Genomic DNA, 72,089 nt, shown 5'->3' on the forward strand with positions numbered 1-72,089 from the left:
TACAAGAAGTCTTAGGATGTGGGTGGAGCTGAGAGGTGGTGGGTCAGGTTCCCTCCATCAGGAAGGACGCCTGCTTGCACTCAGGAGGGACGGTTTGGGGGGACATGAAGAGTGAGGAGCCAGACAGAGGTGACACCAGGGCCTACTTCAGCTCCAGCCCAGGAGAGGGGCAGGGCAGGTACAATCCCAGAGCTGACAATGTCATGCACACACTCACCCGTGCAGAGTACCCATGGGCATACTTAGCTTCCACAAACATCTACCCATTTGATTTACAAAACCACCTGGGAGGCAGGCCAGATGGAGTCACCATTCACCTCCCCCCACCTCCACTGTTTTTTTCCGAGATGGAATCTTGCTCTGTCACCCAGGCTGGAGTGCAGTGGTGCAATCTTGGCTCACTGCAACCTCCACCTCACTGGTTTAAAACAATTCTGCCTCAGTCTCCTGAGTAGCTAGGCTTATAGGGGCCCACCATCACACCTGGCTAATTTTTGTATTTTTAGTACAGAGTTTCACCATGTTGGCCAGGCTGGTCTTGAACTCCTGACCTTGTGATCTGCCTGCCTCAGCCTCCCAAAGTGCTGGGATTACAGGTGTGAGCCACCATGCCCATCTGCCCTCAATTTTTTTTCAGATGAAAGAACAGCAGCTTGGAGAGACCCCCCTAATTGGCCAATGCTACGGTGCAAGTGTTCTGACCTCAAGTCCAGTTCCCTATTTTTTTTTAAATAAACCTTTCTTCTATGTCAAGGTAGGTCAGTCACCCTGAGACTAAAGCCTACTTCACTCCAGTGGATGGATGGTGACACATACCAGACTGTTTATGCCAATCCTATAGAAAACCATTGTCTGTCACTCACGGTGGTGTAGATCACTGGGACCTGCTAAGATCCTAGCTACAGCCTGTTGGCAGACTGTTTCTTGGAAGGCTGGACTGGAAAGACTTCACCAAATGGGACAATTGCCTAGATGGTGAGTTGTTGTTCTGTTTATTTCTAAGGGGTTACAATTTGGACCCTAGAATCACAGAATTGAGAATGGGGGCAGCCTTCATTGAATCACCCATGGGTGTGAGAATCTTCTCCCAAACTTCGTGAGAGGTGATGCTCTGGTCTCTGCACTACAGGGAGCACGGAGCCTGTCCTATGCACAGACCTCATGAAGGGCACCGCCCACTTTTTTTTACCAGGCATTCCTGCCTGTATCCTGGCCATGCCCTTCATTGCATTGGGATGATGCCCATCTGCTACAATCCCTACTCTGGCCACTGACCTCTGACCCAGCAGCAAAAGATGAGTTGAGCCACTGTCCTTCCAGGAATGGGATCTAAGAACAGTGTCAGAGGGCAGGGGACTTCCAGGTGGCAGGCCAGTTTCAGGTAGACAGATCCAGTTAGAACCAGAGCTACACTGGCAAGCCAACAACCGTGAGAGCTGGAGTTTTGAGGAATGGACACTGTGCGAAGGAAATAAAGCTAGTGGGATGCAGGGAGGAATGCAGTAGACCATGCCATGTGGCCGGCTTACGCTAGCATTAATCATCCAGGTCACCAAGGGGGTCTGACCTCAGCTCAAGTCAGTATGAACAGGGGCAGAGCCTCAGTAGATGGCTACATAGGCTGTACACTGCACAAATAATGACATGGGCAGCTTTCCTGGTGGCAGCATCATGGGAGTCTCTGCCTGCCTTCCAGAACCTAGGCTAGAGGTCACACACTGGAGGGTTGGATTTGAGCTCAGCTCTCCCTGTAACAGGGTGGCTTCAGGTGAAACTCTGCCTCTCTTAGGGCTCAGTTCTGGCTGGCTGTGAAATGGAATAGCAATGCCAGTCCCACGTTCCTCAATGTGCTCAGGAAACAAGAAGGGGCTTTTAACCCATGCAGATATCGGTTATCTTTCTTTAAAAACTGATCCGTGATGGGAAGCGTGGGCATGGATTTTGCAGTGGAAACAGGAAATGGGTGGATGAGTCAGCTGGGCCTGGGTGGACATAGTTCATAGGAGACACACTGGCTCTCCGACATTGGGACAAACAGTGTGGTCCCCTCCAGATGGCTCTTGGCAGTCAGTGCCCTCCTCCTCCAAATGCAGCAAGTGTGGCCACAGTTCATAAGTGCCCCTGCTCTGGATAACCACCTCTTGTATGGGAGCTGCCATGCCTGGGAAGCTATGTCCCTGTCACCCCCTCCCAGGGCAGCCACCACCGGTGACTGGCTGAGATGAAAGGCCAGGCCTTTGCTGCCAGTTGCAGGCTGTGTTCCAGAACCCTCTCTCCACGCATCCAAGGTAAGGCTTTTTCTGAGACCATGCCCTGCTGTCCTGCACCCTCTATCTCTTTTTTTATTGTTTTATTTTTTTTTAGAGACAATGTCTCACTCTGTTGCCCAGGCTGGAGCTCTGGCAGGATCATAGTTCACTGCAGCCTCAAACTGCTGGGCTCAAGTGATTCTCCCACTTCAGCTTCCCAAAGTGCTGGGACTATAGGTGCACACCACCTGAGTGCCTGACTCTCTCTCCACCTCTTGATAGACCTTGCCCAAGGACACCCCTTCAGAAGTCATCTCATAAACATCCCTGGGGCAGGCCCTGCTTTGCCAGAGCCCAATGTACAGTGGCAGGGGGCAGGTAGGTGAGTATGGGAGTACTCCATTGAATCTTCATGCAGCCAGGGAGTGGTATGATCTTGGGGAGCCAGCTTTCTCTAGCAGAGGTCAACTCTTAAGAGAGGAATTCAGCTGAAAGCTGTCAAGGACCAGCCTTCTCAGAAGTGAGGGAAAGCATCTTTTGTTCCTAAAGGGGTCAACTGCATGGTGTAACTGCTACGTCCTTCCACCCTGGAGCAAGCAGAGCTTTCCCTCAGAGTCAACTTATCTCAAGAATAAAGGATTCGTTTATTCCAACAGGATTTCTAATGCATTGCTGAGTACCTAGAGCTGCACAAGTGAATCCATCAGGTATGTGGCATCTGCCAGTGAAGAGACCGCTATGTGGGAGGAGAGGTGGGCAAGGCACAGCTTATACCTTGGCCACACTGACTGCATATCCTTAGGGACGTCCAGGCCATTCCTCCTCATTCCCTCCCCAAGCACCATGGACCTACCTGCCTTTATAGGTTGTGAACCCAGAAAACCTGAGACAGGTTTCAGTTAATTTAGAAAGTTTATTTTGCCAAGGTTGAGGGCACACTCATGACACAGCCTCAGGAAGTCCTGATGACATGTGCCCAAGGTGGTTGGGGCACAGCCTGGCTTTGCGCATTTTAGGGAGACATGTGGTTCAGTCTGGAAAGGCAAGATAACTTGAAGCAAAGACAGGAAGACTGGAAGTGGGGAGGGCACTTCCAGGTCACAGATAGATGAGACACAAAGGGCTACATTCTTTTGAGTTTCTGATAGCCTTTCCAAAGGAGGTAAATCGGTTATGCATCTATCTCACAGAGCAGAGGGGTGACTTTGAATAGAATGAAAGGCAGGTTTACCCCAAGCAATTTCCAGCTAGAGTTTTCCTTAGTGATTTTGGGGGCCCAGGATATTTTTCTTTCACAAGGTGCTGAAGGGATCCCAAGAAGTGGGTGAGTGGCTTTCCTCGGCCCCATTGCAATGGAAGTTTTCACTGTTTTCTTCCTTTTCTGCAGAAGGGTCCCCTGCACCCTTTCTTTCTTTTTTTTCTTTTTTTTTTTTTTTTTTGAGACGGAGTTTCGCTCTTGTTACCCAGGCTGGAGTGCAATGGCGCGATCTCGGCTCACTGCAACCTCCGCCTCCTGGGTTCAGGCAATTCTCCTGCCTCAGCCTCCTGAGTAGCTGGGATTACAGGCACGCGCCACCATGCCCAGCTAATTTTTTGTATTTTTTTTAGTAGAGACGGGGTTTCACCATGTTGACCAGAATGGTCTCGATCTGCTGACCTCGTGATCCACCCGCCTCGGCCTCCCAAAGTGCTGGGATTACAGGCTTGAGCCACTGCACCCGGCCCTGCACCCTTTCAAGCAGGACATTCTGAGGAGTATGAGAAGGAAAAAAAAAAATCTTCAAAATGTATGTTAGTAATATTTAATTAGCCTTGGATTGCTTATTAAGTGACAATTATCCCTATTATGTCTGTCATAGATGAGTGACTGCATACTGTCTATGGTTTATGGGCCTAAAGTTCTCCACCGAGTGTCACAAATTCCCATTATGTCCCCAGCACTGGGCTTTGCATTTGGAATGTGAGCAGAGGTGAATCATCCCCTCCGCACAGCCAGATGTTTCCCCATTGACTTGACAATGAGATGAGACGGGGTTGGGCCAGCCTCTCTTCTGGTAAATGCAGAAAACTCATTAGCAGACACACTGTTGATGGGGTGCCCTGGCTGGCGGAAGGAAGTCGAGCCACTGAAACTGGACAGGTACCCTTCCCCAGGCATCATCCTCTTGTAAGTAAAATTTCAATGCCAAAAAAGAAATCGCACTCGAAGATACATGACGTAAAAAGCTGCTCACAGTGTTTGAGTGGCAATCACGCCCACACAGTATGCTGTCCTCTTTGGCCAGCCCGCCTTGGCATGGGCTATGGGCTGATCCCCGCACCTGACACAGTGAACCCTCACACACCCAGCCGCTGTGTGCGAGGCAGCCTATCCTTGGAGAGAACACATCCCCTACTCACAGCGAGTCTCTCTCAGCAATTCTCATTAGTCGGCAACAACTGGGACTGCACTTACTTTGCCAAACTGATCAAACCATAAAATCAAACACCAGCTCTGACATCACACGGTGGTGTTCAGGCTGGGCTTCCATAATTCATGCAAACATAACATGATACACTTCACGAAGAATAAGAGCTGATGATCTACTCGCTGAAAGCTGAAACACAGAGATCAGGCTGGAACTCCCTTTCATCACTGCCAGATGTGAACTTGATCCCATCTAAGTACAACCTTGTCCGAAGCAGAGGCACATGTTGCAGGATTCTTGGCATGGATTCTAAAGCCCAGAGGCCTGGGGTTGAATCCTCATTCTGCTGCTTTGTGCTGTGTGATCTTGCACAAGTGACTTCACCTCTCTGTGCTTTAGCTCCCCATTTTGTAAAATGAAACTGAGAAGGTACCTGCCCCGTAGGATTGCTGTGAGCATCACATGCATGTTAATGTATGGGAAATAATTAGAACAGTGCCTAGCACTAGGTTAGCACTGTGTAATATAAACAAGCATTACCCTCAGGTTGATGTGGCTCTTACTAGATTATTCACACACGTTTACTAATGTGCAAATATATTCAGCACGTTTTGATGTTTTAGAAACTATTTAAAGATGCAACCATACTCTTTGAATCATTCTGCAACTAGCCTTTGCTCTAAATAATCGATGAGCTTCAATATTTCTTCCCCAACATATCACTACACACATGCCAAACAGATCTGAAGCAGCATTTGAACAGGTGCAACACCCCACACCTGTAATCTCAGCACTTTAGGAGGCTAGGATGGGAGGACTGCTTAAGCCCAGGAGTTTGAGTCCAGCCTGGCCAACACAGTGAGACTCTGTTTCTACCAAAAAATACAAAACTTAGCTGGGTGTCATGGCACATGCCTGCAATCCCAGCACTTTGGGAAGCTGAGGCAGGGGATCACTTGAGACCAGGAGTTCAAGACTAGCGTGGCAACATAGCAAGAGCCTGTCTCTATAAAAAATAAAAATAAAAATTACCCAGGCATGATGGTGTGCGCCTGTGGTCCTATCTACTAAGAAGACTGAGGCAGGAGGATTGCTTGAGCCCAGGAATTCAAGGCTGCAGTCAGCCATGATTGCACCACTGCACTCCAGCCTGGGTGACAGAATGAGGTCTTGTCTATAATCTGACTAACCAACCAAACCAACAAACAAAAGCAGACACATAGAGCCAGGGCTAAGGGTGGTGCTGGGTCATCCTCCGTCTGCTCCACTGGTCCTTTCTAGCCCAACCTGTCAGAGCACAGCAGAAGCCCTCTCTGCTAATTCTACCTTGCTTGGGGCCTCCATGTGCTTCTGACATCACAGTAGGAATCTGGGACCACAAGCGCTGAACTTTCCTAAACTCAAGTTCGTTTTAACTGCACTAAGGCACAGAACAATTCAGAGGAAACTTAGCTCATCTGTGTGTGTGTGTGCGTGTCCGTGTGTGCACACACATACATGCATGCATGCGAGTGTGCAAAGAGTCCCCTGGGAATTGCTCTAGCTCATTCAGTGCACTAAGGCACAGAACACTTTAGAGGAAACAGCCCATCTGTGTGTGTGTGTTCGTGCACACGTGCATGCGTGCAAGTGTGCAGAGTCCCCTGGGAATTGCTCTAGTTCATGCAGTGCACTAAGGCACAGAACAATTCTGAGGAAACTTAGCCCATTTGTGTGTGTGTGTGTGCGTGCACGCACACACGTGCATGTGTGCATGCATGCAAGTGTGCAAAGAGTCCCCTGGAAGTTGCTTTATCTCATGCATTTGGGCACATGCGAACTGTGGATTGTGAGAGCAGAACTACCTACAGTGGCGACCGCTGTAGCTTTCAATATTAAAAAACACTCTTGGTTGTTGGCAAACAGCCACCTTCTCTGCTGTGGAAAGCCTCGTGCCCTGGGCTCCTCACCTAACCTGATGACAAGATATGCCCATAGGCAACATGTTTCGAGGACGGCAGGGGCTGAAGACATTATGGCTGGAGCACCCAGCCAGCAGCCCAGCTCTCCGCCACAGAAGACGGAGCAGAAAGCATGGCGGCAGGCATTTAACTCTGCACTTAGCCGCTGCTCATTAACGAGCTCTCCGGTGGAAGTCTTTGCAGCAACTCTCTGGCACTGGAGGCTTTGTCATCCCACCCACGACAACCTCTGTTAGTCAATAATAACAGCTTATTTAAAAATAGCAGCATCAACTGTTTGCACCGTTATTATCTGTGCCTGGCTTCTAGCCCCAGAAGACTCGGGAAAGGTGTGCGACCTGCTTTTCCAGAGCTTCTCTCGCTAAACCTGTTTCCAGATCTGGGGAAAAGACAGGCACGTCTTTAGCAAACACTCACAATGTAATTGCCAGGCAGTTATGGGCTGAGACAGTAAAATACAGCAGTTGGCGGCACGGTAGGTTCATTAGTCAATAAAGCATTGCCACGCGTTTTATTGAATTGTAACCCTATTTTGCCCTGATGCGGACCTTGTGGAGTCTCTACCTCCATATAAATCTGAGTGATTCATTTAGCATTCAAAGTCGAGTAAAAGGAGGATTTGGTCCAATTCCAATGCAACCCTGCTCCATTAGCTATCTCTATTATTATCTGCCTTTGCCTCCTCCGTCAGTGGGGACATTTTGATAAAAGCTCACATCGGAAATAAATCGGGAAGCGAATGGCAGGATGTGCACAAAATAGCTTTCCTGTAGGCCACTCTGTCCCTGGCATGCCCAGGAGTGGCTCAGGCCAGGTAAGGAGACCGAGTGGATGATTCCTCCAGCATCCCTGCATCCACCCATCCAACCCACTCAAGATGCTGCTGGTAAATGTATACAACACTCCCATTTTTCTAGCATCTGACTTGAAATACATGTGACATGGTCTACTTAATGTTAGATGGCTGAAAAATGTTTTATTATTTACATTGTTTATTTCGGGACAGAGATTTAGCTCTATCACTAAAATGTCCACGCCCAAGTCAGCAGGATTCTAAAACTAGAAAAATAATAATAGAGTATCAACATTACTCATTCCATATCTGTGAGAAGTATCCCAAATAATGTGCTAATTTAAAAAAATCGTGTCTGTTTGCAGTTGATTGGAGGGGGTCTGGGATCACCAGAGCAAGAAGGTGGACTTACAAATTGTAGAGAATGGGAAATAGAAAAAAGATTTATAAAATAATATGAAATCAGGGGTGCTGATGAAAAACATCATTTTTTACTTTTAGGAAATGGTATTTTTAAAGTGTAAGAAATGCAAAATTGATTAGTGGGATCTAGGGCACAACCAGCTTTTTTTTTAACTGATGAAAAATAGGAGGAAAATACTAAAAATTAAGGCAAATTAAAAATAGAATAAGATAGGAAGACAGGAATTTCAATGACCCGACATCAAATTTGTACTCTGACCTGCCTGGCCCACTAGAAGGAAAATGAGCATATCTTTTTGCCCATTCCTTGTCTAAGTACCCCAAAGTGTCCAGATATTTCTGGGAGTTGGACCCAGTGCCCCATAATCCCATGGTGGAGTGATGTTTGGCTTTTTAATCACGTTAATTACATGTTTGCCTCCCTGGAATTTGAGGCCAGTGGTCTCGTTCAGCATTACACCTTGTGCAGAACCAGTAACAGCAGCATCGTGGGAGGAAGCATCAGTTACGAAACCCACAGGTGCACTGTTTGTTTCCAATGGCCGTCCTCTTCTCCTGACAGCTGACAGTGCAGCAAAGGGAATGAGTAGCACATGTGGGCAAAGAACCAAGGGGCTCCTTTTCCCTATTCTGTGAGTGCCAAAGGCCATTTCTGTAGCAGCTCAGAGCCCTCCTTGCTTTCTCCTAGAGAGAAGCCTACCCAGGTTGGGGTTGTGGGTTTTAAGAGGTACAAACAAAGCTGGCATGGTAGGGGAGACTAGAGTTGTGGGGACTCAATGCACACTTCCCAACGGTTTCAGGGTGTCAATTTCCAAAACGTAGTCCCTGCTGCCCCGCCCGCCAGACGCTGAGAAGTAAACCTTGCTGGCAGGAAATCTAGGCAGGAGTGGCTCCCTTCCCTGGCCTCTTCTTTTTCTTTTTCTGCCATCTGCAGCCCTGATGCCCATAACTAAAAATCAAGTTCATAATTTAATTTGGGGGATCGGTTGGCAAATTCTCATTAAACAATTGGGTCTTTGAAAATGCTATCTTTAGATTTTTTTTAATTGACCTATTATTTTCTGGCTCTAGCTGCCAGATCCCCCACCGCAAACAAGGAGAAGCTTGCTACCTGGACTTTCTTTGATGAATAGTTTTAATTAAAAAATTCTGTACCATAAGTATTTTAATGTTACAAACATACCAAAGGTATGCAGTCATAAATTTAAAAACACATTTAAATTAATCTATAAATATGCTGCGAAATTGACAGGGCATATTTAAGCCAGGGATGCACCATAGATGTGCTAATAATGACAATTAAGAATCGTGTAAAATAAATGAAAATCAATACTCAGAACAGGTTGACAAAAAGGAAAAAAGAGAGGAAGTAAAACAACATGTAGTTTGTCTATTAGGGGAAAAAATTAGTAGCTGCTTGCAGTTTTGAAATGTCTACTATCGTGAAGGAAGGGCTCCTGGTGGCGTTTTTGTTTTGTTTTTTTTCCCTCATTTTCATGGATCATAAAAACGCTCCTGCTGGGGTGACAAGACGAACCTACTTGGGTTGGGTGGTCTGGAAGAAGGAGGGCTGTGCTTCAGTTCTCTAAACAAAATATCCACCTTGCCAGTTACAGATCCAAAAGGAAAGCATCCAAGGTAAGCTGCATGCCTCGATGCTGACACACGGACACATATATTTTTGTGCACGTGGTGTTCTGTTTCCTGCTTTCTAAGCACCGAGACAAGTTGTGGGGGTGTTCGTGCTCCAGGAGGCAGGAGTATTTTGGGGCTAAGACAGGAAACTACATGTGCTGTACCCACCACGGGTCATCCACTCACAGGAGCAAGAGGTGCCCGGGAGCTCCTTTGTGTCTCCCCGTAGAAAGCACCAACTGCAAAGAAATGTGAGTGTGCTGCGCCCGCTGATTCACAGAGTGCCTTGCTACGCGGAACCAGGAAACGCACGCTAACCTTCATGGCTACATTCATATTAAAAGACAACTTTGCGTCTTTCAATCATGTATTTCCCTCTAATTAAGGCATATTCACTTTTTTCCCCTAATTAGGTATTCTTTGTTGCATAATGTTTGCTCTAATCTTTCGGAATCTTTCTCAATATCCAGTCATTACAGGCTCCCCTCGAATTCAACCAAAGCATGTTATTTTTTCTGCTAATTACATCCTCATTTACAGATTGGCGCCTCCTCTGATTGGCTCTGCGCACCAGTTGCTATGACTTCATTAGTCGTGTCTCCTGACCCTGTTATTTCTTGTGACAGGACTTGCTCCTCGTGTCCTGTGGCTCCAGATCCCTGGGTCACTTCTCGCCAGGGTTGAAATAGTGTCAAACACACGAGGGTTTAGGGTGTGGGAGTCACTGCTGCAGTCGCTAATTACTACACACAGCAATGGTACAAATTACTGCTACTGGCTGGGCCTTTATTTCCTCCTCTTTTTTTTTAAATTAATGTTTTAAAGGTGTCATTAACAGGTTAGTTTCATTTTTAAAATGTGGCTGATTTAAAAAAAAAAAAAAAAAAGCCAAACGTGTCTCCCTGCTAGGGGTCCCAAAGAAGCTATCTTTCATGTACAAAACCTCAGACCCTTTAGTTTTGTAGGAGCTGCCACCCTGTGAGCAGAAAACTTCAGTTTTGACTCAGTTATTGTCAATCTTAAAACAATTGAATTTTGAAATCTTCAAGGTGGTGCCAATAGAATTTTCTAACCCAAGATATTCATACATTAAAATTAAAAAGTCACATTTTTTAAACAATATAAAATTTTGACACACTAACACAAGTTGTATTTATTAAGTAACAAGATGAAGCTCTCTAGGTAACCATATTTAAAATAAAGAAAGAATTTAACTGATTAGATGAGTTATGTATATTAAGGGATAATGGGATAATTAAAATGAATGAATTACATTTGGGTATTAATGCTATCTTTTTAACAAGCAGAACAGGGTAACAGGACTTCAACATTTGGGGGGTACCCAGGGCAGAGAGTGTATGTGATCCTCACTTTCAGATTCTAGGCCATGGGAATATCCCAGTTTCCTGGAATCAAAGATTCAGGAAGAATCAAGCCTGCAGAATTTAAATGCAAGTTAGTTAATATGAAAAATGCTGTATCTAGTTGTTTGCAAAATTACTTTTGTTGATTAAAAGGCTCTTCAGAACTTCCGGCTGGTGAAAGGGTTTTAAATTGTCTAATGCTGATTGTGATTGCTATGCAGAAAAAAGGCAGTGCAAAGCAAACCATTATATCACTGAATCTTTGTTAAGCAGGCCTTGAAAGTGTCTGACAGCATAATTAATCTTGTGATATTAACAAAGAAACCAACTCAATAGTATTGAAGATGCTTATTAAAAATACTAAATACCTTTTCCACTTAAAAAACCTTTTCAAACAGTGTGGGAAGTGGCATTACCTTTTTGTTTTTGCAGCATTTTCAACTAAAATTGATACTAGGGTCTACAGCGCAGCAGCAAAATTGTGAAGTGGACAACAATAAGAATTGGTTTAAAAAATCATAATTTCCAGCCAAAAACACCGGCTGGGATCATCAACCTGGCAGCCGCAGGCTCTGACAACACCCCTTGCAGCAAACACACTTGCCAAAGTTTGGGCAGAATAAAAGGTTGGTAACAAAAATCTGAGAATATGGGCCTTCATACACATCATTCTTTTCACTTGGGGACCTCAAGTGAAAAGAACGACATGTATACAACCATTTATGTTTCCAAGCAGTTTGAGAGGCATGAGACATGTGTGGATTATTCAGGGTTCTTTTTTGAGAAGGCAGCATTTGAGGGCCAGCTATTCAGGGCTTCCTGGGTCCCCTGGGGAACTGGACTATGTCCACATCTTGGGAAAATAACCAGGATCCCAATGAGCCTCAGGACTGTATCTCACTTGTGCCAGCAGTGTGTAAGTGTGACAATGATGTCCTGTAGGATGATGGGTGGGATACTGAGGGTATGGGCAGGGGCCCTGGTGAACAGGAGTAGAGGATATGATTTGGCTCATGTCCCTTTGATATGGTTTGGCTCTGTGTCCCCACCAAAATCTCATCTTGAATTGTTCTCCCATATTTCCCACATGTTGTGGGAGGGACCCAGTGGAAGACAGTTTGAATCATAGGGACAGGTTCCCCCATACTCTTCCCCTGATGGTGAGTGAGTCTCACGAGATCTGATGATTTTGTCGGGGGTTTCGCTTTTGCATCTTCCTCATTTTCTCTTGCTGCCACCATGTAAGAAGTGCCTTTCACTTCCTGCCATGATTCCAGGGCCTCCTCAACCATGTGGAACTGTGGGTCTGGTTGAACCTCTTTTTCTTCCCAGTCTCAGGTATTCTTTATCAGCAGTGTGAAAACAGACTAATACCTAGTGGCAAGATTTTTACCTTGGAGGGTGACTAAAGAGAGTGTTAATATGTGACATATTTGCAACTGGTAACTAAACTAGTAACCACACAATGCAGTCACCTGAATGCCTAGAGCAACAGCATTTATACAGATCACGTGTCAGTGGGATGACCTGGAGACTGGTGGATCTTGGCTGGGCAGTTCCACTGATTTTGGCTGGGCTTGTTTGTTCCTGCATCTGCAAGTCAGCTAGACTAGCCTGGTGGACTAGGCTGGAGCAGTTCAGCCCCCTGAGTCTCTCAAGCTCACTGTTCCCAGCATGGCCTTCTCATAGCCATGGCAGAAGCACAAGAAAGCAAGTGGAAACCTGGGAGGCTGCCTAAAGCTGAGGATCCTAACTGGGAGCAAATGTCACATTGAGTGGCCAGGACAGAGTTAATGAAACAGAAACACTTTGGGAGGAAGTCACAAATAGACTGAAAGGCATATATTAATACGTTCGGATTTATCCTGCTTCCATCCTGCACTTTTCTTAAAGAAAGTTTTAACACCTAATTATAACTCAACTCTTCTGCAAAGTAAAAATAAGAGGTAATTTATTTACTTTGGTATTGAGGGAAAAAGTATTAGAATGCAGTATGGGCTTTCCACGATGTCAGTAGTTAAAAGAGAGCCATGTTAGAAGAGAATGGGTTAGACCATGTTTTAAGCCATCATCATTTTCGGATGACTTGATCATTAACGAAGCAAATGCACATGGCTGCTGCCATGTAAGAAGTGCCTTTTGCTGCTGCCATGTAAGAAGTGCCTTTTGCTGCTGCCATGTAAGAAGTGCCTTTTGCTTCCTGCCATGTTTCTGGGGCCTCCCCAGACATGTGGAACTGTGGGTCCAGTTGAATCTCTTTTTCTTCCCAGTCTCGGGTATGTCTTTAAAAATCCAAAATCAACAGAAAAACTGTTGTTTCCTCAGAATTTAACAGAAAAAGAAAAATCCAATATTCTATTTTCTTTAAACAGAAAAATTGTTATAATGAATGAAAAAGTTATTTTATTTGTCAATTATATCTCAATAAATGTGGGAAAATTAAATTCAGCAGAAATGTTGCATAGAACATCAAACTACAAAATTCAGTGGTATATCTTTTTATCAACTATAACCAATAGGAAATATAATTTTAAAATATGATACCACTTACAATAGCAACAACACATAAAGGATACAGAAATAATAATTCAATAACCCTGATAGATAACAATATAAGCAGTTCAACTCTTATATACTTAATCTATATATTTAATCTAACCTAAATAAATATTCCTGTTGGGATTTGAAAAAATAGATGTTTACTCTAAAACTTATATCAACTTTAAAATTGCTCTAAAATTTGGTAAATACACAAAATAGCTAATTCAACAATAAAAAAGAAAATTGAAGAGGCAAAAATTGCTGTACCAAATATAAAGTCATATTACAAAGTCAACATAATATAAACAGTGTGGTATTGGCAAAGAAAATATAGACCAATAAACAAATAATGGCACTGATCTAGGGCAAGCTAGATCACTCAAGAGAAATATAAAACAAGATCTCTTCTTAATATTAAGGTCAAGTGGGCTCTAAATGGATTGAAATGTGAAAATGTGAAGTGTAAATTTGAAAGGTAAAAAAATGTAATTGTTTGAAAAGAATATAATATTTCTATGACATTTTAAACAGAACTTCAAAAATACAACAATAGACCAAAACAACTTTTTAAAATTTGATCATGTGAAAATTAAGGATTTTGCGTCAATGAAGGACATCTTGGATAAAGTTAATAAACCAGTGACAGTTAATGGGAGATGATTTTGCTGTATTTTCACCTGAAGAGAGATTCATACCTAGACAATAACCCCAAAAGGGAAACAGCCAAATCAGATGTTCAGACTATTTATCTATTTATATTTTTTGAGATGGAGTCTCACTCTGCCATTCAGGCTGGGCTACAGTGGTACAATCTCAGCTCACTGCAACCTCTACCTCCTGGGTTCAAGCAATTCTCCTTTCTCAGCCTCAGAAGTAGCTGGCACTACAGGCATGCGCCACCACTCCCAGCTAATGTTTGTATTTTTAGCAGAGATGGGGTTTACCCATATCGGTCGGGCTGGTCTCAAGCTCCTGACCACAGGTAATCCACCTGCCTCAGCCTCCCAAAGTGCTGGGATTACAGGCATGAGCCACTGTGCCCGGTCTGTTTAGACAATTTATAAAATTATACTTAACCATAAAAGTTAACACATATAAAAAGAGAGACTGAAACTCATTAATAATCAGATAAATGCAAGTTGAAACAAAATGATACCACTTTATACCTAAAACATTTGTAAAAAAATAAATAATAACCTATACTACTAGAAAATCCCAAGTGTTCATAGGGATGCGGGAAGGTAGGACATTTACGCAGGGTTGGTGGAGAGCTGGCTGTATCCCATATCCACCCTGGAGGGCAGCCATGACTGGTTTCAGTGCACACACTGTCTGTAACTCAGGTTGGTTGCAGTATGCGGTGCATGCAGGAAGTTTCCCAGGGAGCAAGTTCAGAATTAACATTCAAGGGAGTGAAATTGGTAGAAGTTGAACTGAAATACACTCACCACAGAGTCCTCACCTATTCCATGATCTTACAGTAAGGGAGCTCTGGAGCTGGGGTGGCCTTTCAGAGCTGTCTGTCTTGCCCCATCAGATACAAAGGGGCAAGTCCCAGGACCTAGGGCCAGGACATCTCTTAGTTCCCTGGGGAAGGTCTCAGTTGAGAGTCACTGGCAGCTGCTGAGGCTCCCTTGGTCCTGAACAGGATACCTGGGTGGCCCACAGTTGTAACCACCATACTCTATGATCCAGAAATTCTACCACTTGAAATGTCTCTCCCAGAAACTCTCATTGGGGACCCCAGCAGGCACAGTATCAATGTTGGTCTCAATATTAATTGTTAAGGTCAGGAATTGGAAGCCTGTTTGGGGAAGGTAAGTAAAATGTGAAAATGTGTAGTGATTCAAAGAAATGGATTATATGTTCACATAGCAATAGGGAACTGACCATTTATATCAATTAATATACATTCACAATAACAATATACACTGGTCAGGAACCTATACAAGGCTGGATGTGGTGGCTCATTCCTGTAATCCCAGCACTTTGGGAGGCTGAGCTGGGAGGATCACTTGAGCCCAGGAGTTGGTGACCAGCCTAGGCAATAGAGTAAGAACCTATCTCTACAAATAATTATAATAACAGTAAATATCCAGGTGTGGTGGCGTGTGCCTGTAGTCCCAGCTACTCAGGAGGCAGAGGCAGGAGGATTACTTGAGCCTGGGAGGTTGAGGCTGGCTGACAAAACAAGACCCTATCTCAAAGAAAAGAACAAATACTAAAGAACAAATAAGCATTAAACACACTGCAATGATTGTCTATAAAAGGAAGGGGATTGGGTTAAAAGAGAATAAATAAATAGACAAATCAAAACCAAGGAATCTGGGTGGGCATGGTGAGTCACACCTATAATCCCAGAACTTTGGGAAGCTGAGGCGAGTGGATCATCTGAAGTCAGCAGTTCAAGATCAGCCTTGCCAACATGGTGAAACCCTGTCCCTACTTTAAAAAAAAAAAAAAAAAAGAATAAGAAAGAAAGAAAAATTAGCTGTATGTGGTGGTTCACGCCTGTAATCCCAGCACTTAGGGAGGCTGAGGCTGGTAGATCACCTGATGTCAGGAGTTTGAGACCAGCCCGGTCAACATGGTGAAAACCAGTCCCTACCAAAAAATACAAAAAATTGGCTGGGTGTGGTGGCACATGCCTGGAGTCCCAGCTACTTGGGAGGCTGAGATGGGAGGACTGTTTGAGTCTGGAAGGTGGAGGTTGCAGTGAGCGGAGATCGCGTCACTGTACTCCAGCCTGGGTGAGAGAGTGAGACTCTGTCTCAAATAAATAAATACATAAATAAATGAACAAAACCATGGAATCTTGCATAGGTCAGTGATGACAATGTGCTATAAATTGAGGCTTACAATGAGTTCAGACCTCTGCCTCTGAGTCCCAGGGGGAAAAAATCATAGTAGTGTCAGAAATTCCTAACCGTTATTTAGATTACCCTCAGATTAGTTCACATACTTTTTTTTTCCCCCACATCTAACCTGCAGTAGCTCTCCTTGAGCTGTGGTCCAGCTGATGTATCTATTTTTTAGGGACTCGGGGATGATTTCCCAGATGCTTTGGATGGATGTTTTCATATTTGAATCTCATTAGGGGCTTGCAAAAAAACATGTAGACAAAGGTTTACGTTCTGCCTTCACACTTCGGATTTGATTTGAAGAGAATGAATCCAAGCATGGGGTTTGAAAAGACGTCGCCAAAGGAAGTGGAACATGGAGGAAATCAGGAGTTACGAGAAAGGGGAAGAGAGCGCTGTGCTGCTCCAGCCGGGTGGAGGGTGTTCCTGGAGGAAACACAAGTGAAAAGTGAAGTTTTACAATGAGGAGGAGAAACGAAGTTAAAGAGATCCTCAAGTATTTTTAAACTGTGAAACTGCCAAAGAGAATTTGAGGCAGAATGTACACAGTCCACATGGGGAAATGTTTTTTATAGAAAAATCCAGTTTCTAGGATATTCTTATCACAGGGCTGGGAGGCAGAGAACAGATTCAGAACAATGGCTTTGTCGAACTCTTAATGCCAAGAGAGTCCAGCTCCTTGTCTGAAAGTCTGGACTCCTGAAAGCAAGAAGATGTAGACAGGAAGATACATTAAGAGGCAACCTGGGTTCCAGTATCGACAGCCACAGCCCCGCACTATTCTTTCTGCAAGGTTCGCTTTTCTTTGAGCCTCAGCTTGACCATCTGTAAAAGGAAAAGGTCAACTTTTTTTTTTTTTTTCTGAACTTTTAGGAACTGATACAAAAGAGTAATGTAAGGAAGTGTTGGTAAAATCTCTGCCCCAGCTGTCAGGAAGCTACAGAGAAACAGCTGAGTCCCATCATATAAGCGACAAACTGATGCTATTCTCTGTTTGGGAGGAGGAGAAGGATGAGAAGGAGGGGGAGGAGAGAGAGCAGGAGGAGGGTCTGAGTGGTGGTGGGAGAGGAGAAAGAAGAGGAAAAATTAAAATAATTATTTTAAGTGGAGTGACTGGTAATATTTGTCATTCTCTCAGTCGATGGTGGTGTGAGCATCTCACCAGCCTGGTGTGAGCGTAGGGTTTTTAAAATAAACAAACATATACATACAGATTTTCTATTATATGACCTCAGTGCAGGTCAGCTACATCGTCTGCGGCTCAATGGAAGTAGCAACAATTTATTCCCTCTGTAGAAAAAGTGGCCCTGTTGGATTTATGGAAAACTGACATACCTGTATATGGACAGAAAACTGGATGATTTAATAATTTTTAGGGCAATTTTGATCAGATGTGATTTCATTTTTTACTTACACACATTATTAGACATGTGCTATTATTATTATCCCAGCATCAGATCATACTTCTTTATGAGGCAAAGTCCACCTGCCTTTATAGAGATCAACAAATATTTTTCTATCTTTTCTTGCAAAGACGGAATAGGGACATGAGTCTTTGAATTAAACCGTAATGAACCAATAAAGTGGAGACTTCAAGGAATGCATTCTACAGAGTGTGGTGGTAGCAAAACAGTCCACACCTGATTTCCTGAGGCACCAACAGCATAGTGACACCACCAGTGACAGGAGTATGGTGTCTGTGGTGTTGGCAGTATAGGCTGTGGTGTCTGGACTCAGTCGTGTGACCATGGCACCTCTCTGAAGGTAAGTGGAATGTCCTCAGTCCACAATTACCAAACCTGGCTCTACAATCCTTCTGGATAGAAAGGTTACTCTAAATCTTTTTAGTCCTTTTTTAAAAAAAATCCTAAATTAGTCTGACTTTATTTCTGATGCTTGGAGCTAAGAATCTATGCAGACTTTGGAATTCGACTCTCATGAAAGATGCAAAAATACTTATTTAAATGTTTGGTTTATTCACCAAGGAATCCATCTGGATTTGTAGTTTTCACTGAGATAAGTCGTTTAATTACTTTGTTGTTGTTGATAATATATAGGGCTATTTAAATTTTGTAGCTATTCTTGTGTTTTTGGCAATGTATGCCTTTTGGCGTCTTTTATTATTTCTAAGTTGTTGAAATTATTTATATTAACTTGCTCTGTTGAAATTATTTATATTAACTTGCTCACACCATTCCTTTATCTTTAAATGTTGATAAAAGATCAACACTAAAGAAAGGCTATATCCTCTTTTATTACTGTTAATCTCCATCTGCATGTTCTCTTTTATTTTGATCAGTCTATCTAGAAGTTTGTTGATTTTTCTAATCTAGCCAAACAACTTTAGTTTCATTAACTTTTTCCATAGTTTGTATATTGATATTTTATTAATTCTGCTTATTATTTTTTCTACTTATTTGGATTTAATTTTCCTGAATTTTCTAGTTTCTTAAGGTATACGCTTGTATCTTTTATTGTAGACCTTTTTTCCTAATGTAATCATTTAAGGCTACACATTTTCCTCTAAAGAATTGCTTTAGCTGCATCTGATGAAGATGTATGTTGTGTTTCATATTTATTTAGTTAAAACTGTTTTGGATTTTCTCTTGTGACTTCTTTTATGATCCATGAGATTCCCAGAAACAATTTCTCCAAATATTTGGAGATTGTTAGATCTCTTTATTTATTACTAATTCTAATTATATTGGAAATATATCCTGTATGATTTCAACCTTTTAAAATGTATGTACACTTTTTAAAAACGGCTTAGAATGTTGTTTATCTTGGCAAATGTTCCATGTGCCATTGAAAAGAGAAGCATTTTGCTGCTGTGGGGTGAAGCGGTGAAGTGTTCAAACAATGTCAAGCCAATTAAGTCCCACTGGATTGATAGTTTTATCCAGGATTTCTGAATCCTTATAGATTTTACCTTTCTTCTATAAATTACTAACAGAAGTATTAAAATCTTCAACTACATTTTGTATTTGTCTTTTTTTCCCTTTTAATTCTGCCATATTTGCTTTACATGTTTTGAGGAATTTTTTGGTGCATGCATGTTTAAATGTGTTCTATACATGTATATACATTATATATCCTATTGATATTGATATTTGAGCATCGTGTCCTTATAAAATGTCTTTTTTATCTCTGGTAATAGTTATTGTACTGAAGTCTGCTTTGTCTGGTATTAATATAGTAATGCCAGTCTTATAATTAGTTTCTGCGTGGCATACTTCCTCCTACCATTTTCTTTTAAACCATTTGTGTATTTATTTTTAAAGTAAGTTTTCTGTAGATATCTATTAATCTTTGATATTCGGAAACAAAAAATAGAATTCTAAAAAAATCTTGGGAATTCCTTAAATTACATGAGTCTGTATTTTTCATAACACTTTGTTGCTAAAGTCCACATTTGTAAATAGATTTTTTTCAGTAACATAAAAGTAATCTCTACCTGACAGTAGAAAATAAAAAATATTTCAAAGGTGAATATTAGCACAAAATACAAGCCATGCAAAATTCACTTAAAAATTTGAAAAATAATACCATGAAATATAATACCCTAAAAGGTAAGATTAAAACATTGAAACACACAAAGCACTAATGTCCTATACACTAGTCTCTTTTTTTCCTGACAAACCGTACAAATATGGAAAATTTTCATTTATTTTTGCATTGATGTTGATTGAATGGCCAAGAGTGTATTCGAAAGCATTTGCAAATTGGGCTTTAGGGCACATGTTTCAGATTATATACTTTCTTAATAATAAAAATATTTTGCTTGCTTGCCTCGATTTTGATTTTTGCCAATGAAATTGATATTCTTTTTGCAATTGAAGTTTTATATCAGTTTCTAATCTTATTGTAGAGTATTGCACAAACATGTTTACGGCCTGGCAACAGCTACAACTGAACTGAGGAGGTTATGGCTACTCTTCTCTGGCCTGCTTTCCCTGGTTTCTGTAAATGTTTATCTTAACCGTAGACTGCACATCAGTAGTTCCTGCTCATACTTTTGAGTTGACCTCAGTGAATTCCTTAAAACTATTAGGTTGGTGCAAAAGTAATTGCAGTTTTTGCCATTAAAGTAATGAAAAGGAATATCCTTATCTTGATTGTTAAGCTTGAATTTACACCTAAGATTTATACTTTTCTTGTTTTCCCAACTTCTTGACTGCAATATAAAAATTTCCCAAAATGCAGAGAAAAAATTTTCACATGGAAACATGAAGCATGTACTTGGTCTTGTCTCTTCATCAAGTCTGATCATCTGTAGCTCTTAACTGGTAAGTTAGGCTATTATATTTAATATAATTATTAAAATGGTAGGATTTAAGTCTGCCATTTCACTATTTGTTTTCTATTTCTCTCATCTGTTGTTGGCTTCTTTTGAAACAATAGAGTACTTTTTAGTATTCCATTTGATTTTTACCTTAGGCTTATGAGGTATACATTTTTGTTCCAGTTTTTAGCAATTGCTTATGCCTTGCCATGTATCTTTACTTCTTTAAAGGCTACTTTGAAATGCTGTTATGTTACTTCAAATTTAACATAAGAACCTTCCCAGCCTCCCATCCTTTGTGCTATTGTGCTCAGACATTTCAATTCTGCAGATACTTTGAACGGCACTACCATCTATAGCTCTATCTTTTTAAAGTTATCCGATCTAAAAAATCGAAAACCTATTTCATGATTGCTCACTTATTAGCCATTTCTGGCAGCGTGTTTACTGGAGTTGTGGATGCACAGCATGTTTACTGGAGTTGTATGCATGCTCATGTGAGGCATTCTTCCTTTACCAGTCCTATCATTACACCAGTTAGGCTCCGCCATTGTGCCTCCTAGTGGTCATGCTTGAGCCTGCTTAACCACTTCCTATGAGCTCACTGGGAAGCTGCTGATCAGCAATTATAGGTGTTTCATTGGCTGTGACCAATTATTATTTTAGAGAGATAGTTTAATAACTACCTCACCATCACTTGATGGTTGCCTGACATTCCTGATTGGTGAGGGAGAGAAGGAGGGGGCCGGAGGTAGGGCCTCCTGCCCTGTCCCTGTCTGACTAGCTACCTACCATAACAGTTATACTAGTATTAGTGATAAACCTCCCACTGGTGCCTATGACAGGGCCTTGCACATGGTAGATGACCAGTGATTACCTGTTGAATTAATAAACAAGACCCCTCTTGTGTCCCTACAAATAGCAGAGATGCTCCTCTCACCTCTTATTTGGAATCTACTCTCAATTATACATAAGACTGTAAGATTAGTCAACTCACTCTCATCAGATGGTTAACGTGTTAGTGGTTAATCCAATCCAATTACTTGTTCCAATAATTAGACCCATGCTGGATGTGTTCTCTCACCTCAACCCCGCCTTCTCTGAAACTGTCTCAGAACCAGTGGCTTTGCTGGGCACTGGAGGTACATAAAGAAGAAGACATATATGCTGCCTTAGGGTCTTCATGGGTCTCCAGCCAGGAGTCAGATGACGTCACCACAATTGTAAGCAGGTGATGCCAGAGAGATATGAATGGAGAATAGAGTTGAAATTCATGTGGAAGTGACCACTGCAGGGGTCAGGGAAGTTTTAAAAAGAAAGTGACAAGTAAACTGGGTTTTGATAAAAATAAAATGAAATAAAATAGGGATTTCTTTTCTGCATGTGAATACATATCTAAAGTAGAATAGCTAGTGATGATGAGCATTTTTTCATATGTTTGTTTGGCCTCATATATGTCTTCTTTTGAAAAGTATCTATTCGTGTCCTTTGCCCACTTTTGAATGGGTTTGTTTTTCTTCTTGTAAATCTGTTTTAGTTATTTGTAGATTTTGGATATAAGTCCTTTGTCAGATGAGTAAATTGCAAAAAAAGTTTTCTCATTCTGTTGGTTGCTGGTTCACTCTAATGATTGTTTCATTTGCTGTACAGGAGCTCTGGAGTTTAATTAGGTCTTATTTGTCTATTTGGGGTTTTGTTGCCAATGCTTTTGGTGTTTTGGTCATGAAGTCCTTGCCTATTCCTATGTTCTGAATGGTTTTGCCTAGGTTTTCTTCTAGGGTTTTTATGGTGTTAGGTCTTATGTTTAAGTCTTTAATCCATCTGGAGTTAACTTTAGTGTAAATTGTCAGGAAGGGGTCCAGTTTCTGCTTTCTGCACATGGCTAGTCAGTTTTCCCAACACCATTTATTAAACCAGAAATCCTTTCTCCATTGCTTGTTTTTGTCAGGTTTGTCAAAGATCAGATGGTTGTAGATGTGTGGTGTTGCCTCTAAGGCCTCTGTTCTGTTGCATTGATCTATATCTCTCTTTTGGTATCAGTACCATGCTGTTTCGATTACTGTAGCCTTGTAGTATAGTTTGAAGTCTGGCAGTGTGATGCCTCTGGCTTTATTCCTTTTGCTTAGGAAAGTCTTGGCTATGTGGGCTCTCTTTTGGTTCCATATGAAGTTTAAGGTGTTTTTTTCCAGTTCTGTGAAGAAGGTCATTGGTAGCTTGATGAGGGTAGCATTGAATCAATAAATTACTTTGGGCCATATGGACATTTTCACAATATTGATTCTTCTTAACCATGAGCATGGACTGTTTCTCCATCTGTTTGTGTCCTCTCTTATTTCATTGAGCAGTGGTTTGTAGTTCTCCTTGAAGAGGTCCTTTACATTCCTTGTTAGTTGTATTCCTAGGTATTTTGTTCTCTTTGTAGCAATTGTCAATGGGAGTTCACTCATGATTTGGCTCTCTGTTAGTCTGCTATTGGTGTATAGGAATGCTTGTGATTTCTGCATGTTGATTTTGTATCCTGAGACTTTGCTGACATTGCTTATCGGTTTAAGAAGATTTTGGGCTGAGATGATAGGGTCTTCTAAATACACAATCATGTCATCCACAAATAGAGACAATTTGACTTCCTCCCTTCCTAATTGAATATTCTTTATTTTTTTTCTTGCCTAATTGCCCTGGCTAGAACTTCCAATACTATATTGAATAGGAGTGTTGAGAGAGGGCATCCTTGTCTAGTGCCAGGTTTCAAAGGGAATGCTTCCAGTTTTTGCCCATTCTGTATGATGTTGGCTGTAGGTTTGTCGTAAATAGCTTTTATTGTTTTGAGATACGTTCCTTCAATACCTAGTTTATTTGCCACCTCACACCAGTTAGAATGGCAGTCATTACAAAATCTGGAGACAACAGATGCTGGAGAGGATGTGGAGAAATAGGAACACTTTCACACTGTTGGTGGGACTGTAAATTAATTCAACCATTCTGGAAGACAGTGTGGTGCTTCCTCAAGGACCTAAAAATAGAAATTCCATTTGACCCAGCAATCCCATTACTGGGTATATACCTAAAGGATTATAAATTGTTCTATTATAAAGACACATGCACACGTATGTTCACTGCAGCACTGTTTACGATAGCAAAGACCTGGAACCAACCCAAATGCCATTGATGATAGACTGGACAAGGAAAATGTGGCACATTTACACCATGGAATACGATGCAGCCTTGAAAAACAATGAGTTCGTGTCCTTTGTAGGGACATGGATGAATCTGGAAACCATCATTCTCAGCAAACTGACACAGTAACAGAAAATCAAACACTGTGTGTTCTCACTCATAGGTGGGTGTTGAACAATGAGAACACATGTACACAGGGAGGGGAGCATCACACACTGGAGTCTGTTGTCAGTGGGGCCAGGGGAGGTACAGCAGGGGATGGGGAAGCTAAGGAGGAATAGCATGGGGACAAATGCCAGATATAGGCAATGGGGAATGGAGGCAGCAAACCACATTGCCATGTAGGGACCTATGCAACAATCCTGCACGATCTGCACATGTACCCCAGAACCTAAAGTACAATAAAAAAATAAAGTAGAATTGTATAACAGTTCCAATACACACACACACACAATTGCGTGGTTCAGGTTAGTGCCCACAGGAAGAAGAAGGCTCAGCGCTTTCTCTGTGACTGTAAAGTTTTTCCAAGCCACCATCACATGCTTTGCTTAAGCAAAGCTGCTTGTGCTTATCAGAGGAGTTTCTGCATATTCTGAATATCCAGGGAATCTCTTGGCCCTACAGGTGGCACAGGAAACCCTAGAGAGGAAATGTGTCCCTGTCGATGAAAGGATCTCTCCTGGCTTTTGGCAAGGGTAAGCAGTGTAGAGGAAGCATAATCAACTCTCTTAGGCAACATCTGATTTCCAACAGCTGTCCCACTTCTGAGGCTTCGTGCTTTCAGTGCAGCCACTGCCAGTGCAACATCCTCTGGGTTTAAGGTTAGGTACCAGAAATATTTCTGCCAGAAGTTCGTGATGTAATCAAAAAGGGAGTCTCATGGACTTGCACAATTTTGGGGTCGGGGAGAAGAAGCCTTGCCCAGCTCTACTTTGAGACTGTCCCTCAGTCTGTCCCACAGTGAAATCACCCAACATCTGACTTTGAAGCCAGATTCTTGGGTCAGTTCCTACACTTACGTGTGTAGCAAAGAACTCCTCCAAATGCTTCCCTCCTCCACACGTCCATCCCCACAGACATGTACCTCAGTGCCCTTAACTTGTTCCTAAATGAGTAAACAAAGCTTCAGTAACATATAAACATGATTTATGAAAACAAATCTCTCCCCAAATCTGCTTAGAGAAGCAGTGTCACATAACTATAAGCAAAGATGAAAGACCACGATTAACAGCATCCACATCTGTTTGGGGGAGGATGCAACTTGAGTCTCTGCCAGCCTCTACCTCAAAGAGTGTGTGCACTAGGTCAGTGATGAAACTCGTGGCCCATCTGTACTTCCTGTGTGCCCTGCCCTGTGCCGAGAGCTTCCCACACGCTGGATCTCATGGAGGTTCACAGTCAGCTGAAGAGGTGGTCCTGTATTCACCATGTTGCAGTGAGTGGACAGAGGTGTGGAAAGGATGAGAGTTAGTGCAGAGAACAGCTGGGGCACCAGCAGCAGGACCGGAGGCAGGGCAATGTCTTGGGTTACCACCTGGTGGACAAACTATGTAGGTGAAGATTAAAGACAAAACAAAACTGGGCCTGATTTATCAAATCCGGATGTCTCCATTGATCCAGTTGCTTGGATCACGTGTTAATTCTCTGCTGTTCCCTTTCTCATGTAAGCACCACCTGTCTTCCGCAGTATGACGTGAAGCTGAAGATCCACCCCACTAGGTCAATGGGGACATTACTTGGGGCATGTATGAGGTGGGGAGAGGAGGGAGAGGCTATGTCCAGTAAAGGGGATGCCTCTGTGTTGGGATGTCAAGGCCCTGGCCCCGTCATCCCCAGACAGGCCCCATATCACCCTGGGAGCTCTTCAAGGACAGAATCCGTGTGTCATTTTGGGAACTTCTAAGATGCTAATCAGAGGCCTTCCCCTCTGAGCCCTCAAACACATAAGAAGTATATCCAAGGGTCAAGGATGAATTAAAATATCAGTATGGTTGTTTGCAGAGCTGGAACGGATCTGCAGAGAGTCCAAGGCTCCCTGTCTTCCTCAGAGTTCAGGGGACCATGTGCCCACTGTTTTCTGAAAGCAGAGACAGAACCAGGCCCTGGACTTGCCATGGGGATGGATATCTGTCACACAGAAGCAGAAGCCAAAAGCATATTTCCCCTGTGGTCCCTAAAGGAAAAATTGAGGAAGATCACAGGGAATAGCAAATCTTTCACAGCTTAAGCCACCCATAAACATCAGATTCTTACCCTCCCCAGTAGCTGTCCTTCAGGAACGAGGGAATGGAGTGGGAATTTTTCCCTCAATACTTTCAGGGCAGAAGTCACCATTGGCTATTCTCTGGATGTTTGTGTTTTTCCCAAATTTCTATATTGAAATTCACCCCAAGGTGATGGCCTTAACTCATGGAGATGGAACTCTCATGCATGGGGTTAGTGGTCTTATTAAAGAGGCCCAAGAGAGATCTCTTGCCTCTTCCACCATGTGAGAACACAGCGAGAAGTCATTATCTAGGAACCAGAAAGCTGATTCACCAGACAAGAAATCCGCCAGCATCTTGTCTTGGACTTCCCAGCCTCCAGAACTATGAGAAATACATACCTGTCATGTATACACCACCCAGTCTATAGTATCTGGTTATAGCAGCCTTAATGTACCAAAACATCATTCCTATGCCCATCAGCAGAATGAAGAATAGGAAATGATATCTTCCTACTGTAGGTTTCATCGTTGACCTCCATCACACCTTCCTGCATTCACACCCTTGCTGTGGCCTCATTGCAGGTGGCATATGCTTCCCTGACTCTGGGCTCTGAGGTTGGCTCTGTGTTTTATGTTTAGTCAGTGGAATGTAGATGGACACAGCAGGGTGCCAATTTTGAGATGAGGCCTTGAGAAGTCCTTGGGTTTCAGTAGAGACCCTCCTGTGCCTCTGGGATCACCATGGGGAGAACATGCCCCAGTTAGCTCTCTGGTCCAACAGGAGCGAGGGACAGGTGGAAAGAGACATCGTAGACACCCTAGCAATCCCAGATGCAGAGCAGCTTAGTCAAACCCATTCTAGATCATCCAAACCCCAGCCAACTCATAGACATACAGGTGGTAATGCAGGATTGCTGCTTAAGTTCATGAGTTTTGGAGCTGTCTGTTATGCAGCAACAGCTAACTCAAACACTTATCTTTTATATTTATTTTGGAATCCCCCAGGCCTAGCAAAACTCCCAGAATACTGTAGGTGCTCATAAAGTTTGTTTGAATGAATGAATGAAGTCCCCTTTTTGTAAACGATCTCATCATAATGTCTCACTAATGGCTGGCATATATGGCAATATTTATCTATGTCATTTTGGAGGAATAATTAAAATAAAGCAAGGCAAGAAGTAACCTCTCTTCATATGAGCTGCTAAGCATTTAAAGTCCTAGGAGTCAGAGATCACCTGGCTATCTTCAGTGCCACCTGTAGGCAGCTGGTGCATCACATGCCAGGGTTCAATGAAACCAGCCTCCTTCACCCCCCACTAAAGTCTGATGGGATGAAATGAGCCAATACGGCCATGCGTTTATCTGGAGTCAATGCTGATTCTGAGTGCACTGCCACCTTTTCCCTCAGGCATGTGAGTCCCATCAGAGGTTGCCAGTATGACATCAGATCCACTTCTCCTATTTTTCAGAGGAAATGTTCCAATACATCCGAGGAAACACATGCCTTCCCAGACTGGCCTGATGCTGTTTCCCAGGAGCTGCATTCTGGAAGGTGGACCATCAGGTGGAAGAAGTATTCTTCAGAGAGCTGCCTTCCCAAGGGAATGGTGACAGCTGGCGCTTGCCGGGGAGTCCTGCTGCCTTCCGAGGTGTGAAGGGAAGGCATGCACTGTGCATATGCTGTACCATACAGTTTTGCCTACAACTGCTTGTAGCTTCATTGTAGCTGTGAATGCTCCGTTCCTCTCCTTTTCACCCCTGAAGATTCGCGAACATGCAGGATTGAGCTGTGCGAGGCATAGCACTCCCCACATGGCAGGCGAAGGAGGATGTGGGTCTGATGGTTCTACCCACCCAGGCGGATGGACATGTGTTCCGTGATATCAGAGCTTGTGGCTGACCAACCCACACGTCCACAGGCAGCCCTCCCACATGGCTGTGTCAACATTTTGGGTTTCATTGAAGGTTTTAACTGGTACAGACTTTACAAAGGCAAAATTATTTCTCAAGGAAGTGGACATCAAAGATCTCTCATCAGAGGCTGCGTAAAATGAGAGGCCATCAGTTGCAGAAAAGCAAGCACTGATTAATGACCTATCTATGTCCTACATGGTTTCAGGACTGCACGGAAATAAGCTTAAAGAAGCTAGCCTAAAAACTATGAATGTGCTTCCGTCTTTGCCAGGTAGGATAAGAGAGCCTTGCAGACATGCTTCTAACTAGAGAGGAGGAGAGGCTGAGAAGGGAGAGGGAGAAGAGGAGGAGAATGGGAGACAAGAAGGAGGGGAGAGTGAGCAGAGGAGAGAGTCTTGTCAAAATCTTTTTAGTGCACAAAACTAATTTTGTTCATCTTGGATTTGGTGAGCTGGATAATATTCTGTGCACAGCTCCTAAATGAATTATTAAATGTCAACTCAAGATGGCTTAACTAAAATACTCAATTTAATAACCAAAAGTATCTAAGGTAACAACAACAATTTTGCAGGTGAATGTAGAGTTGTCAGATCAAACCATTATCGACAAGCATTTGGGGTTTTCACATAATCTCCTTCCACATCGCATCTCCTGTCACTATATACCCACTCTGGTGAGCACGTTCCTCTCAATAAAGATCATCCCTTGGTGCCAGCTTCTTTTTATCCAGATTGAACCAGAAAACCTTTTTTTTCTTTTCCTAAAATATAAAGCTAAACAAGATCTCAGTCACAACCACCAAATCTTTATTAATGCATTCCTTGTGCTACTTCTGAATATTAATAAAAATTAATAATTAATTTTGCCTTTGGCATTGCAAGATATACTAGTTTTAATTAGTGTACTGTACTCCTATACAATTAAAAAATAATTGATGTCCATGCTTATTGGCGGCGTCTGTGATCTTCTTTTCTGTTGTTGTCAACAAATGCCTTAAAAAACAAGTTCAAGAATGTTGTGCTGTCCACTTGATTTACACACCCAAAGTAACAGGCAAATCTTTTATGATGAAACAGAACAGTTTTCTGTTTAAATTATACACAAGTATATTAACTAGAAAGAGAAAATTAAAAGCTGATGGCTACAAGGAATAATGGAAAGTCTATAAAAATGTTTTATCTATCAACAAATTTGCCTGGAAAATATCAATGGTTGCCACCATCCCTCCGCTGAAACATGGAGAGGCCATCTTGGATCTGTTATGTCAATTCCATCAAGCATTTAATTCTGACGTCCTCCTTAATCAGCTTCAGTTATTTAAATTCAGCATATCATGTTACTGTTCTACTACATCATTTTAATTGTGCCATGAACTACTTTATTATAGAATGCTAAAGTCTTTCCCTGTGCCTCCTTCCTGTCTGAACAATGCCGGCATAGAGAGAAAGCCCGTGGTGAAAGGAGGACATAGCTTCCTTTGAAAATATTTGTGTCAAGAATCTTGCATAGAGAGAGGGTGGTTGTTGTTTTAGTGAGAAATAAATCAAATCCCACAGCACATGTTTCTTAGTCTGCTTTCTTAGAACCAGGATTTTTATGTTTTGCAAAATCTCCATTGAACAATTACAGATATGTCTGTAATAGCAAGAAGTAATAGGCTAAGAGGAAAGAGTCTTAGGAGCACATACTGCAAGGAAGAAAGAGTCAATGTGAGATGAGGATTTCACGCTTTACCCAGGACTCCCTGGTTAATAAGGATGTTTAGGCGGAGATCACAGATTGATGCAAATTTTTATTTTATCATATTCATGATCTTAATGGCAATTTTAATTTTTTTTAAAAAACTACTATACCACAGTATCTGTCCAAAAACGTAATCTTTGGTTTATTTTCCATAAGAGAATTGCCTTCAGAGAACTTACCATGATCTAAAGTCATCTTAGCCATGTATCTGTTTACTTGTTCACAATCTGTGACTCCTACTAGGTCCAAGTGCGTGAGCCCCAGTGCCTGACTGTTCCCTTCACAGGCGCACTCACAGTGCCGAGCACAGGCCCTAGCAGAGCACTGACATTTCACAAACATCCGTGGAATGAATGTATTAATTCTGACTATAAATATGGTTTTTTTTCTCCCCCTTTCTAGAGTCTTTCAAATTTTCTTTTTCCATGCCTATCAAAATGTGAATAGATTAACAAACTGTGGTCTAACTGTAGAATGTTCATTACCCAGTGATTAAAAAAAGGAGCAATAAATACACACAATACCACGTATGAGTCTCAAAACAATGGGTTGAGCCGTGTAAGCCAGCTTCCAAAGAGTCTACGCTGCAGGATCTAATGCATGTGGAGCTGCAGAGCAGGGAAGGTTAAGCTGTGGTGAGAGAAATCAGAACACAGCACTCTCGCCTCTGCAGAGAATCTCCCCAAAAAGAGGCATGAGGGAACATTCCAGGGTCATGGAAAAGTCATAGCGCTTGATCAGGCTAAACCCATGGAACTATACACCTAAGAGTTGTGTGCACATCCTATGTTAATTACGCTTTAAATTTTAAAATTTTAGTAACACACGTTTGTTTGTTTGTTTGCTTTCTAGTTCATTAGCAATGGAAGGAGGAAATCCAGAAGATGAATACAGTTGAGAGGCCCTGGAATTTCTATTTCCATGTCGCTACCTCCCTCCACAGATTCAGAGAACAGTGCTACTAAGCGTCAAAGTTGACAGATGTTCTCGCCCCTGCTCCACCCTGGTTCATTTTCCTACCTGGATTCACCCCGACCCCAGGGGCTACGACAAGTCTCTCTCATGCACAGGTGATGAAGGCAGGGGTTCCTTCATTGCAAGTACGCCGTCTTGGATGCAGGAAAGCACCCAGCTCCTCTACCAGAAGCTGTGAATAACACTCTTAACAGTCCATGCAAATGCTGTGGTCTATGTCTGCATGCCCAGCTGGTCTGCTGATCAATTTTTACTTCTCAAATTGGGTCAGTGAAAAAGGACAGCGCTTTCTGTTCCTGCGATCTAAATTCTCAATGTGATCTAAATTCTATTAACACCGGGGAACCTGAAAAGTCCAAAGCAAGCTTTGGCCTCGCGGGGACCACCTTTCGGAAAGGCCCATTGACCTATTTTCTTTTTAGACTTTCGCTTTCTTTTAATTAAAAGGCCCAGATTTCCTGGATGTTAATCAAAGATTAGCTTGGGAATTAACATGCTGTGCATCACTCAGAAAAGAACCAAGTCGGATGGTGAAGCACACTCCTCTCCGAAGCAGTCCCAAACCACCTTGGAAGGGCCTTCTACACAACTTCCTCGTGTCTGTGAGAGGAACCAAGACAAGTGGGAAGGCTTCCTGATATTGTGCTCTGGTGGGGAGGTGGGCTGCAGATCTGGGGCAGCCTTTGGGGATTCTCTGTTGGCTCTCTTTAAGAATTGGATCTTCTCCTCTGACTGCACCTCAGAAGTCCTGATTTTCTCGTCCTGACTTTGCTTCTCTTTTCCTTTACTCATGGGTGATGGGTCTATATTTGACCAAAGGGCCTGGGCGTTGCAGCTGACCTTGAACTTACCAGTCCTAATCACTGTCTTTGATTGGCTGCTGAGATGCATTGGAGACTTGAGGGTGTCAGAACTGCATCCAGTGGCCTGTTTCCCAAAGTGAGTTCTACACCTGGCACCAATGCTCTTGGTCTGTCCAGAGCTGTCCCTTCCACAAATCTCTATCTCTTGTTGCCCCTCAGGTTCACCTAGGGCAGCCTATGTCATGTCTCAAGGATGTTGAAAGGCAAAAACAGAGCCCCCCTGGGCAGTGCAGGCCTCTGAGAATGACTTACATTGCACGCAATGTGGGACGTGATCAGGGAGGAGACGAGATGCTTCCTCCAGCCAGAGGCAGAGGGCTTCGGGGAGAGTAGGAACCCAGGAGTGACACTCAGGCTGCATCCTCAAGAAAGGGACAGTTTCAGGTGGAGGAGGATGTTCTGGGCTCCACAGGCAAAGGAATATTGTCTGATGAAAGAATAAGAGCTGTTTTTTGAAAAGCGATTTTTCCCTGAAATTCCGACATTCTCTTGCTGGCTTCACGTGTGTTGCCATCTCACATACCCCCTGAGCACATATGGCCTCCCCAAAGCTTGCTGCAGTCAGGGCGGATGGGAGGGACATGGGGAGAGCTGTGGGCGGCACCAGCCACCGCACAGATCGGGAAGAGCATCAGGAGGTTGGTTCCTCTGTGCTGCTCTATGCTGCCTGTCTCTGTGCCCCATCTGTAAATGGGGCCTGTGGGATTGGACTCAGGGAGTTGTTGTGAAGGCTAATGAGGCCCATTGCACCCTGTCCCTGACATGTTGTAAGGGCTGAATGCATGATAGATATTATGAAGAATTTTCTAGTTTGAAATCAAAAGATAAGAATATTTGCCTTAAGGAGCCACAAAAGGGTGACTTTTAAAGAACAAGAAACCAGCACTTTGGAAGGCTGAGGCAGGTGGATCACTTGAGGTCAGGAGTTCGAGACCAGGCTGACCAACAATGGTGAAACCCTGTCTCTACTAAAAAAGCACACACACAAAAAGAATTACCTGGGCCTAGTGGTGCACACCTGTGATCCCAGCTACTTGGGAGGCTGAGGCAGAAGAATCTCTTGAACCTGGGAGGTGGAGTTGCAGTGAGCCAAGATCATGCCATTGTTCTCCAGCCTGGGCAATGAGAAACTGTATCTCAAAAATAGATAAATAATAAAGATCAAGAAACAGCAAAAAAAAATCACAGAATCATATAACCAGGCCACTTTAGTCCCTGTTTTCTTTTCCCATTGCCCAGCCCTGTCCTCAGCCAGCTCTGCCTTATCCTGACCGCTGAGTCTCACCTGCCCTCTCAGAATTTGGTGGCCTCTGCTGAGCCAAAGTCACCTTTAAAGAAATCTGTGTTTTAAAATGGTCACGGAACCAATGTCCCAACTGCAATAGTGTTCCCACCACAGTGTAGTTTAGGGCATGCCCTTCGGCGACCTCAGCTCTCACTGCTCCCCACGCGCCCATGTCACCAGGGGCCAGGCTGGCCTGGAGTCTGCAGCACTCTGCGTCTCCGACAGGATGGGGCTTATTTTGAAGAAGGCATCAGGCTGTGATGGAGGCGGAAACACACCTACCACACACTGTGTGCGCAAACTGCCTTCACACACATTAGCATTTGAGCTTTCCTCTGCCCGTGAGACAAAGGTTTTTGTTTTTTAATGTATCTTATTTTACTTTATTAGATAATACATTCTTTAAGATCGGGGACTTGGTCTCATGATCCCTGACCACACTCAAGTGTGCCTTGTGCATTTTAGGTAGTCAATCTGTCAATACATACTTTATTTTATTTATTTTCATTTTCCCTGAGTTACTGGGGTATGGGTGGTGTTGGTTACATAAGTTCTTTAGTGATAATTTGTGAGAACCTGGTGTACCCCTCACCTGAGCAGAATACACTGCACCATATTTGTTGTCTTTTATCTTTCGCCCCCTTCCCACTCTTCGCCCCAAGTTCCCAATGTTCATTGTGTCACTCTCATGCCCTTACAGCCTCGTGGTTTAGCTCCCACGTATCAGTGAGAACATACCATGCTCGGTTATCCATTCCTGGGTTACCTCACTTAGCCTAATAGTGGAGACGAAGTTACCTGTTTCACTGAACTAAGACATTTCGTTTCACTGCACATCCTCCTCCTCTCAATTAGACTGTAGGCTCTGGAGGCCAGAGTTTCCATGGCCTCAGTTCTTATCACATCTCTAGCCCTGACACAGTGCCCAGCATGCAGCTATTGATCAATAAGTAGCAAATGGAAAAGTAAACAGTCACATTGAATAGATATGAATGTCCAGTTTTCTCTTGAGCCCCAAAACCAAGTGGAGCTTTCATGCACCAAGGTGTTCACACCTTGCTGATTCCTGCCCTTGTGAGTCTTCCAGCAAAGCTAAGGCTCTCGCTGCCAGGTGTGCATAAGTGGTCTTGTGCCTGTCTGTCTCTGCTGTCACAGTGGATACTGAAACCGTCTCCCACAGTTGACCAGGAGCTGCTGGGGGACAGGGGCTTTGCTTGTGTGTCTCCTGAGCTGTACAGTGGGTGGCACTAGCAATTATAATAAACACTTGCTTCAAAATTACGTCTGGGTATGGTGGCTCATGCCTGTAATCCCATCACTTTGGAAGGTAGAGGCAGGTGGATCATTTGAGGTCAGGAGTTTGACACCAGCCTGGCCAATATGGCAAAACCCCATCTTTACTAAAAATGCAAAAAGTGGCCGGGCTCGGTGACTCACGCCTGTAATCTCAGCACTTTGGGAGACCAAAGCAGACAGATCATGAGATCAAGAGATTGAGACCATCCTGGCCAACATGGTGAAACTCCATCTATACTAAAAATACAAAACTTAGCTGGGCATGGTGGCCTGTGCCTACAGTCCCAGCTACTTGGGAGGCTGAGGCAGGAGAATCTCTTGAACCTGGAAGGCTGAAGTCACAGTGAGCCAAGATGGCACCATTGCACTCCAGCCTGGGCAACAGAGGCAAACTCCACCTCAAAAAAAAATCAAATTAGTCTTATCCTGGTCACAGTGGCTCATGTCTATAATCCCAGTACTTTAGGAGGCAGAGTCAGGAGGATATCTTGAGGTCAGGAGTTTGAGACCAGCCTGGGCAACATAGTGAGACCCTGTTTCTATAAAAAATAATAAATTAGCCAGGTGTGGTGATGTCAGCCTTTGCAGCTACTCAGGAGGCTGAGATGGGAGGATCACTGGAGCCCAGAAAGTTAAGGCTGCAGTGAGCCATGATCAGGTCACTACACTCCAGCCTCCAAGACAGAGCAAGACCCTGCTAACATTGAGGACCTGCAAGCAGGCTTAAAATCCTGATCTGCCATCAGGGTCACAAGGGACTTGAATTATGTTTGCCAACCTTCTTCACTGGTGCCCTTAGAGAAGGTATCCTGGCATCCTTCATCCTAGGTGACTTCACACTGTCAGCACTGTGAGAACACCCTCAGGAGAGGGGAGCAGCGGGGGCTTGTTCCGCTCTGTCGTTCCTCTGCTGTTAGATAGAGCTTGTTTCTAGCCTAGACCTCTCCTTGGACTACACAGAGAGACATCAAGATGAGAGCTGCCCCCAGACGGGGTTGAATGTTGTGTGTGCTTGACTTTTTACGTAACTGGCCAACATGACACGTCTAACTATACAAATGGAAATTTTATGATGATAAGATCAGTAGTTACTGAGATATTTATGTGACAAGCTGACAGATATAAAACTACAAAGCTTGCTTTTATGCCTCCCATCTTTTCAGAGGAGAAAAATAAATACTGAGATGATGGGTCACTTTGAGGAGAATTTATGATCTAAATTACCTAATACCTGGTGAACTTCTAATATGCACGATGAAGTCTATCTATGCTATTAAAAAGATAAACTTCATTTCCCAAGACTGTAGCAAATGGATTCATCCTTAAGAGGGATCCAAGCGGCTCATCTTCTCCTACCCAGATAAAAACCCCCAAACCCTGCCCTGGAGGAAGGGACTTTCACTCAGTTAGTTACATTGCACAAGCATCTTCCCAGCCTGGGTTGGGATGGCCTCACGTGGTCATCAAACATGAATCCATTCTTTGGAGAGAAATCTAAGTCCTGAAATAATTGTGTGTTGATAAAATACAGCGATGAAACACAGTATTCCCTTGCCACTGCAGACTGCATGTCAACCAAGAGAAACAGTAGAGGAAGCTGAAGGACACATTGTGGGTGATGGGCTGTGGCTGCTGCCAGATCTCTCCTTCAGACCAGGGTGACAACAGGCAATGCCACACCTCACCTGCACACCTGGGGTCAGCCTTCTCTCCATGCCTGGCTGGTGCCACTTTTCCTGCTCAGAAGGCCATGGGAGTTGGTACCAGGCTAACGCTGGTGGTGTCTGGGACTAGATATTGACAGGTGGGCAAACTGAGCTTTCTTGTTACCTTGGGTGCTCGTTGTTACCCACTTCTGGGGAATGCAGCCATGACCAGGCACTCTGCAAGCCTAACTTCCTTTCACCCTCACAGGTACTCTACACACGGAGGCACCGCTCACCATCCTCATCACCAGATAATAACGAGGGCCTGAGAGGAAGACTAGGGAGTCCCACACTCTGCCCCATTGGTGGTTGGAAAGGCTGAATGAAACCCCACGCTTTGAGTCACTAAATGTTACCTTCTCACCCCGCTTACTCAAGGTTGCACAGTCCCGATGGGCTGGTGTTTAAAATCCAGTCTCCCTGTGTTCAAAACCTCAAACCCTGGCTGTCTAGGGAACAAGAACAGATAAGAGGTGGGTGAGGCAGCAAGTTCCTTTCTTCTTTTGTGGTTGCTCCTTTACAATAGCGTCTCTTCCAGGGGACCAAGGAGTGTCGAAGCTGAGTGGGTTCATTTCTAGACAGAGACATGGAACTCCAGAGAAGAGAGGGACTTCTCCAAGGCCACACAGCAAGCTGGCCTATAAGGAAGGCTGAAAACCCAGCTTCCTTCAGACCCTAGACCAACTTTCCACTGCGCCTCCTCCTGCTTTCTTTCCATTTCGTATTTCACTTTGCTAAATCCTGCCTCTGCCCAGCGCATTGTCGTGGTTTGATTATTTTAGGGATGTTTGCAGGGCACTCACCTTTCCCCTCAGTGTCTTTGTGAATTCGTGTGTAAGCCTCTGTGGGTGTCGCGTATCAAACCCAAATTAAACTCTTTTACTGTATTTTATCCGATCGATCTTCTGTGTACTCCTCAGCACCGTCTCATTTAAATAAAACTTCCATTTGTAACAATCCTATAAATAGAAAGTCGTATTGATCAGGGCCCCACTGGCAGGCTGCACTTTGGTTATCACTGAAGCCTGACCGGTTAATGCGAGGGCTACAATTTATTATGCAAGGCGAGGCTGCGCCATTTAGATCTCTAAACAGAAGCGTGTTCAGCTCCAGCAAGCAGATCCAATGGGGCCGTCCTTGAAATCACAAGTCACTCTTCATTCGCCATTTCCCAACCCCAGACGCTCAACATGGCTTGGGCTTATTAGAGACACCCTTGCCCCAGCCTGCATGGGAGAAGTCAGTCATTCACAGCAATAAAGATGTTAGCTGAGGACGATTACAAAAGCTGGGTTCTGGACCCATATGGTGGTTCACGCTTGTAATCTCAGCACTTTGGGAGGCCAAGGTGGGAGGACAGCTTGAGCTCAGGAGTTCGAGACCGGCATTGGCAATATGGTAAAACTTCGTTTCTACGAAAATATACAAAAATTAGCCACACATGGTGGTGCACCCCTGTAATTCCAGCTACTCAGAAAGCCAAGGTAGGAGGATCGCTTGAGCCCAGGAGGCAGAGGTTGCAGTGTGCCAAGATCGCACCACTGCACTCCAGCCTGGATGACAAAGCAAGATCCTGTCTCAAAAAAATTTGTCTCTTTCTGGTATAATTAGCAGGTGAGTCCCTTTTGATCAAACCCCATACCCTGACTGCCTTGCTTCCCAGACTCAACACCAAGCCCTTCTCAGCACATTTCCTAAAGCCAGTATTATTCTGCTGTAACTCACCCAGTGAGCGGGGCCACAGCGATGTAATGCAGTTGAACCTCACTTATTTCTCTTTTAGAGTAGTTCTTCCAGCCTGAGATGAAATGTGTGTTTGCATGTCTTCCCTACAGGCCTGAATCCTGCAGTTACTGACATGCACAGGCACGCACGCGCGCACACACACGCACACACACACACACACACACACACAGTCATAAGCAAGAGTATCTCTTTCTGGGCACACTGCTGTCTAATGCTAGATCAGAAAAAATAAACACAAGCACACGTCTCTCCAAAGCATCATCAGGGCCTACAGAAACTAAGCAATCTGAACACTGCCTAAAACATCCGTTTCCCCGGGGTTTCTCCAGGAACAAAGGAGAGAACTCCCAAGGGTACTTGTGCTGCATCTCAGTAATTAACATGTTCATTCAAGGAGGTATCCTAAGAAAGAGAAACTATGTATCAATGAAGTAATGGCATCTCCTTTGTAACTTGTTACAGGCAGAAATAATGGTTTTTCCAGTTACTACCTGGTCTGTGGAAGTTAAAAAAAAAATCACTGGGCCCAAGTTGCTGGGGGGACACTTGGCTTCCAAAGTGGTCTCTAAACTCTCATGTGTGGTCCTCTCTTGTTCCGCCAGATGCACTCCAGGTCTTCATAAAGTCTCTTTAACTGTTAAATTTTAATAACTTGGGTTATAGGTAAGATAGAAACAATATCTAAGTGGCATTTAAAAGCAAATATATATATATATATATATGTTTACACACACACACATACACACACACACATACACACACACATACACACACACACATACACACACACACATAGCTGGGTTCTTCTCCACTTGGAGAGGAAGCTGGGGAAATGTGAGTGAGCCTGTGGTTGTGTCCTGTCAACCAGAAATGTTAAACTAACCACCTTGAAGTGTCAAGGTTCTCGGCAGTACTAAACGCTCACTATGAGCCCGGCACGGTTACCTGGGAGTGGAATTTCTTTCTGTTGAAAGCTATAGACTTAGATCATGCACCTATTGTTTTGTTGAATAAGCCACTAACCATTGTTTTCATCGTTCTGCTGGGCCTTTCTTAGAAATTGCCAATAACACCAACCCGTGTTCCCAAAAAGTTTACAATCAAACAGCTTCCCCCAAATCCATGGAAGCCAGGCAGAAGTGGAATGCTGGGCTACTCATGGAAATAAGGTCACATTTATGTTTACACGTGGAGAAATTTGGCCAAACCCCCTTGCTCGCTCCTAGGTGCCCCGCTCCCCAGCCAGGCTGAGAGCCTCTGCCAGAGCTTGCCTGTAACTGAGGCTCCATGCTGGGTCTGCAGACAGATGGACCCATGGGTACTGAACACAGTCAGGATGGTGCAGAAACCCATCAGAGAAGTTGGCCTTTCACTCCAGGCCCCGAAGCATGCAGGACTGCCGGCTTCCTGTGCCTCATCTGCCAGTATTGTGTTGGGAGCCACCCTTCAAGTCTGCACGGTACAGCAGGGTCTTGAGTGTAACGCTCCCTGGCCTTATCCTTGGTCTCATGGATCTCCCTTTGTGTCCTTAGCTGTCCGCCCCTATTGACAGCAAGCAGCAGGTGGTGATGTTAAGGAGCCAGTGCCAGCATCACCTGCCACTGGGCGCTTATGTTTCCCATTAGGTCTCTCCTCTGAATGGAATGACTGGGAGTATCTCTGGATACGCAGGGGTGAGGGCTTGTTAACCTGCTACATGGCCTCAGGGCAACTGGGAAAAGACCTGCCATCAGACACAGGGGCCCTGACGTGCCAGCATAAACAGGAAATATCCCTGGGTCATTGGTGTCACACAGTAGCCCAGGTTCTCCCCATAGAGGTAAGCAGTGTCCTTACTTCATTCATCTGGGAGAAGTGCCAGGTCCAGGTGCTGGTCCATGGGGAAGGCAGAGGCTGAAAGCTCTCATCCCAGCTGGTTTCTCACCAGGCCCACTTGTCCTCAGCCCATCACACCCCCGGCCCTGCATATTTGTAAAATTTATTTTTATTTTTAATTTTCTTTCTATTTTTCTTCTTGTGGGCTAGGGTCTTACTCTTTATTGTTTTTTGAGATAGGATCTCATTCTGTTGTCCCAGCTGGAGTACAGCGGTGTGATCACAGCTCACGATAGCCTCGACCTCCCAAACTCAAGCAATCCTCCTGCCTCAGCCTCCCCAGTGGCTGGGACTATAGGCGTGCATCTCCACGCCCTACTAATTTTTGTATTTTTTGTAGAGACAGGGTTTTGCCATGTTGCCCAGGCCAGCCTCAAACTCCCGGGGTCAAGCGGTCGGCTCACCTCAGCCTCCCAAAGTGCTGGGATTCCAGGCATGAGCCACTATGGCCTTGCATGTTCTGGGCTGCGGTTCCTTCAGAACACTTTCACTCACCCACGGCTCCTACTCTCTCCAGCTCCCACTCATCTGCTGAAATCCCTGCCTTCTGAAGCTCCTCCCTCCTCTTGGCTTCTCTGAGTTTCACTCCTGCCTTACCGTGTTTCACAAGCTTCCCGGGAACTTGAGAGGCAGCAGAGATGAAGGTTAGTTCTCGGTCTCATACCCATCAGAGGTTCTAGGAAGCAACCTTGGGAAGGCCCAGAGCTCACTGCATATTAATAGGAAACCAAAGGGTTTCCTCCTCTCCTGCCAGGAAGCCGCACCTGTGCCATCTCCCCCAACAGCTTCCAATGCATCCCACCCCTAGGCAGTGCCGCAAAGTACACAGGCCTCCTTGAAGTCCATTTCCCCTCGGAAATGAGCCCAAGAGAGATGAGAAAGTTCTCCCTTTATGCATCTGCCAAGTCTCTGTTGCCTGCCCAGGATTTGTCTCTTTCTGGTGTAATTAGCAGGGGAGTCCCTTTTGATTAAACCCCATACCCTGCCTGCCTTGCTTCCCAGACTCAACACCAAGCCCTTCTCAGCACATTTCCCAAAGCCAGTATCATTCGGCTGTAACTCACCCAGTGAACAGGGCCCCAGCGAAGCAATGCAGTTGAACCTCACTTATTTCTCTTTTAGAGTAGTTCTTCCAGCCTGAGATGAAATGCATGTTTGCATGTCTTCCCTACAGGCCTGAATCCTGCAGTTACTAACATGCACAGGCACACGCGCGCGCGCACACACACACACACACACACACACAGTCATAAGCAAGAGTATCTCTTTCTGGGCACACTGCTGTCTAATGCTAGATCAGAAAAAATAAGCACAAGCACACGTCTCTCCAAAGCATCATCAAGGCCTACAGAAACTAAGTGATCTGAACACTTTGCTTAAAACATCCGTTTCCCCGGGGTTTCTCCAGGAACAAAGGAGAGAACTCCCAAGGGTACTTGTGCTGCATCTCAGTAATTAACATGTTCATTCACAGAGGTATCCTAAGAAAGAGAAACTATGTATCAATGAAGTAATGGCATCTCCTTTGTAACTTGTTACAGGCAGAAATAATGGTTTTTCCAGTTACTACTTGGTCTGTGGAAGTTAAAAAAAATCACTGGGCCCAAGTTGCTGGGGGGACACTTGGCTTCCAAAGTGATCTCTAAACTCTCATGTGTGGTCCTCTCTTGTTCCGCCAGATGCTGAACTTGCTTATCTGTTACACTGCACTCCAGGTCTTCATAAAGTCTCTTTAACTGTTAAATTTTAATAACTTGGGTTATGGGTAAGATAGAAACAATATCTAAGTGGCATTTAAAAGAAAATCTATTAAATTTGAGGGTAACACTGTTACATGGCTGGAAACACTATCATTTTGATCCTGCGGCGGGGGGGAATGGCTACCAAACAGAGGGAAAATTGTGTACTTTGGAAAACACAATCCAAGTCTAATATCATCTGTGAGAAGAAAATTCTTTGCTCATTACCAGGGAGATTGTTTTTATCTTACCTAGAACTAAAGTTATTAAAGTTTGGGAACTGTAAAATGCTTAATGAGAAACTGCGGAATAAATTAGAGCAGTTAGGACCTGCGCTGGTATTGGCCAATGATAAACTTCCAGTCTCAATTGTGAGATGCTGCCCCTGCTTACCCACAGCCCCCCTTGTGAGTGTGAAATGGTTAACCCAAGCAGTAAAATAGTAAGTGGGCAACCATGGAAACCATGATGCGGTCCAATGTGAGGACAGAGGGGAAACATTTCTTGTTCGATTAAAGGGAGGCGTTGATACTCCAGCCAAAAGCCAGAGCAGTCTGACCCATCTTCTGGACTTGCTTCAGTATCCTTCATGTGTATATAATCTGCTTGCAACGAAGACGAGAATGTTCTGGCAGGCACAGAAAGAGGCGCAGCAACTTGCACATGAGAGAAGCAAAGAGAGGCACAAATGACTAGCTGCAGAATATTGCCACCCTCAAGGAGTGTCCACGAGGCCCCCACAATCACACAGCTGAGGAGGTTCAATTGCAGCTTAGGGAGAACTGAGGCTGAGGCAGGAGAATCGTTTGAATCCGGGAGGCGGGACTACATGTGCGTGCCACTATGCCCGGATGACTTTTATATTTTTGTAGTAGAGACGGGATTTCACCATATTGGCCAGGCTGGTCTCAAACTCCTGACCTTGTGATTTGCCTGCCTCAGCCTCCCAAAGAGCTGGGATTATAGGTGTGAGCCCCCGTGCCAGGCAAATCTTGTTGTTTAAAAGTGTGTAACAGCCCCTCTCTTCTTCCTCTGGCTCCCACCATGTGAAATGCCCCCTCCTCTTTAATTGGGGAGATAGGCATTTCACATGGTGGGAGCCAGAGGAATTGTAAGTTCCTGCCATGATTGTAAGCTCCCATCTTACAACCCCCAGAAGCAGGTGCTGTTGTGCTTCCTGCCCAGCCTGCAGGACTATGAGCCAATGAAACCTTTTTTTTTTTTTTTTTTTTTATAAATTACACAGTGTTGGCTATTTCTTTACAGCAATGTGAGAACAGACTAATACAGGAGGCATCTTCCTCCTAGTATTTGGTGTCCTTCATCTTGTTCTCGCCACATAAAGTGGTATGGGAAAACTTCCCCGTGATTGGCCTGAGTTTCAGAAAATTATTATTATTATTATTATTTTAATTTTTTATTGCATTTTAGGTTTTCGGGTACATGAGCAGAGCATGCAAGACAGTTGCGTAGGTACGCACATGGCAGTGTGTTTTGCTTCCTTTCTCCCCTTCACCCACATTTGGCATTTCTCCCCAGGTTATCCCTCCCCACCTCCCCCTCCCACTGGCCCTCCCCTTTCCCCCCCACAGACCCCAGTGTTTAGTACTCCCCTCCCTGTGTCCATGTGTTCTCATTTTTCATCACCCGCCTATGAGTGAGAATATGCGGTGTTTCATTTTCTGTTCTTGTGTCAGTTCGCTGAGGATGATGTTCTCCAGATTCATCCATGTCCCTACAAACCACACAAACTCATCATTTCTGATTGCTGCATAATATTCCATGGTGTATATGTGCCACATTTTTCCAATCCAGTCTATTATCAATGGGCATTTGGGTTGATTCCAGGTCTTTGCTATTGTAAACAGTGCTGCAATGAACATTCGTGTACATGTGTCCTTATAGTAGAACGATTTATAGTCTTTTGGATATATACCCAGTAATGGGATTGCTGGGTCAAATGGAATTTCTATTTCTAAGGCCTTGAAGAATCGCCACACTGTCTTCCACAATGGTTGAACTAATTTACACTCCCACCAACAGTGTAAAAGTGTTCCTTTTTCTCCACATCCTCTCCAGCATCTGTTGTCTCCAGATTTTTTAATGATGGCCATTCTAACTGGCGTGAGATGGTATCTCAATGTGGTTTTGATTTGCATCTCTCTGATGACCAGTGACGATGAGCATTTTTTCATATGATTGTTGGCCTCATATATGTCTTCTTTCGTAAAGTGTCTGTTCATATCCTTTGCCCACTTTTGAATGGGCTTGTTTGTTTTTTTCCTGTAAATCTGTTTGAGTTCTTTGTAAATTCTGGATATCAGCCCTTTGTCAGATGGGTAAACTGCAAACATTTCTTCTCATTCTGTTGGTTGCCGAGAGAGAGAGAGAGTGAATCAGAAAATTATTATGCAGAGCTAAGTGGCTGATGGGAGAAGAAAAGGTTCAGCGCTTGGTCTTCAGTTCATGCTGACATCCACCAAAAAGTGCATGGTTCTGCCTGATTCTCAGTAATGGGCGGATGAGAAGGTGCCAGGAGAGGCTTCCAATCTCTTGGCCACTGAACCCCCTCTGTGCACTGATGGCTGTGGTTGAGCTGGGCACTAGCAAGCTCAGGACCAGCCCAGAGAGACTTCCCAGCACCCCTCCACCAGGCAGAACGTGTAGGCCCTCATCAGCCACCGGGACAACACCTCATATCCCCTTTTTGCTTACAAGCATGCAATTACCCACAGCTTCCAAGCACAAAAGCAGGTAGGGGAGGGGAACAGCTCCACTTGCAAATGATCAAAATTGGCTTGCATCTCTTTCCTTTAATTATGCAAGAATGTGGTAGAAATTGTTAGGTAAAAATTTGATGTAACTCTTATTTCAATGAAACACAATGATGGAGCCAAAGTCTGTATTAGTGTGCAAATTCCCTGGGAGAGCATCCTCTCTGCACAGCAGAATGCCTATTAGGTTTCCGCCAAAATAAAGGTCACCAGACAGGAGCCTTCCCCATCACACTCTTACTTCCTTGGACATGCAGTGCAATCAGGCAAGATGTATCACACTTAGGAAACCAGTGGTGCAATTATACTGAATATACCCCGTGCACTGCAGCCTGGTCCCCTGTTCCCCGAAGGTGCTGAGAGTTTGGAGCCCGGTTTAAGGGAGGGGAGGAGAGATGTCTGGTTCCAAGGGCTGGTGTTTATCCTTCATATTGTCCTCATTTAAGGAAAAGACAAATAATCCCAGTGCCTCTTGAACCACCCCAAGTATAGGAAGCTCACTGTGGGTGATGCAAGCTGCAAAGAACATTTAGAGAGAGAGAGAGAGAGAGAGAGAGAGAAACTCAGTCCACAAATTCAGTGTGCAAGAATGCAGCCTTCATTTTTCCCCAAAAACAATGCTTACTTTGAGTCTTCATTCTGTCGTTGTGACAAATTAATATCAGATAGTTTGCAGTTCTTGCCCATTATTGGTCTGAGTTTCAGAAAATTATTATGCAGAGCTAAGTGCCCGACAGGAGAAGGGAGGGTTCAGTGCTTGGTTTTCAGTCCATGCTGGCATATGCCGAAAAGTGCATGGTTCTGCCTGATTCTTGGTTATTCATTTAGGCAGGCCACAGCTCACAGCGTCTAGCTCACCAGAACAGAAAATGAGATCTGAGACATATTTGCAGATGGGTATTTTTAAGAAACAACAACAACAACAGCAACACACACACACACACACACACACACACATAACAACTGTGGGTCCAAGGCGTCTTTGAACTCAGCTAGCCTAGCATCCATTATCCTTAATTCTAGTAAGATCACATTGATTTCCTTTTGGGAGGCTTCTCCACTCTCAGTCTAGATGTTTGAATGAAGTTAGATACAGAGTTCACCTCTTTATCTGAATCTAGAAGGGGTGACAAGACTTAGACAACAGGCTTGTTTTATCACCCTAGAACTTTCAGGATTGTCCACAGAGGTTCTTCCCCTGAAACTTGGCTAAAACAACTTGGCAAGAAGCCCTGTTTCCTGGGAAGATCACTAAACGGGAAGGCTGAAGCTGGGGATGGCTGGTGGCAACCTGCCACAGGCTGGAGAGAGCTCGCCTGAGACAGAAAGCAGTGTGGAAGACTGCAGAGCTGAGAGATGGAAGGAGATGGGGTTCTCACGGCATTGTTGAAACCATCTGTACCCAAGCACTTTTCAGTTACTTGAATTGGTAATTTCCCTTCTCCGTTCAGGCTAGTTTGAGCTAGGCTTCTGTTGCATGTAACCGGAAAAAATGTAAGTAGAACACTATGAATCTAAAAGTGAAAATCATTGCAGCTCAAGAATGACTTATGGGCAGGATAGATCCAGGTATGGAGGAGCCTGAAACTGGTCGAATCTTAAGAAAAATAATACAACACTGAGAATATGAAAACAGGGCCTGGGGAGGGACACGTGCTAATGGACACCTGGAATTTAAGCTCCTTGAGCTTCGTTGCAATTGGGAGACCTGGGTACTGGTCTCCATTTCCCCAAAAAGCCTCTGATAAAATCACTTCATCTCTCAAAGCCTCCATCTCACCATTGAGAGCAGGATGGTTGATCTCAGTTCAGTTTCATCCAGCTGAAAGAAAACACCATGTCTACAATCTTTGTTGAGGAAATGACGTTGCTTAAAATTCCATTTTTCTGATATTTGCTCGGATAGAATTCTTTTCGTCTGTCCAGGACCTGCCTGGGTGTCCTGATGCTCGGAACCTCTGCGTCTTTCTTCCACGCCTCCTCCCTTTGGGCCGCTCCACTGGGCCAGTGAATTCAGGACAGCTGTTCATTTCTGCCATTTTGGTACACATAGGGCCTACCAGGAAAGGAAGGCTGAGCTTGAAAGAATAATACCAAGCTATTGTACTCTCTGAGGAAGTGTTTTTTCCTCAGCTGTCTGGGCAGAGAAGCTTTCTTAAAGAATGTTTTCATACAAAATTTCTAAAATGCTGAAAATACAATAAGATTAACGGCCCCTGGAGGCCATGGCTTAAATATTTTATCTTCTTAGATATCAGTTACACGACACTTTCCTCCAAGGATCTAAAGTCTTTTAAATATAGCATCTAATTAATCCTCCTGTCATCTGCGGGTGGAATAGCATCATTACCCCGATTTCACAGGTGAGGACACAGAAGCTATCAGAGGGGTGTCCACAGGCAGAGGCAGCCGATTCCAATCAGCAGAGACCTCAGCCACAGCACTGGTGACCACCCCAACAGGGACATCGTCAGGAAAACCCATTCAGAATATGACACTTCCACCCTACACCACAGAGCCTGCAGACTACAGCCAACTGTCAAGAAAATGGTACCACAGGAGACTTGGGGACATCTCTGCCACACCATACACAGAAAGGTCTCAGGGAGAGAGTGACTCACCTCACCAAGAGGTGACAGATTCATGATCCCGATGGCCACATTGCCGACGAATTGCACAATCATTGCATCTTCACAAACAGGTTATTTTTAAAACAACCAATTTATTAATATAGTTGTTAGATTAAAATGGTGTTTCCCCCCCACAAATAACCAGATAACCATGCAGATCACCATTTGCTTCCATTCACTGCACACCTGCCATGTGTGCCAGACATATTGGCCACACATGACCTCTGCTACCCAGCCCTGAAATGTACCCGCTGTTACCCTCATTCGGAGAGGCAGAGACAGCTTAAATAAGCTAATCGAATAGTTTCCAGCAAGAGAACATGTGGACCGCCGAGCCAGGATTCCTTCTACAACTGCATTCTGACTGCCCTGTTTCCTTTTAAAAACTATTTTCATTGTTTAGCAATGTGGCCCATCACTGCTGGTGACCTCTACTGGATAACACAGCAGACAGAAGCTCTGGAAAGAGTTGCTTCCGCTGATTATAACCATGTCACCATAGTCACCACCACTGCTTATGGGAGGCCAGGTGCAGGGTTTAAAGAAGGAGGAGTCAAAACTCAAAAATCACCCAAAGGCTGTCTCACAGAAAGGTGGTTTTCTCATTGTCAGAACTCAAAATTGCTCACTCTTAAAATGCTTTTCCTGCCTCCTTTTCAAATCCAAAGCATCAACCACATTGGGAAAAACAGGGTGCTTTCTAAGCATCAAAGCCAAAAGAGTCTCACTTTTGGCACAGCTGACAGTGCTCCCAGGGAGGGAAAGGGATTAGAAGAGAAAAAGAGATAGAACCAGGAAGAAGGAGGAACCAGGGAGAGAGGAGGCTGACCATGAAAGAAAAGGAAAGAGAAGGAGGCAAGAGAGAGAAAGGAGAGGAAAAGGAGAGAGAGGGAAAAAAAGACAGAGAAAGAGGGAGAGGAGGGAGGAAGAGGAGGGAAAGGAAAAAGAGTGAGATGAGAGAGAGAAGAAAAGAGAGAGAGAAAGTGGGAGATGAAGAGGAGAGAAAAAGAGAGGGGAGAGAAAAGAGAGAGGAAAAGAGAAAGAAAGAGCAAGAGGAGAGAGAGAAAAAGTGAGAGGAGAGAGAGAAAAAGTGAGAGGAGAGAGAAGAAAAGGGAGAAGAGAGATAAAAAAGAGGGAGAGAAAAAGGGAGATAGAAAAAGAGAGAGGAGAGAGAGAGCAGGAACGTGGATGAGTATATGTCACAGAGACAGCAACAACAAAGGAGGGAAGGGAGGACGGAGGGAGAGAAGAAAGGAGGGAAGGAAGGAAGAAAGGAGGGAGGGAAGGAAGGAGCGAGGGAGGGAGAAAGAAAAGGAAGGAAGGAAGGAAGGAAGGAAGGAAGGAAGGAAGGAAGGAAGGAAGGAAGGAAGGAAGGAAGGGTTGGAGGGAAGGAGGGAGGGAGGAAAATACATGTAGCCATGGAAGATGAAATAGAAAGAGAAAGGAAAATGTGGAAAGAGGTTGAGAAGAGAAAGAAACAAGAAAAGAGGAAGCTGCTGGAAAACCCCAGCCTTGAGATGGGAGCCTCTGACCCACGTTGTAAAGTGACAAGGATTGAGTGAGCGGTTTTTAATACAGATAATATTGTCCATGTAGTCTATAAATATAAAATTAAATGCTGACCTCTCTGGTCCATGTCAAAAGTCCAAGCCAGTGTCAGCACATATTGTTTTTATTTGTTTCAAGAGAAAATAGATCAACAACATTAACCTCCCAATGAACAGAGAATTGAATGAATTAAAAAGCAGAGCCATAAATCGCATCGGTTTTATTGGCACCGTGATAAACATGCCCGAGGCCTCGCAGGGAGTGGGGTCTTGGACATTCTCAATACCCTGCAGCTTCTTTGCCACCAAGAAAGGAAGAGAGATATTAAGAACTAAGAACAGGGCGCTGTTCTCCCACTTTCACCGCCTCTATCCATCACCATCTGACAAAGGCTCCAGCACACGCTTTGAGAGAAAAATATTGAGAAGAAAAAGAACCTTGAAACAAGGCAATTTGGAAAGGCCTTCAGGGACCCAGAGGTGCCCAAGTGGCCCACTCACCAGCTGCAATTAACAAGAGGACATGTCAGGGAGGAGGCGGAAGCTGGGTGTGGGATTTCCAGGACACAACTCACAGGCCATCAGCCCGAGAGAACATCCTGGGGGCTGCTGGCTGCCCCTGCCCTCTCCTGGCTCCAGCCCTCTTTGGGCATGTGGGTTATGCATAGGGACAGCTCCTTGCCAATGAAGCAAATGCACTTTATTTCCAACTTAAGAATCCACATCATCACTAGGGAAGCTGCTGAATAAAGCATCATTTCCTTCACACATGTGGTGTGGACCTTCTAGCACTTACTTTATAGTGACTCAGAACCACGTTTAATTATGAAGACTTAGCTGAACGCATTCATCTACAAAAAAGAGATATTCACAGAGAGTGTGCTTTCTGCTTTGCCAGCCTGGCCTCAGGAAGCCACACAGAAGAAAATTCCCGGAAATTTAGTGTTCAGTCCTCCCGTTCACACCCCTTTTTCCTTTTGTTAACTTCCGCTCCCATGGAGGTCTGGAGCCAGGGTGATGGGCAGAGTGGAGATGGAAGAAATTCTTTGAAGTCTCCACTTGACTTTCTGCTAACTCCTTAGTCACCACCAGCAGAGAAGAGGGGGACTCAGTGATTTGGGGAAAAGAATTTTGCATGAAAGAAATATGTAAAAGGTGACACAAATCAGACTGAAAACAGCTTTCATGTATAAACAAAAGAAAATGTTATATACTTATAAACCAATGCCAGACCAATTGACTATACCCTTAAAACTAAAAAATAATTGCCCTTTGGAACAAATGTATGAAGTCAAAGATTATCCGGCTATTAAAATCTTTTCAGATAAGTCATTATTTTGAGAAACTATTATTTGCTGTACCATCGCTGCTGATTTACTTAAGGATATTTTAAGTCTGTGTCTCACTGTGACAATACTCGGTCAGGATGACCACCCAGTCAGCTGGGCTCATGGACAAGATTTTATTTTAACCAGTTAAGGTTACGTTTACTTAATTAGATCTGAGAAGTGTTCTCTTTGACTGTTGTAATATGTGCAGGTGTGAGCTTGGCACGTTGTCCCACACTCTCCAATTAGGTCTTTCTTTTTTTAATAATAAATATAACAATAATTGCGGCCAGCACACACAGTACTCATGGTGTGTCATGTATTCCTCTAAGGGCTTAGCCCAGATAAGCACATTTCATTCCCACCACACCCCTGGCAGGCAAAGCATTGGCTGTGTGTATCCAGAAAACAGAGGCATAGACAGGTTACACTGTTTGCTCTAGGTTACCCAGTAGATGGTGGCAGAAGTAGGATTCCAGCCCTGGCCGTCTGGCACCAGAGGCTCTGCTCTAGGTCAGGATGCTATACTCTTATTTCTGTCTGGCAACTCCCTGAGTGTCATTTTTATTTATTTATTTTTTGTTTTTTGAGACAGAGTTTTGCTCTTGTTACCCAGGCTGGAGTGCAATGGCGCAATCTCGGCTCACTGCAATCTCCGCCTCCTGGATTCAGGCAATTCTCCTGCCTCAGTCTCCTGAGTAGCTGGGATGACAGGCATGCGCCACCATGCCCAGCTAATTTTTTGTATCTTTAGTAGAGACAGGGTTTCACCATGTTGACCAGGATGGTCTCGATCTCTTGACCTTGTGATCCACCTGCCTCGGCCTCCCAAAGTGCTGGGATTACAGGCTTGAGCCACCACTCCTGGCCTTACCATGTCATTTTAAAGGCCACATTTGTCTTTTCCATTCTGTGTACAATTTAGTTTGCCAAGGTTCACCCCACCCAAGGCTGCAGTGTGGCTAAGAAGAGGAAAACCTGGAGCTTGGCTGGCACTGACCCCCATTTGGTCACCCAGGACTCCCATGCCCTGACACCCTCTCTAATGTCTCTGTGTGTCCCCTCCGGTGGGCCCTCTGGGAGTCACAGACATGTTAGGTGGTGGAGGTCAGCCCAGAGCTATTTGAGCTGAAGCATTTCTCAGTGCTACGCATGGAAACAGCTCCTTGAGCTTCAAACTGCAGCATCCCAGCCATGGGGCATGGAGTGGGGGAAAGGGATGCTCCTCTGTCCTGCAGGATCCTCTTCTCTCAGTCGCCAGCATCCAGCTTCAACCCAAACAAAAGAACATTCATGTAAACTGACTCAAGCACATTGCAATGGGGCTGGATTTCAGTCTGCCTGACTCGCCCAAGCACTTTCAGATTGCAGTTTGCATGAGGGATGACATCCACTAATAGAACACCAAGTCAGTCAACACCATTTTCATTTCAATATCACCAAACACATAAACAACACAAACCTGTGGCTCTGATGACCTGATTTCTCTCTTTCCAGCAGTCCAGTTACCTGAGACATGTTGGACAGCTTGGCTCTGGTCATCTTTTTAGAATATATCACCATATATGGCTTGGGGCTTCAGAGACTACCTGACGATTCCTCTGCCATAAGCATTTGTGGCTGTGAGACCTGGGAAAAGTTGCTCAGCCACTCTGAGCCTGTTACCTCCTCTATTAAAATGTAAATTCCTGAAGTGCCCACCTCAGGGCTTTTAAATGCTTTTGTAAAGCCACTAGCAGAGTTCCTGGCACATAGTGGATGCTCAGTAAAAACAAGCTCATAAATGTGGCTGGTCTTCCCAGTGATGCAAAATGAGACATGATCTGGGCAAAGCCCAGGCCAGTCATACAGGCCCCATCATGACAGGCAGCACCCGCTGCCCCACGTCCCAGGGGACAAAAAAAGTAGCTGCTAATAAATAGCACATTGTTCTCAAATGCATCTATTTTGCAGAATTCTAGGTTTATCCAGAGGCTTGATGTTATGTGATTTCAGCCTAATATTTTCATGCCATTTTCTAAAATGTTTCTAACCCATTTCCAAGCCATCCTGGGGAGGTAGGTGGTCTGCCTTTAGAGAAACATCTCTGAGGAGTGGGTCTGTCCCAGATGATGTAGAATGTGGTGCCTCTGGGACTGTCTGAAGGGTGATCTGGGGAATTCAATTCTGTCCCCACTAATGCCCAGGTACCATATTTCCTTCCCAATACATGGCTAGGAAGTAGCAGATCTCTATAGTGTGAACATCCTTTTCCAAGTCTGAGCAGAGATGGACAATCAGAGTTCCAAGCTGTGGAAATTCACTCTGACATACTTCAGGCCCAGACATCCTACTTCATCTCCCCTCCCTGAAATGTCCAAAAGAAAGAGAATAGCAAGAGGACCTACAAATCAAACACAAACACACACTATGCTGGACCCCAAGCCAGACTGGTTCCATCTCAGCTAATGGAGCCAGAAATAATTTCTGTTAATTTCTCTGCCTCTGAGAAAGAGACAGTTTCAATTCCGATAAGGTACGGCTGAGCTACTTGCCAAGATCTTAGTCTCAGACCAGCAAGGTCCAGACTGGTTTGTCAGGGAAACGTGAGTCATTTTCTCTGGGGGTAAATGTTGAAAGGAATTTCAGGAAAGTGGCTGTATCGCACAAACGTACTCACCTTTCCAGCTAGTCAATGCCCTTGCGTTTGTTTCTGTAGATGATTTTCTATTTAGGAAGCGGAGGTCTTGTCTATGACGATGCAAAGGGATAAGTGAGTCCACAGTGATGAGGTTAATTAATTCAGGAGGTGTAGATACTCCAACTGGGTAATTCAAGATGAAAATATGGAGTTCGGCATGTGTGAGAAATAAAAGTCTTAATCTCCTTCATCACTCTGTTTTATATAGAACTTTTATTAACATGTGCCTGGGAAGTAGGGTAGAAGATAAAACATCCACATGTCAGTCGTTTTCTCTGAGAGACTGGCAGGGGGCTGGCCTGTGGATCTTCAGAGAATGATGTTGAATTATTACCCACCATTAGGAGGGAGTGTTCATTTCTCATTTGTCTGGGATAGAAAAGCTTCTTCCGTAATACTGAGAGCTAATGGCTCCACAAAGAGTAGAGTTTGGGTTCCTAAATTACCAGGATTGGCCAGGTACCAAGTCTAAACTCACCCATCTTTCCACATCTCACTTTCCACTTGAGCATGAGAGATACAACCCCAGATCAGACATCCCAGGAGGCCAAGGAGAAAGTAGCCAGGCATCAGGTTGCTGATAAATATTATGTCGTTCTCAAATGGATCTATTATCTATTAGGCAAAATTCTAAGATTTTATTCAGAAGCTTGACATCATGTGAATCCGGCCTCATATTTTCATCCCTGTTGCTAACATGGTATTTCCAACCCAGCAAAAGACTGTGTGCCCGCAAAATGAAGGGGTTCACTTAAAAACCAGTGATTTCCCTACTGCTCTGAAGGGGGTGCAGGCAGGTGCATCTCTGCTGCTCTGTCATTATCAGGCCTCTTCCTGGCCCTGCAGGCAACTGAGAACCCCCCCACGAGGGGAGAGGAGGAGCCAAAGGCAGGCAGGAGGTGAGTGTTTCAGGTATTGATCCATTCTTACTCACACAGGACCTTTCACCTCCCTGGGAGCATGACAGCCACAGCTAACGTCTGATATTCACATGTGTAATTAAACTAGAATATTAAAAATCTGCATCCATGACAACCTGGGCGATGATCCCGTTTGATCCCCCATGCCCAGCAGAGAGCAGGTCCCCAGTGAGCTGGAGAGAGAGGGCACCAGGGATGCTACAGCCATACAGCCTCTGGGCAATCCAGGGGATAAGAGGCTCTGTGGCCTTTGCCCAATTGCACTGCACTGCCAATCTTCACTACTTGGGATTGGCTGGAAGAAGCTGGATGCATCCAGGTCAGTGTGGGAAGGAAACTGAACTATGGCAATGAGCATTCACTAAGCACGCCGCATGCCCAAGAACCGTGCTATGGGCCCCGCAAATGTCTCCTCTCTGACCTCCTGGTTGTGCAGATAAGGATGGGCCCAGGGACCTACGACCAATGACTCAGTGATGGTAACCAGCGCTCCCTGCTGAAGCAGAGCACCTTATACCCCATAAAGCACCTCCTCATTCAGTGATACAACCTCTCCACACAGCAGCTCTAAGAAACTGGTCACCGATGACAGACCAGAGGCTCAGAGGTTATGTCACCCATTTAAGCCCTCTACAGGACACTCAAAGTTTTTTTAATTTTGCATATAGCCAAAATACAGTGAAGTAGCAAGACAAGATTTAGAAATCGTGGTATATTTTATATTTTATTTTTATTTATTTTTTTGAGATGGAGTCTCACTCTGTTGCCCAGGCTGGAGTGCAGTGACACAATCTCAGCTTCCTGCAACCTCCATCTCCTGAGTTCAAGCGATTCTCCTGCCTCAGCCTCCTGAGTAGCTGTAACTACAGGCTTGCACCACTATGCCCAGCTAATTTTTGTATTTGTAGTAGAGATGGGGTTTCATTATGTTTGCCAGGCTGGTCTCAAACTCTTGACCTCAAGTGATCCACCTGCTTCAGCCTACCAAAGTGCTGGGATTACAGGCATGAGCCACTACCCAGCCTAGAAATTATGGTATATGTTAAATATTTACTTTTTACAAATTAATATCTTTAACACACAAAAGTAATGTAATCTTTCACGATAACTGGAGGATTTATTAAACCGTTAATACATAAATTCATTACAGATAGCGTGGGCAGGTGATGGGTCTCTTGTTTAAAATCTGTGTGACAAAACCATCTGCATCCGTGTGTAACCACACAGACACCAGTGGAAGCGGAGCCAGATCTTTGTGTGTGTCAAGCTTGGGAGCGTCAGGTCTGAGGTCCCCTAACTCCCAGGCCTCTGGGTTTTCTGCCATTCCAGGGCCATCAGGAGGATAATTGCGTGCCTGGCCGTGATCATGGGGAGGGGGCGTTTCTCTGTCCACACACATAGCATGGCCATCCTGTATAGTTAAACAGCTTCTGCCTTCTTCCCAAAGACATAAGAGTTGATTGCTGGAGATTTGACTGACAATTTATAAGGCATTCTGGGATGCACCAAGACCAATGGCATCTATAAACATAATTCAATCACATCAATTTCCATAACTCTATGTGAAGGAGAACTCTTGGGGGAAGGATGTGCTCCAAACTAGGTCATTGCTCTTCACACTCTGGAAGGTGACCCACAGACAGCAGTGTATAGATCATTCATGACGGTCTTGGCAGGAGACCCTCAAGGAGCCTCTGAGGACATGAGCAAGAGGCAGGCCAAGGACTCTTGCCTAGGAAGCTCTGCAAAGGATATCTCTAAAACTTACTGGAGACCAGACATGGTGGCTCACTTCTGCAGTGCCAGCTCTTTGGGAGGCCGAGGCAGAAGGATCGCTTGAGCCCAGGAGTTTGAGACCAGCCTGGGCAACATGGCAAAACCCTATCTCTATAAAAAATAGACACATTGGCCAGATGTGGTGGTGCACACCTGTAGTCCCAGCTGCTGGAGGGGCTGACATGGATCACTGGAATCTGGAGGTCGAGGCTGCAGTGAGCTGAGATTGTGCCCCTGCACTCCAGCCTGGGCAACAGAGTAAGACACTCCCTCTCAACAACAGCAACAACAAACTTATCTGGATGCAGGACAAGGGAAGATGATAGGAGTAGAAAAACATGTGTCGTCTGGGCTGTCACACACTCATTTTCCCCTTTCCTGGTCACACAATACATATATAGTCCTTGGGGAAGCACCACTCTCTTTCTCTTGGTCTTCATGGTTCGTATGGGCTGCATCTACTCGGGACTTGGAGGGGGCCATTCAGAGCATTAATATGGCCCCCTAGGTCACAGATGCAAAAGTGTTCTTATCTCCAAGAACATTTCCTCTAGTGCCCCGTTCTCAACCCGTGACCCAGAGGACTAAGATGTGTAAATTTATACTAAAATGTGAATGACTGAAGAGTTCCACGTTATACTTTAGACAGTATTCGTTTGTCACAGGGTATTTGAAAGCCATGAACTTTGTTATCAGATCCTGTTTCAACTTTCCTCTTAGTGGTATTTGGCCTTGAACAGAACGAATCGTTTAACATCTTTTGGCCATGCTCTACTCCTCTGTAAAATGAGGTTGATAATATCTACCTCTTCTGTCCTTCTGTGGTGTAGATATTTGTAAAGAGCTCAGCACGGCATCCAGTCCATGGTAGCACTCAATAAATGGCCAGTGTATAATCAGGGTTGGAGCGGGCAGGAGGAGGCCTTTGTGCATTCCTGAGTGCTTGGTGTCTGCATCAATACCTGCCACTCCTGGCTATGGGCAGACCACACCTGTGCCTCATCTAGGACCCTCACCAGGGTCAGGGCTAATGTCACTTCTCTACATGGTGTTTGATGCATCTTTCTCCCCTGAATCCCCTTTGAACTTTCTGATTAGCAGAGAGAATCGACACTTGATCCTGCACCCAGAGACCACGGCAAGGCAACACCATGAAGCCAAGGTGGCAATGAAGTCAAATTGGCACAGCAGAAAAGGCACTAGTGTGGGAGTGTGGAGCCTTGGCTGACTGCCTGCCTTTGCCTCCTGCTCTCTGAAGATGCTGGTCATGTCATCCTTTTTCTGGTTCACCTTCCCTTCACATGGCATCGATGAGAATCCTGAGGTTGTTTCATAAACTGAGCCAGTTCTTGCCACAGACACGTCGGGATGGCTGCAGGTCCAGACCTGCTTTATCCATGAGCCCTGGTGTTTACCCAGTAGTTTGCTGAGATGTGGAAGTTAGGGAAAGAGGTAATAATCCACTCAGGTGCTGTTAGGGGCTGAATGTTTGTCTCCCTATCAAATTCCTATGTTAAAATTCTAAGCCCAGGAGTGATGGTATTTGGAGGTGGAGCCTTTGGGAAGCAATAGCGGTTAGATTATGTCAGGAGGAGAGGATTCCCATGATGGAATTAGCACACTTAGAAGAAGAGTAGGACATGGGAGCTCTCTCTCTCTGCTCTCCACTGTGGGAGGACCCAAGGAGAAGACAGCTGCCTATGAATCATGGGATCGGTCAGCTCCTTGATCTTGGACTTCTCAGCCTCTAAGACACTGAGAAATAAATGTTTGCTGTTTAAGTCACCCAGCCTATGGCACTTAGTTACAGCAGCCCAAACTGACCAAGACAGATGCACAGAGTGAAATTCTCCAGGAGATCATAAACCCACATGCATCTGACCAGTAGCTAAGTCACAGGTCTGAAGCATAATTGGGAGGAGAAGAAGGAGAACACCTTTGCCTATACTTAACCCTTCTTTTGGGATTCACAAAAAGACACTTACTTATTGCACCTACCAGGTCTACATATAAGAATGCATGCATACAATCATGTGCATGCATGCATGCAGAGAACCACATACACTTGCACACAAACACATGTGACCCCTTTTGCAGCATGCACAAACACACATTCTCCCAGGCTACTGGAAGTCCTGCTGTGAGAATACAATAAACCTGAGCATTCTCACTCATGCCCCAGATCTCTCTCCTACAGACTCTGGGCATCTGACACAGCCTTTCTTCAATTTCCAAATTCAGTCTGCTACTCCAGACTCCTCTGAAATAGTGGGTATGTATCAGTTAGTTCTTGCTGCATAACAAAATACCCCAAAATATAGTGGCTTAAATGAGAAGTAACTGCCCAGCTCACTATCTGTGAGCCAGCAATGTGTGCTGGGTTCAGCAGAGCAGTTCTTCTAGACTAGCCTGGGCTCACTCTTGTGTCTGCAGTCAGCTGCCAAGTCACTGGGAGCCTGGATAGTCTAAGATAACCTCAGTTGGGAGGGCATGTCTCACTCTCCATGGTTTCTCATCCTCCAGCAAGCTGGCCTGGGCTTGCCGAGATGGAGTTCACAGCATTCCAAAAGAAACAGAGCAGAGGCACGAAAGGCCTTTTGAAGCCAAGTCTCAGAAATGCACGTTGTTTTCTCTGCTGCATTCTGTTGGCCAAAGCAAGGTATGTGACGAGCTCAGATTCACAGAGAGGGAGAGAGATTCTACCTACTGGTGGAAAGAATGGCAAAGTCACATTGGAAAGAGAGGCGGGTGGGGGGCAATGCTCATGGCCGTTTTTTCAAATAATTAATCACAGGAGATACAGCAAAGGGTCCTGGTGAGGGCCTGGAGAATTACCAGGAGTCCCAACTAAGCCACGCAGGGCCTGGCTTTTCTGCGGCTCCACCCTCACACCCCCGACCCATTCCTTGCTGTGATAACCCTGCTGTTTTCCCCCAAACATGAGAAAACCATTTTGCTCTGCTAGGTTTTTCACTGACAGTTGAGAATACTTTTTTTTTACCCATTTATGGGTGCAAATTAATGAGATGACAACAGACTGAAACCAATGACAACTGCTAATCTGTAAGCAAAAACAAGGGATGAGGAGCCGAGAGCAGTGCAGCTGTTTTATTTTAATTGAGGAATGATTTTATGTTAGGAACGCTCAATATTCACAGCAAATTAAAAATAATGAAGTGAATTGATACCAATGATTCTTTTTTTTTTTCGCTTACTATCCCTTTGTAAATCTATTTCCTCACACAAATTGACAGGTCTAATTGATACATATGCTATTATTCCTCATTAGTAGGCTGAATAAAATAATTCTTGATTAAATTTATTGCAATTTACCAATCGAGCATAATGTTTGCAAGCTATAAAAGTCAATCAACAGGAAAACAGAGGGAAGCCAATGATGTTATTTCATTTTATATAACACGAAAGTGGCCTCCCCATCCTGGAGAAGGGAAGGCCATTGCAAGACCCCCAAGTGGACAACACACCTCAAAGAGGGGGCTCCAAACCCATACTGGTTTCCATGATCATCAGTAGGGGCTTCAGGAGATCACCTCTCCCTATGCTGCTGGCCTGGGCTCGAGCCATCCCTGCTCTCCTGGCCTGCCCGCCCTCAGCTGGGCCTTGCACCATTTATGACTTTAAGCTGCAATGACTTCCTGGGGCCTGGGGCTGGCCATGAAACCTGTCACCTACACCCATCCCACTCTAGCTGAATATCAGCATAGAGGCTACTTAGAGAAAGAATGAGAGAAGGAAGCCACACCATGCCCTCCTAGAGCTTGTCTGCTCAAGCCACCTATCAAGGGCTTCCAAGTCAGAGGGAGTCTTGAATTCTGAGTTCAACTGTCCTGCCATGAAGTAAAATCTCTTTGGAGTATATGCCTCCCTCATCTCAGATTTCACATCCTGCCAGCAGGAAGGACGCATCTGACTCACTCCATGGGTATGTTCTGTTTGGCCCACAGGGATTTTAAAAAGTATATACATTCGTTGCCAACCTTTAAAAACTTGGAGATTGCACATGAACCTCTGGTTGCCAGGTTTCTCTTGAAGAACAGGAATACCTGGCTCAATGAAACCCCTTTCTGTGTGGAACTCAGTCTAGCAGCACCCCCTGGGTGGGCATGTGGTCTCTACTCCCCATTGTCTTGCATTCTGTCCCCTTCCTTGTTTTCTGTCACCTCGCTGCCCCAAAAGGTATCTAAATCTGTGACTCCTGTAGCACATGGGCTTTGAGGGCTTAGGGCTCTACCCTTTGTACTGCTCCATTGTCTCAAGGTGACTGTGCACCTGGCTGGGGTGTAATCAGATTTAATAGGAGTCATAAACCTAGAGCAACACCATAGAGGATGCCAGACTTGCTCAAATGCCTTCACTGGCTTCTCTCCTGTGCTGGAGGCTCTAATCCTTCTTCTCTGGTTCCCCATTCACACTTTGAAGTTTTTTCACCTCCAGAGCCTCTTCTACCTTCATCAAAAACAACCCTTGGGTGTCCCCTTCCCCATGATCCTGGTTGTTAGGCTGTGAAATAATTAATATCCCCTCTCTTCATGCATGCCTCTGGCTTGTGAAGATGACAGTGAGCCTGTGATCCTGCAATTCCCTTGCTCTTGATTGCCTCACAGTAATAAGAGCCCCTTCAGACTCCCTCACAGTAATAAGAGCTCCTTCAGACTCCCTCACAGTAATAAGAGCTGCTTATTAGTTTGAAGGGCTTTCTGTGGGCTAGGCCCGGTGCCAGGCACTACTCACCTATCTTGTTCATCCTATCACCACCTTTGAGATGAGTCCTGTTATCACCATCCTTTAGGAGGCTGTGCCTAACTGAAATTTCTAAACTATGCCCTTCAAACTGATGCCAGTCTTGCCCCAGTATTCATGGAGGAGAATACATGACAATCTATCAACAAATAATTATTGATCCCTTGATAAAGTGCAATACCCTCCTGGGCAGAGTGATGGATAGAAAACTCATATGAGACACCCTCCCTGTCCTTCAAGAACTTATCATCTATTTAAGGAGATGAGTCTCTGTATCGGCAATAAGTCAAGTACAAAATTGTTTTATACAATGATAAAGGAGCTTAGAGGAAGGGAGGCTGGTAAAGTTTGGAGCAATGAAAGATTGGTCCCTGAAAGAGCAGAGGCTTTAGCTGGGCTTAAAACATGGGGGAGCCACCTCCTCCCCCACATCCCTGCACCATCTCCTGCAGCACCTTCATCTCTACCCAACCCTTCTTAGAAAAATGTTCACAGGGCCATCAGCCTCCTCCAGTGCAGTCATGATAAGCAGAATTAGACCACTTGACAGAAGCTATAAGGAGGTAGATTTGGGGTAAGTGTGAGATGAAAGACTTCCTCAGAATCAGAACTATTTGTTCAGGGAGACATGATGGATTTCCCATCACTGGGGTTTTGAGCAAGTCTGTGGTCATCTGGGAGGTTGCAGAGGGATTTGATCATGCCTCCAGGTCCCTTCTCCCACAGCCCTGGCATTCTGGGGCTCTGTGAGGCACTGAGGGAACAGAAATCCCCTCGGGGATGAGCACAAAAGACAATGCTGATAGGGAGACATCCCCGGGGCCAGAGAAGAGATCCCAGACAGAAGACAACACATGCACTGCCAAGCGCAGTGACAGCAGAGGGAAGCAAGGCCCAGGAACATGGAGGACACCCTTCGGGGGAATTCCTGGGGCCAGCAAGGGTCTGTGCACTGCTGGGGACCACAAACATGCCCTCCGGCCAGGCCCAAGGAAGGTGCTCCAATGTTGAGAAGGGGACTTCCCACAGATGCTTACACCTGAAATTACACAGGAATAGGCATAAAAGTCCTCCATCCCCAGCCTCCCCCACTTCCTCTGCTGTCTCTTCCTCCACTGTCTCCTCCTCCCCTCCCTCCCTCCCTCACTCTTTCTCTTTGTCTTCCTCCCCATCCTCCCCCTTCTCCATCTCTTGCCTCCTCTTCCTCCTCTTTCTTCTCTTCCTCCCCACCTCCACTCTCTCTTCTTCCCCCTCCCTCACTGTCTCCTCCTACCCCTCCACCACTCTCTTCCCCTCCTTTTTCCCTCCTCTTTCTCTTTCTCTTCCTCTCCATCCCCCTCTCCATCCCTCACCTCCTCCTCCTCTTCCTCTTTATTTTCTTCCTCCCCCTCCTCTTTTTCCCCTTCCTCTTCCCTCTCCTCCTCCCCTTCCCTTTTATTCTTCCTTATCCTCCTCTTCCTCTCCCTCCTCCTCACCACCACTCCACTTCTCCATCTCTTCCTCCTCCTCCCCTTCACTTTTCTCCTCCCCCTCTTCTTCTTCCCCTTCCTCCTCCTTCTCCCTCTCCTTCGCCAGCTTCTCTTCCTCTCCCTCCTCCCCACCTCCACTCCACTTCTTCTCCATCTCTTACTCTTCCTCCTCGTCCCCGTTCACTTCTCTCCTCCTCCTTCTCTTCCTTCTCCTCTTCATTCCCAGTCCTAGGAAAGGGCTCAACCATATAGACTCAAACTGCAAACCTGGGAGACACCTTCACCTCCTTCATCTGTCACCCCTGCACCATTCCATGCACCACCCTTCATAACGCCCCTAACATTCACTAAGTTAGTCTTCTTCCCACCACCCTGCTGTGGATGCAGCTCAGGCCATCCGTCCATCTCTCTCACAAGCACCCTGTGCCATGCGCACAGCGGACTGCATCTGTCTTTTCCACCACTGTGGCCTCAGCACCCAACAAATGCCTGATACACCGCAACAATAATAATAACAACAATTGTCATAGTACCGTCCCTTACATTGGACACTTATGCACTGGCATTGTATAAATGTCTTATGTATATAATCTCATATAACAATTCTCTATAGTGAATATTATTATTACCATTATTCACAACTGAGAAGAACGAGCCTCAGAGGAACCTTGCCTGAGGTCCCACAACTAGTAAGTCCCAGCACTATAACTGAAAATAGGTCAGCTCCATCTGACCCCAGAGTCTTGTTTCCTCCACAGGAGCTTAGTGCAGATTTGCTGATTCAATGAATGGGTCACTGCAACCTCTCAGCAGTCTTCTTGCCCCACGCTGTGCTCCTTCCAGATCCTCTGCCATCCTGTAGCCACCACAGTAGGTCCTCAGGCATCAGTCTGTTTTCCTGCTTAAAATCTTCAGTGGGCCCCAGGATGTAGCCCCTCCCTCCCTCTCCATCAGTGCCTCTCTTCACTGTTGGTCAGTTCTACAGAGCTGCTCTCATGTCCCCCAAATGCTGCTCCATGTTGCCTTCTTGTCTGGGGCTGTTACACAGGCTGCCCTTGTACCCTAAACACCCCCTCCTATGTTGCACCCCATCTGGAGCTCTCAGCGCAGACCCTACCTCCTCTTACCTGATCCTAACAGCCTAGCCAAGGTGCCTCTGCCATGTCCCTGTGTCTCCCCACACTTATCCAACAGGTCTGTCATGGCCAGGCACTCTTGCTCTCTGCTTCATTAAACTGCCAGTTCCTTGAGGTACAGGGAGCGTTTCGTCCACTCTGGGCTCCCTGTAGGCCAGCCCCATGGCTTACACATAAATGTCAGTGGCCGCCATCAATGCCTCTTTGTGTTAATGAGCTGATTCAATGAAGTTATCAGTGATCAAAGACAAACAAGGCACAGTTTACATGGGCTGCAGGAATTCCCCATCAGAGAAAACTCTTCACTCTCGAAGAGACAACATGATCCTGTAGATGACTGATTTCAGCCACTGGGGAGCATCAGGATCACCCCATGGACTTTAATTAAAGCACAGAGTCCTGGACCCCCACCCCAGAGTTTCTGAGTCAGAGGGTCTGTGAAAGGAACAGGGAAAGGAGAATCTGGAAATGTGCATTTCTAGTAAGTTTCCAGGTGATGGTGATGTTCCAGAACCAGCAGCCACATTCCGAGATCCATTTCTTCTTGAAAATTCTGAAAGACCCCAGCAAAGAACAGTAGTGCCCAGTAAGACTTAGATGAAACACAGGAAGAGAAATGAAAGCACAGGCTTCTGCTCCGTCTCGAGGGTGTAATGCTGCAAACCTTCAAGTAAAGCCAGCAGTCTGAACAAGAGCACCACGCCCCGGTCCAAAGTCCATGTTCAAGTGCATTCCAGCCTCTTCTAGAGGAAATCCTGGCTTCCTATGGACACACACATATGGGAGTAGCCACACTCGGGCCCAGGCCGCAGGCACCAGACGTCTGAGTGCAGGGCACAGGTGTTCCTGAGATGCCCCATGCAATGGGTCACCAAAAGCTGACTGAGTAGCAACGGAAACAAAGAATGACCCCTCCTTGCCGGCCGACGGGAGCGGCTCCAGGCAAACCAGTGGCATTCCCAAACAGCGTGAACAGGGAGGAAACAAACAGATTCATCTCTGAAATCTGATACCCGTTCCAGACACAAGTAGCAACAAACTTAGCGACAAAGCTGTCAAAATATGTTCCACAGCCTCATTGGCAAGAGATCTGGACACACGAAAGAAATTCAGCAAAACCACATCAGTTGCCAAACGGGGAGGTTTGACAGTGTGTTCGGGAATACATTTAGATCAAAACAGGAACACGTCCAAAGGAGCAAGTGTCTCCATAAATTATTATGGGATGATTAGAAATAATTAGTCAGTGATTTCAAAATATTACATACATTTTCCAGTGGTATTGAGGGGACGTGTTATGCAACGTGGGATTTTGTTTTTGCATTGAGGTTTTCTCTTTTTTCCTTATTGCTTTCCGGCAGTTTTTAAAAACGGGGGCCACAGAGGCAGTCTCACACCATGCAAATCCCTGGGGCTTAAAAGAATACGTTTTTCGGCAACTGGATTCCTTTGCAAAGCTTCCAGTGGAAATAACATAGCAGGGAAAGAGCCTCGTTCCTTTCTGGGCTTCTTTGTAAGCATCCGTCTCTAGTTGCTGTCCCTGGGTTAGTTCGTTATCAATGGGGTGAGAGGACTTACATTTTCAAAGGCCTCTAAATGTGCCTGGGCTAGCCCCTCATTCAACAAGGCTCAGAGAGGTGGAGGGAGTCACCCAAGCTCTCAGGAACCAGAACCAAGAACCAAGAACCAGGACCAAGGCTGGGCTCCCAGGCCTCCTGACTCCCAGGCTGCTATCTTGGGTCAGCAGATAGCAAGAACCAGAAGGCTCCAGTGGCCTTAATGAAGAAACCCCATTCTAGGGAGAGTTCTGTGGAGCACGTCTGTTCCCAGGGCTCTGCCACATTCGGGGAAGATCTCTTGTCCAGGCCACAAAGGGACGCCTGATGGCTCTGCTCCTATGATCAGCTCCAAGAGTTTTCTGCCAGATCTAGAACAACCACCCCAAACCTGGAACCTTAAGAGTTGACAATGCTTCTTCAAGATTTAGAATCCTGGGAAGGCAGGCCTAAAGGGACTTGTTCTCCTCTACTCAATGGGGCAGAGAGACCCCAGTGCTGGGTCCTGCACAGAGCAGAGAGAGAATCCCGGCCCTTCAGGCCCCCATCCCCAAGGGGCTCATGGAAACTGAGCAAAGCACAGGCCACTGACCCTGTTGGCCCTAGCTTTTTTCTGCCTTCTGCTCAAGAGTTAAGACTTAACATCCTGCTAAGGGGTATTAACTTTTCAGTTGCCATAAAACCAAATAATTATATTAATCTATTTGTTTTAACCCCGGGCATCACTAAGCATGCGTATGATGTACGTCCACCTAAAAAGCCAGTGAGCACGCCTGCTGCAAGGGGCACTTTGCAAAATGAGGCATGAGGAAAAGAGCCAAATCTATGCCCCTCTCTTCGAGTTCCATTTGGGGGGAGAAGAAGAGAAAGGAGGAAGAAGAAAAGCAAGTCTTTCGGCACAGAAGCAGGCCTTCACAGTTACGGCCTTTTCAAGATGATCCTGAGCTATGTTTCCTGTCTCTGAGGGAGGCACCAGCATATAAAATGGTCGTGAATTTGCATCACTTCCAATCCATCATTCCCTGGGTATGCAGGAAAACCAGGGGACCCGCTGCAACAAAGCTCAGCCTTCGTGTTGACAGATTCTTATTTAAGTGACTATGAATACAACAATTCCACAAATAATTTGTCAAGTGTGTGGCTGAACTGGCTCTGAACCCTGATAAATACCGACTCTCCTTCCGCTACAAAAGCAGCGTGTTTCGTGTGCGGACACCGTGGAGCGGGCGCGAGGATTTAACAATCGATGCTACTATATTTCTCTCTTCTTTGTGGTTTAACAAAACAAAATACAGAAACAACTTTGAAGGGTGGCTTTTTTTTTTTTTTCCTCTCCGTGTTAAGTACCCGGGGCAGCGCGGCTGGGCGATCTACATCACAAGCTGCAGGCTGATGCACAGGAAGGTTTCTTTGCAGATGACGTGGATGGTCCCCTGCCTACAGACACCTTTGGCTTCCTCCTCGAATGCTCCCGTTGGGTCACCCTAGGCCTCAGGCTTTCCAGACAGCTGGCTGCAGTGCTGCACCTGGCGCCCTGTCTGTAGCCTGGGCCGTGGGGATGCGGTGACCATGCAGTACAGCAACAGTGCACGGTGGCCCTGCCTCCAGACCCGTGGTTCTAAAGGTGCCTGGAAGAACGGGTGACACGTCTCCTTGAACAAAACATGAATCTAATCATCTTTGAAGACTGCAATATACACCTAAATGTCTCTTGCAGATGTAATTTAGGATGCATTATTAATTTATTTTTCATAAAGCTCCCCAGCTCTTGAGAGAGTGAGTGAGAGCACGGAGCCTCTCGGATGATAAGCCTCGTTTGTCAGGGGAAGGCGGGCACAGGCACAAAAACAATTTCCCTTCCTGAAACCCCATCCAGGAGAAGGCACGGACTCTTTTCAGGGAACGAAGCTTCCTGAAACTCGATTATTCCAGACGTTTTAATAAAGTGCCGGCCTCTAATGGGATATGAACACTCCTGCGCCATTTGCAAAGTGAAGCAGTAACTTTCTCAGGCTGGATGGCCAGGAGTCAGGAGGGGTGCCTATGCGTCAATTACACATCAATTGCAAGGGAACTTTTTGACTCTGGGACAGTCATGCCTATAGAATCATTAAGAAATAATTAATTCATTCTAATACAAAATGCTAATTATTTATTGTTTATCAAGTAATTTTAAATAATGCAGAGAGGCTCATGCAGTTGGGCCATCATGATTTTCCAGTCATTAACTTAACCAGAATTTGCATTTTGGGACTCTAGCCAGTGACTTACATGCAGTCCTTAAGTCATTTTTCAAACGCCCTGTCCTATCTTAATCTATTCATCATTAATCACATTTGGTCACTTTACATAGAGAACACCATTCAGATGAAAGATAAAAGAAATACATTAATAAAACTAAAGCAAGTTAGAATACTTCAAAACATAAGGTAGGGGATGAATATGGTTATCAAAGCAATTTATACAGTGTGCACTTAGTGTTAAAGTGAGACTGTTAAAGTCGGGAAGCTGTTGCTTATTATTTAAAAGGGATGGTAGGGACAGGCTGGGCTTTTAGCACATCAGACACCCTCTCTCACAGTTTGGAAATAAAAGGATGCATCTAAGAGGGTCTCATGAGCGGTTCTGCCTTTCCACAGTTGAGGCAGGTCAAAAGAGCCTGGTGATACCCAGGCACTTCTCCAACCAGGGATCCTGTCACTGGTAACTACAGGCTGACCTGGTGAAGGCACAGCCCTTGGAACACTCTGATGCCACTCTCAGGTGGATTCATCCATGCTCCATGCTGTGACTTCAGTTTCCTTGCAGTTCACAGGGAGATCATGCTGACCCCCTTCAGTGGCACCAGCAGCTCCTTGACTGGCCCTCTGAGACATGAAAGATGGTCTCCTGTGGGTTCCTGGACATTCCAGGCACTGTCCCCTTCTTGGACCATGAAGAGAGTTCATGGGACCCCAGCAGTCAGCCCTGGTACATGTCTCATGGGCCACCACCTAGACACTGTCCCTCCCCAGGGACAGCATCAGCCATGCCTAGGGGAGCATACTTGCTTCCCAGACCAAGGGAGGAGAGGAGAAAGGAGTGGGAAGGGAGACATGAGAGGAGGGGGTGAGGGGAGGGAGAAGCTAAATCTGCTGCCACCTCCCTGGCAGAAGACCTCGCAGATGAACCCACATTTGCAACATTCTGGGCCAGCCACGGCCAGGGCCTTATCTACATGCTCACAAGCCATCCATGCTCCCCTGGCCAGGGCCCACACCAAGGTCCACCCTGGGGAGGGACAGTGTCTGGGTGGTGACCCAGGGGTATGTATAAGGGTGGACCTGCCAGATTCCATGAGAACTGGTCGGAAAAGTGTCATGCCCTAGGGATTTCTGCCTCATCCGAGGTGGGAGCAGGGATCAGTTCATGGCAGGGGCACAAGTTCTTTGCTGGACTCAGGGTCATACTGACATCTTCAGAGGAGAAAAGTTGATTTCCTGCATGGCCTCAGAGCTGAGAGCCTAGGGGAGACAATTACCCCCAAACCAGCAGCCAGCCACACTTCAGTAGGTAGGTGTGACGCTCAGTTTGGGAGCAAACACTGGGGAGTCCAGATGACCAAGAGAGTCTGCATATTGAATATAAAATTAAATGGGCAGACAGGAGCCAAGGAAAGAGAACTTAGACAATGTAATTAAAACATTGTAAATGTACTTTGTTTGTTTGTTTGTTTTTTGAGACAGAGTCTTGCTCTGTCACCCAGGCTGCAGTGCAATGGAGCGATCTCTGCTCACTGCAACCACCACCCCCAGCTTCAAGCCATTCTCCTGCCTCAGCCTCCTGAGTAGCTGGGATTACAGATGCCCACCACCATGCCTGGCTAATTTTTGTATTTTTACTAGAGATGGGGCTTCACCATGTTGGCCAGGCTGGTCTTGAACTCCTGACCTCAAGTGATCCACCTGCCTCGGGCTCCCAAAGTGCTGGGATTACAGGCGTGAGCTACCGTGCCCGGTCTGGGAAGCCACGGAAGGTTCCAAAGCAGAAGAAAAGTGGTCTGCTGTGCACGGATGGCTGCAGGTTTTCTAAGTGTTCTGCAGTGTGGCACCTAGGCTATGATCATCAGTAAGCTTACAGTTGACAGAAAGGCAGCCCTGTGCAGACAAGGGACTGCTCTGCTTGGCTTGCCTCAGTATTTTCAGCACCCCCAACAGCTCCTGGCACATAGTAGTTCTAGTTTGCCTGCCCATTAACAGGATGTTAAATAAAACTAAATACAATGGCATGGTTTTAATGATGCTAAGCACAGTTCACTGCCTCACACTGAAGTGCTTGGATCCAGATGTCTCCAGCAGGCGGAAGAATCCTGGAATAAATAGTTTGGATTGCTATCTCATACCTTTTGTGCCAGAATAATGATTGTTTTCCTCATATCACATTTGGGAGCCCTGACATGCACAGTGCTCTATGAGACTAAGCCACAGTCTGGACCTTGCTGGGAGGAAGGGGCTGTCTATGCCTCACGGTAGAAGCTAATGAAGGGACATCCCTCTAGTTTACTCCACCGGTGCCCAGAGGGGCGCGGGCCGTGGCTCACAGAGTCGGGTGGTAGAGGGCACTGGCTGAGCATGCAGGGAATGTGGGTGTCAGACCTTGGAACGCTTAGGTCCTACTTAAATGTCAGAATACAAGGCGTGTCAATGCTCTACAAGCACACTGTTTAAGATTACGTCATTGCTGTGAGATGGGAGGGAGAGAAGATGGAGCAGGGGGAGGAAGTAGCCATGTTGGGAGCATGGCAGGGATCCGGGAAAAGAAGTCTAACTTTGAAGAGGGCTGCTGGCCTGGCAGGGGAGACAGGTCCTCTCAAGGGCCTAGCCTCTGATGGCCAGCATGCTCCTCTAATCTCTAGGGGATGCTCCCTGGTCAGCACAGCTCCTCTAATCTCTAGGGGACACTGTGACACAACTGCCCCAGTGTCCAGCACTGCCAAGACTGCTCCGGGAGTGAGTCTATTGTCAGAGCATATGGGATACTGCTTGAATAAAGGAGAAAAAGATGATGAAATTAAATACTTATGTCCATGGCATGCTCCATCTTACTAGACCTGCCACTCCACCAAAACAGAATTCAAAAGCAATTGTGCCCTGCTCTGGTCTTGGAGAATGGTAGGCTGCCCTGCGTAGTGTTGAGCTGCCATCACTCTGCAGCTTCACCTTGTCATTTGAGCTCAGGTCAAAGAACAGAATCATTTTATGGGTGCCTTTCAAAGCGTCTCTCCCAAGTTTCTTTCATGTGACAAAAACTCCTGCCAAAAGAAACTGGTTTCCAAAGTCCCAGTCAAAAAAGTAGTAATGTTCTATCCACACATTAATGATTCCAGAATTCTCCATCATGAACAATATTTATCAAAAACAGCCCACTATCAGATGAAAGATGTGCCTCATCTTTTCTTGTCAACTAAAACATTATTCACTGAAAGTTTCTTTCATATCTGTTTCAGGGGCTTCAGTGTCATTTTAAATTGCAAATCAATCATATATCTCGAAGCCCTAGTTCTGCAGGGGAGATTAACGCTCTGGCTAAAATTGTTTACAAAGCCATTTGTAAACCCTCTGCAGATGCAGATGAGGCAAGTTTACCAGTTTAACATTGTTGATCCCAGAGAAAGCCTTAAGCAATGACTTCAGAGGGCAAAAAAATTTGTTCATTTATCATTATTGTCATGGGCTTTCGCAAATGATAACAATTTGTCTTCATCCTATTTTTAGACAATGAGCCACAATAGAGTCCAGAAAGCCATTTTGCCAGATGGGAGAAGGTGCTTTCATTGCAAAATGTTGTCTTTTCTTTCTCTGCCCTATAAAATTGGCTTAAGTGAGAACCAAGGATATGTTTTAATGTCAGGATTCCCAGAAGACATAATGACATACAATAAAAGCGGTGCCAGACTCAAGAAGGATGTGGTTCAAATGCAGTGAATACTATTTTCAATCTAAAAGAGTGACTTCTGGGATAGATAGAAGCCTAGTAACCGCGTGGAAGATAGTTATGGGTTTTTGCATGCTTTCATTCCTTATTAATATTCTCCTTTTTTAAATGAAACACTGCAATAGGAAGCCCAATTACTTCTCATTAAGATGAATAAAAATGTTAGAATAAGCTGGACATAAAATAAACATTTAAAGTGATATATGGTTAATTCCTCCGAGCTCTGAACTACTAATCAGGAACTCTCTATGGAAGAGAAGATAAGAAAATCCAGTTTTCATTAGAAATGTTCCAGATTCTGTTGCATTTCTGCAAGCTCCCTGCTTGTTCACATCGGCTGGTTTCTGGCAGCGCCCTCGGAAGGAGGGCTGCTCTTGTTTCTGTGTCTCTGACAGCCCAGGTCTCTAGGAGTGTCCCCTTCCCCAAACAGCCCTTCACCACCCTGCTGGGATCGATGCCCCGGCTCTCTCAGCCTCCCTGGGCTTTGTAAGCCTGTCATGGATAATCATTTTATGGTTAGTCCTTTAACACAAAGGAATGTTTCACCTGTGTTTTCTCTCTATGGAGAGCGATAAACAGACAAGCCTTACAAAGATCCTGTAGGAAAACATCGGCACCAAGGACGTCCTATGTGGTCCTTTTCATTTGTTTACAGGCACAGGGGAACATACAATTTCATATTCTAGAAGGCTTTACCGACTATAGATCTGGGATTTTAGCAAGCAGTACTATTGATAGAAAATACTGCTATTGCTCACTGGACATACTTTGGAGAAACATGAGAGGTTTATTGAGCTCTCAAAGCGAATTTCCAAATAGCCTGTGCACACACACATGCACACACACGCACACACATGCACACACACATGCATCTCGGAGGTGCCTAAGAGCAGAGGCTCTCGTCTTGGGAGCAAAGGGAAGCTGATCCTTCAGATGGGTCGTTGGCGTGTACAGTAGAGCAGTGACTATATGGAGCTGATAGCCTGCTGAGAATGGTTGCCCTCTTTAATTTGGCAAACTGGGTAACAGCCCCATTTCCATGCTCTTCATGCTGTCTGAATTGCAGTTCCTACCTGGTGGAAGTGGCTCCTCTACCAACCGTTTCCTTCAAAGCAAACAAGGAGACACCTTTTCAGTGTGATCTCCATCTTCCTTGTGCCTCCTTACCTCTGATCCCATTTGTGATGCCCTCCGCCTGCTTGCCCCACCCGCATCACACATGCATGGCTTATTCCTCTCTCTGCTCTTCCTCAAAAAGTTGCATCTCCCTTCCAGACACCACTCTGCTCCCAATTTTGTGGAGCTCTCCCAAGTGGTCCCAGCCCCAGTGACTCTCCTGATCCACGTTCTCTACTGCCCAGCTTGTTAGCTCGATCAGAAAAGGGACAGTTTTATTTCCCAGTTCAGGACTGGTTTTTGTTGTAGTTTGTGTGATTTTGTTGTTGTTGTTGTGGATAGGAAAGTATTTGTGAATTGAGGATTATATCAATAATTTTAAGAAAGACTAGAACAAGACATAGTTGTATAAGTAAAATGCTTTTAAAATTTTTATTTTCTGTGTTAATTGAAATCATAGAAGCATTCATTTATTTACCTTTCTTTTTTTTTCTAAGAAACAGGGTCTCGCTGTGTTGCCCAGGCTGGAATGCAGTGGTGTGATCATAGCTTACTGCAGTCTGGAACTCCTGGGCTCATGCAATCTCCCTGCTTCAGCCACCAGAGTAGCTGTGAATACAAGCATATGCCACCACATATGGCTAATTGTCTTTTAAAAAATTATTTGTAGAGTCAAGGGTCTTGCTGTGTTACCCAGGCTGGTCTTGAACTCCTGGCCTCAAGCATTTCTTTTGCCTGGGCCTCCAAAAGCACTGGGATGACAGGCATGGGACACCACGCCTGGCCTATCTGCTTGTCCTTTTATTACAGAGCCAAGTCTTCTTCTCGGCTTAGGGGTTGCTGAGTGGTGTTTCAGGCACTCTTTCCTATATAAACTACAACCATAACACATAATCTATAAAATTATTGCAGTGTCTTCAAAAAGGACAAAAAAGATCCTCACAAGGCAACATAAGTGTGAAATTCCTTCAGATTTTTAGGGCTGGTTCCTATCTCTTACATTTCCTTCTTTCACCTAATTTTTTACCAGTCTATGTTGAATCTTTACAAAGCACCATATCTGGTTCTCATAGACATGGCTACTTCCTTTATGCTTTTACCAGATCAGAGCAGTATATATATATATATTCTCTCTCTCTTTTTCTCTCATATGAGAGAGAGAGAGAGAGAGAAACTTGCACTCGCACTGTCAGCCAGGCTGGTTCAATAAATACAATAAATACGGTTCACTGCAACCTCTGCCTCCCAGGTTCAAGTGATTCTTCTGCCTCAGCCTCCTGCATACCTGGGATTACAGGCACCTGCCATCACATCCGATTGATTTTTTTGTATTTTTAGTAGATACGGGGTTTCACTATGTCGGCTAGGCTGGTCTTGAACTCCT

The sequence above is a fragment of the Callithrix jacchus genome, chromosome 22, assembly GCF_049354715.1.
Source record: "Callithrix jacchus isolate 240 chromosome 22, calJac240_pri, whole genome shotgun sequence".
Lineage (NCBI taxonomy): Eukaryota > Metazoa > Chordata > Mammalia > Primates > Cebidae > Callithrix > Callithrix jacchus.